The 72,089-nt window shown below is 41.9% G+C and overlaps 1 protein-coding gene and 1 pseudogene across 1 annotated transcript; one reads left to right on the top strand and one right to left on the bottom strand.

The window, feature by feature from the left end:
* Positions 1–45,496: 45,496 nt before the first annotated feature.
* On the bottom strand, positions 45,497–57,816 carry LOC126992410 (neogenin-like). The gene is made up of 6 exons (XM_050851148.1): positions 57,612–57,816; positions 56,688–56,831; positions 54,087–54,210; positions 48,659–48,903; positions 46,338–46,486; positions 45,497–45,640 (listed from the first exon to the last, which is right to left on the bottom strand). Exons 3-6 carry the CDS (start codon positions 54,164–54,166, stop codon positions 45,497–45,499), a joined length of 618 nt encoding a protein of 205 aa, XP_050707105.1. The 5' UTR covers positions 54,167–54,210; positions 56,688–56,831; positions 57,612–57,816.
* Positions 54,661–55,888, top strand: LOC126992413 (signal transducer and activator of transcription 5B-like; annotated as a pseudogene).
* Positions 57,817–72,089: the final 14,273 nt, after the last annotated feature.

Here is a 72,089-nt window from a genome sequence, read left to right as displayed (position 1 = left end):
ACCTCACATTAATTAACAGGTGAAGGGTCCGTCATGCACGCTATATTAAACAGGTAACTACTCTTTATATAATGTTAGCTGTATTGCATGGTGTTACTCCTCGCTACGCCCCTTAATCCTCACCCTCTCTGATGAGTATTACAACATTAACCCAAATCCTCCCCTTCCTTATAACAACATATTGCTAGAGGGATAAATTCAGCTACGCTGTAGTGCGTGGTGTTACTCATCGCCATAACCCTTAATCCTTACCCTTCCTGATGAGTACTACGTACAGCGTTTGCCTCTATTTTCGCCTTCCTTGTAGAGTATTAGTATTAACATCTACGTAAATACGCTTTATATGTTAGCTATAGGGCATGATGTTATTCCTCGCCACAGCCTTTAATCCTTATACCTTTCCTGATCATATTACAACATTAACCTATATTCTCCCCTTCCTCATAATTTCAGAACATCGGAATTAATATATCTCGTTGCTAGTCACGTACTATTACGTTTGCTGGTAGTGGCGCCTCGAGGGATAAACTCAAGCTCTCCGTTTCCAAGATACAGAAAGTTGAAAGGATCCATCTGTGAGGTTTGCCATCAGCGCGAGGAACCAGGGACCATATTCTCAAACATTTCGGGGATCACACACCCACATTTCATAGGGCTTTCGTTACGGGTTTGGGGCATTTCCAGAGGTAGTTTAATGAACCTGGCAGTAGTTTGACCCTTCTTCTGTATTTTGAACATAAGGAAACACTCATGAGAATCCGATTATCTCCTTTTTGGCCTTTGGAAATAGCTGACGTGAGAGGTGGAATACTGACCCTGGAGCACCGTGTTATTAAGCTGGCGTCGTTGCGGGCGCAGAGCGGTGCTGCGGCGCGACACACGGCGGTTCTCAGTTTTACTTCCAGCACCATTTTAAGGCGATCGTTGATCGGAATACGCCATCATGAAACTCAGCGTATGCGGGTATAAAAGGAAGGAACGCGAGGGTCTCCGGTAGCGCTGCGAACAGTGTGGTGTGGAGAAACGGGCGGACTCAGGGCGTGTATGTGTGTGAGTGAGAGAGAGAGAGAGAAAGAGGAGGAAGGGAAAGGTGTAAGAATTTGTTAAACGTGTAGACTCGTAGAGGAATGAAGAAATGGTGTCTTAGAGGGACCACATCGCCTGTAGTGTGTCTAAAAACCACGAACTACAGGGTACCTATGTATGAGTGTTTGAGAGAGAGGAGGAAGGAAAACCGAAAGATCTGTTTTAGTAGAGGAAGGAAGGAGTGGAGTCATGCATTGGCTACATAACCTATAGCATGGTGTCTAAGAACCAAGGTGTTTATGTGTGTTTGAGAGAGAGAGGAAGGAAGAGGCGTTAGATATGGTATGCATGTAGAGGAAGAAGTGAAGGGCATTGCATTGGTCACATTACTTACAGTGTGGCGTCTAGAAACCAGGGACTCAAAGATATGTGAGAGAAAGGGAGGAAGACAGACAGACAGACAGACAGACAGACAGACAGATAGGGAATTAGTTTATAAAGAGGAAAAAAACGGAAAAAAGGAGATGGGAGAAATTAGAGTAAAGAAAAAAGGGTAAAATGAGAGAGAGAGAGAGAGAGAGAGAGAGAGAGAGAGAGAGAGAGAGAGGGGTTATCGTAATCATGTATATGTGTCGTGTGTGTGTGTGTGTGTGTGTGTCCACGTACGTTTGAGCACCTGCACCGCACTGATTTTAATTGACAACACTATCTACTATCTTACGCACACACACACACACACACACACACACACACACACACACACACACACACACACACACACACACACACACACGTACTCGTTCAGGGTTGAGGAAGGGTTTGCTGTCAAGAGTAAATTGTGTCTTGATTTGAGTCGCCGATGTTTTATGGATGGCGAGGAGCTTCATGAATCGTGCGAGGAAAAAATCTTGTTGGTAATGACACGGCGCTGTGGAACGGACGCATCGACCACTCACTGTCCTTATTATTACAGCAAGAGAGAGAGAGAGAGAGAGAGAGAGAGAGAGAGAGAGAGAGAGAGAGAGAGAATGTCTCGGTCTGGGTCTGGGTGTGGGTGTGTCAGCCCCGAAATGGTAGATAAATGGACCCTACCGTTTCGTCTTTCACCTTTCCTTTTTTTCTTTTGATTTCGTTCCTTCCTTCCTCCTTCCTTCCTCCTCCTCCTTCCCTTCCTCCTTCCCTTCCTCCTTCCCTTCTGCTTGTTCCTTTTCTTCCTCCTCCCTTCCCATCTTCCTTCTTCCTCCTCTTTCTCCTTTCTTCTCTTCATCTTTCCTTTCTCCTTCCTCCTCCTTCCCTTCCCTCTATTAAATTTATGTGTTGGTGTCTTTCTCGTTTTCTTGTAACTCCTCTTTCACGCCCTCTCCCTCCTTCCATGTTCCTCTCCTCTTTTATCGCCTTTTTCTTGCTCCTCCTCTTCGTTTCACTGTTTCTGGTCATCACCTCTCTCTGTTTTCCATCTTACGTCTCTCTCTTCTCCTCCTCCTCCTCCGACTCCTCCTTCTCTTCTTTATTTATTTGTTTCTTTATCTCCTTCCTCTTTCTTACCTTACTCTGATTCTTCCTTCCCTTCCTTTCCTTTCCTTCTCTCTTTTCTTACTACTTCTTCTTCTCTTTCCTTTTCTTCCTCCTTCCCTTCTGCTTGTTCTTTCTCTTCCTCCTTCCCTTTCTCCTTTCTTCGCTTACTCTTCCTCCTCCTTCCCTTCCTCCTTCCTATCTTCTCTGGTTGCCCTTTTTTCTCTTCCTTATCCTTCATCGCAGTCTGGCGAACCACTACATGTTGTGCAAGAGGAAAGAGACCTCGGGGTCACCATCAGCAGTGACTTGAAACAAACAAAACACTGCAAGTCCGCCTGTAAGAAAGCCAATACAATGCTTGGGTTCATATCGAGGAACTTCGAATACAAGACGCCGGGAGTTATGTTATCCTTGTATAATTCGCTGGTAATGCCCCACCTGGAATACGCCGTGCAATTCTGGTCTCCTAATTACAGGAAAGACATTGAATTACTTGAGAGAGTACAGCGCCGCGCCACGAAGATGATACCATCACTGAGGACGAAGCCCTATGAAGAGCGACTCGAGCGACTCAACCTCTTCACGTTGGAAAAGAGACGACTGCGGGGAGACATGATACAAGTCTTTAAGTACCTGAACAAGCTCAGCAACGTTGATCACTCCAAACTCTTCACGCTACAAACTAACCTGAGAACAAGAAACAACGGAAAAACAATTCAAGCAAAGCGATGCAATACCGACATCGGCAGGAGTTATTTCTCGAATAGAGTTGTTCGCCACTGGAACAGCCTTCCTGCAGAAGTGGTCAGCGCAGAGACCATCAACTCCTTCAAGAAACGCATTGATCGCCACTTTGCTGCAACGGGAGTGAACTGAACGTTCCCAAGAGTAGGTACACAAGTGCTTTAATCCTTCCCTGCAAGCCACTCCTATGGCAAACGGATTGATTAAATCACTGAACGCAGGCAGCCTAGTAATGAGCCAACAGGCTTTCTGCTGCCTGCTAGTCCATGTTTCCATGTTTATCTCCCTCTTCCTTTCCCTCTCCTTCTCTCACATTTCTTCCTCTTACCCTCCTCCTTCTCTTCTTCTTTTCCTCTCTTCCTCCTACCACAAGCCCACCATGGATGACTACCCAGGTTCAACGGGCGATTAATTTAAAGAAGAGAAAATACAACTTGCTCAAGGAAAACGGCACTGACGAGGCACGCGAACAGTATCATCAAAGCCTCAGAGCTTGCAGAACACTCATTCGCCAGCGTAAACGCGACTATGAAAAGCAAATTGCACGCGAAGCCAAGTCCAACTCGAAAAAGTTCTTCACGTATATAAGAACCAAAAAGAAGACAAAATGCAATATCGGTCCCTTAAAAGATGAAAGCGACGTGCTAACACAGGACAGCAGACAAATGGTCGAAATCCTAAACAGAAACTTCGCGTCTGTGTTCACGGTCGAGAATACCCAGTCCGTACCCGAGAGCCCTACCCCACCGATGGGAATCACTCCCCTAGAAATTGGCACAATCGACGAACGGGATGTGAAGAAGTACCTAGACAAACTCGAGACAAACAAGTCCACCGGACCCGACGACTTGTCACCCAGGCTGCTCAAGGAACTCAAGCAGCAAATCCTCAAGCCACTCACCACCATCTACAATCTGTCACTACAACAAAACAAAGTCCCAAAAGACTGGAAACAAGCGAATGTAACTCCGATCTACAAAAAGGGAGACAAAAGTGTAGCCCTAAACTACAGACCAATCAGCCTGACCTCTGTGGCGGGAAAAATCCTCGAGAAGATCATCAGAGACAAACTCGTTAGGTTCCTTGAAGACAACAACATCATTTCCGATGCTCAGCACGGTTTCAGGAACAAGCGCTCTTGCTTAACCAATTTATTGGACTTCTTCCAAGGTATCTATGAAAACTGAGATAATCATATCCCCAGCGATGTTATATATCTAGACTTTCAGAAAGCCTTTGACAAAGTGCCACACGAAAGACTCCTCAAGAAACTTAAGTCGGCGGGATTAGGCGGCAATCTGACAACGTGGATCAAGGACTGGCTCACTGGAAGAAAACAACGAGTTGTACTCAACGGACAGGCCTCCGAGTGGCTCCCGGTCACAAGTGGAGTGCCACAGGGGTCAGTGCTAGGACCCATACTTTTCATCATATATATCAACGACCTAGAACTAGGATTGAAATCCAATCTTTCAAAATTTGCCGACGACACTAAGGTGGGTGGGAAGGCCCTCACAACGGCAGACTGCGAAATTATCCAGAGAGACCTGGACCAGATCACTCGTTGGTCAGAAAAATGGCAGATGTCCTTCAACACTACCAAATGTAAAGTAATGCATATCGGATCCAGAAACAGCAACCACACATACCACATGGGTGGCGAACCACTACATGTTGTGCAAGAGGAAAGAGACCTCGGGGTCACCATCAGCAGTGACTTGAAACAAACAAAACACTGCAAGTCCGCCTGTAAGAAAGCCAATACAATGCTTGGGTTCATAGCGAGGAACTTCTAATACAAGACGCCGGGAGTTATGTTATCCTTGTATAATTCGCTGGTAAGGCCCCACTTGGAATACGCCGTGCAATTCTGGTCTCCTAATTACAGGAAAGACATTGAATTACTTGAGAGAGTACAGCGCCGCGCCACGAAGACGATACCATCACTGAGGACGAAGCCCTATGAAGAGAGACTCGAGCGACTCAACCTCTTCACGTTGGAAAAGAGATGCCTGCGGGGAGACATGATACAAGTCTTTAAGTACCTGAACAAGCTCAGCAGCGTTGATCACTCCAAACTCTTCACGCTACAAACCAACCTGAGAACAAGAAACAACGGAAAAACAATTCAAGCAAAGCGATGCAATACCGACATCGGCAGGAGTTATTTCTCGAATAGAGTTGTTCGCCACTGGAACAGCCTTCCTGCTGAAGTGGTTAGCGCAGAGACCATCAACTCCTTCAAGAAACGCATTGATCGCCACTTTGCTGCATCGGGAGTGACCTGAACGTTCCCAAGAGTAGATACACAAGTGCTTTAATCCTTCCCTGCAAGCCACTCCTATGGCAAACGGATTGATTAAATCACTGAGCGCAGGCAGCCTAGTGATGAGCCAACAGGCTTTCTGCTGCCTGCTAGTCCATGTTTCCATGTTTCCATGTTTTACTCCTCTTCCATCTTCTTCCATCTGTCCACTTCACTCGTTCGGAAAAGTCTACAGTGTCTTTTCTCGTCTCGTTATGGATAAGTTTGCTTTTCTCTCTCTCTCTCTCTCTCTCTCTCTCTCTCTCTCTCTCTCTCTCTCTCTCTCTCTCTCTCTCTCTCTCTCTCTCTGTCTATCTATCTCTTATCTATCTCTATTTATCTATTTATCCTGCATTATTTCTTAGGTATTTGCACGTACTATTTTACCATCATATTAATCATCTGTATTCAATTTTATGTATTTGGTTTTATGTTGTATTGAGATTGTTATGTATTATGTATTTACTGCTGTGTGTGTTATCTTCATCTATTGGAAATTTATGTACGGTAAGGAAGGTCAGCCACGCACTAAGACCTTAACAAATATACAACACGGTAAGTATCCTATGCAGTGTAGACGAATGAGAAATAGATTCGTCCTACAAGAAGCTCCACAGCTACATCCATTGTTATAGAAGGCGGCTGCTTGGGGGAAAGGAGGTTGGATTTAGATGTCAATGTGTAGGGAAACGTTAGAAGAGCGGCGATATTTTTTTTAGTTAATTTGGGATACGAAGACAAGTTTATTTTCTTTTTTTAGGTTAGGATAATTTGTTATACAGAGTTATCGGATTATTTAGCAGACTTCAGTGGTGTATTTTAGAGAGACCGACTACAGTGGTGGTCATTGTCTCTTTTAATTTTATTTGCTTTGATAATTGATACATTATGCTTCCTCATTTTGCAACTAACTCGAATCTGAAGATGGTTTTTACTCTGAATTCAAGCCTGTATGAATTATATGGCTGTATGAGTAGCAATGGAAGAAGATGATGATGATGATAATGATGATGATGATGATGATGCAAATGATGATGTGAGAGAGAACGAGAGCAAACGAAAGAGTGAGAGAGAACGAATGAGCGAGAGACCAAGAAAACGAGAGAAACCGAACCTGAAAGAAACCGAGACCTAGACAACGAGAGACCAAGGAACCAAAAGACCTAGACACCGAAACCTGGAGACCAAGAAACCGTAACCGACACCAAGAGAACGAGACCAAGAGCCTGAAAGAGACCGAGAGAGAGAGAGAGAGAGAGAGAGAGAGAGAGAGAGAGAGAGAGAGAGAGAGAGAGAGAGAGAGTCCTCGAGGAGTAGTTTGTCTCTTTTCTCCTCTTCATTTTTCTTCATCTCTCCTCCTCCTCCTCCTCCTCCTCATTTGAAGATAAGTGGTAAAAGATTCTCGTCGCACGAAGCCAAACACTTCTTCTTCAATCGAGTTGTTAATGTTTGGAACTCTCTACCTTGTGATGTCGTTGATAGTACAACAGTTACGGCCTTCAAGAATAGATTAGACAAGTGTTTTGAATCCAACCAGCAACTAAGATATTACTCATTGTCGTAATAACGTTAAGTTCTTTCGAATACTGGTGTCCTTGTCCGCTTTTATCGCCCGGTTAGTGGTAGCAGTAATGGTAGTTCTTTCCTCTTTCGTACATAATTTCCATGCAGTTTTTCCATGCTGCATGGTTCTTTTTCCTTTCCTGTCAGCTTTGGCTGGAGGGATGGGGGGGGGGGGGGGGAGGAGCCTTCGCCTCTACTGTCCTTCATCTTCCACCCTTGATTAGATAGTTAGTGTAACTTGTCACAAACAGCCTCGTAAGGACCAGCAGGTCTGCTGTTGTTTGTTCTTTCTTTGTGTTACTTTGTGCTCCTCCGCCTCCTCCTCTTCCTCCTCCTCCTCCTCCACAAACTAACCTGAGATACAAACTAACTTGAGAACAAGAAACAACTACAAACTAACCTGAGAACAAGAAACAACGGAAAAACAATTCAAGCAAGGCGATGCAATACCGACATCGGCAGGAGTTATTTCTCGAATAGAGTTGTTCGCCACTGCAACAGTCTTCCTGCAGCAGTGGTTAGCGCAGAGACCATCAACTCTTTCAAGAAACGCATTGATCGTCACTTTGCTGCATCGGGAGTGAACTGAATGTACCCAAGAGTAGATACACAAGTGCTTTAATCCTTCCCTGCAAGCCACTCCTATGGCAAACGGATTGATTAAATCACTGAACGCAGGCAGCCTAGTAATGAGCCAACAGGCTTTCTGCTGCCTGCTAGTCCATGTTTCCTCCTCCTCCTCCTCCTCCTCCTCCTCCTCCTCTCCCGGGCAATCCAAAACTTAATCGTCTGTGAGTGTGAAGCGGGCAGCGGGGAGAGGGTGTGAGAGGGAGGAGGAAGAGGGGGAGGAGGAGGAGGAGGAGGAGAAACTGACCCTGTGTTACAATGGAAGGGAAAGGGTAAAGAAGAAAGGAAGGAGAGAAGAGGAAAAAAAGAAGAGAAATAGAACAGAAATGGAGATAAAGAGAAAGAAACGGGGAAAACGCAAAAGAAGAAGAGAAAGAAAAAAGGAAAAAGAAAGTGAGAAAACGAAGAAAAGGAGAGAAGGAAAAAAAAAAAGTGAAATACTATGTGCTTGTGTGTGTGTACGTGTGTGTGCGTGAGGGCCCACCTCCACGTGTGTCAAGAGGAAGCACCTCCACTCTTATTTAGGGGGCGTAAAGGCGTTTCACAATAGCACAGGTACGGCCATTAACCTTGACCTGACAAAATTTACACCTCGGGGAAATATAGAAGCGCCGTAAAATGCTACTAGTGATAGTAGTAGTGGTAGTAGTAGTAGTATTGGTAGGAGAGGAGGAGGAGGAGGAGGGGTAGTAGTGGTGGTAGGAGTAGTAGTAGTAGTGGTAATAGTAGAAGTAGTAGTAGTAGGAGGAGTTATTTAGGATGTAAGTTTTTTGTGTTTGTGTGTTTGTATTTCCGTTTGCTCGTCTGTTTGTCTTCTTACCTTTTCCTTCCTTCTTTCTTTCATTCCCTCCTTCCTTCCTTCCTTTCTCTCTTCCTTCTTTTCTTTCTTTCTTCCCTCCTTTCATCCTTTCAATCAGTCAGTCAGTCAGTCAGTCAGCCAGTCAGTCATTCCTACGTTATTTCCTTCAGATCTGCCTTCCTTCCTTCCTTCCTCCTTCCTCCTTCCTTCCTTCCTTCCTCCCTTCCCTCCCTCACAGTTAAATTACAATCCGCGGATGTAGGCAGTTCGTTTTTAAGCATTTTAACAGACTTTTTGACTGGTCGTAGTCAATGAGTTGCAATTGATGATGCTTTTGGATCTTTTCGCCCTGTTAGGTCAGGCGTTCCCCAAGGCAGTGTATTGGGTCAACTGCTTTTTATCTTTTTTTACTAGTGATATGTGGAATGGTATTTTATCAAAAATGATTGCTTATGCCGATGATACCAGCCTCTATGTACATACCTATATCTTCGCCCCAACATAGAAAAATTGTTCCCGAGACTCTCCAAGTTGACATTAATAAAAGCATGTCCTGGTGCAATCACTGGGGGGTGAAATTAAACCCGTCTAAAACCCAGAGTCTATTATTAGTAGATCTAGGACCTACCAGCCTGATCATCCTCCTGTTATTATTAATGGTACACGTATTAGAGATTGCACATCCTTAACATTGCTTGGTGTTACTTTTGACTCTAAATTAACTTTTGAAAAACACATACGGCAGTTGGTGGCATCAATTTCCCCCAAAACAGGGTTGTTTCGTAAATGCAAGAAGATATATCAGGATGGTTCATTTATTTTACGGAGTTTTTACTCATTCATCCTCCCTTCCTTTGAATATTGCTCCCCTGTATGGCTTTCAGCTGCAAACCCCATTTTCATCTTTTGGAGAGGACCTTCAATAATATTAGATTCCTACTACCCAATCTTAACATTACATTAGAGCATCGCCGGTTGGTAGGAAGTTTGACATTTCTATATAAAACTGTTAGTACTAATGACCATCCCCTTCATAGTAAACTTCCCCCACCTTTTAACCATGTTCGTGCTACTAGGTTCACATAATCCCTTAATAGTAGAGCTTTACCATATATATATACGATGCAATACTAATCAGTTTTCAAGATCATTAATCCCTGCCCTAAAGAAACTATGGAACTCTCTTCCAGAAGAGGTTGTTAATTCCTGTTCATCTAATTTATTGAAAAATAGGGTTAACGCCTTTCTTCTAAAACATCACATCTCATTTCCATAGCTATGCTGGGCCCTCCTTAGAGACACAATCACGTTTGGGGTTATGGTCATTTTGACTATTCTTTGGGGCTCCCTCCTAGTTCTGATAATAATAATAATATTATTATTAATAATAATAATAATAATAATAATAATAATAATAATAATAATAATAATAATAATAATAATAACACTGGGATGTCTCATGACACCACACCGGTATTGATCTAGACAGGGGTGGCAGGGCTGCAGGGGAAGAAGTGGGTGGCTGGGGAAGACAATGAGTGCTCAGGACTGACTGTAAGCAGCTGTTTGGGGTGTGTGGATGTCGTGCCTTTCATGGGCACTCCTTAATTATGTAGGCTCATTATACTTCAAAGCAGCTAAATTAGTGATCATCTAAACCAGAAAGTAAAATTAGTAGTTTATTTACCAAGTCTTATAAGGCACCGTTATCGAACACAGGATTATCATCTGTCAAATAATATAGGTAGCGTGACTTTGAGAATAACTATGACTCCTTGGGGTAACCGAGCACGCTCAGCCCCTTGACCACCCGTAAGGCGCGCCCAGCTTGCACGCAGCGTGGTTTATGGCCTCTTGGTGCAAAGGTTCGCAGGAAAGCTGTGTGTCCCGCACTACTGAGACAAAATAACGTTCCTGCCGAGCGCTGCAGACCATATCGAAGTGACAAGAGTCAAGGCAGCGCAGGTTCAAATGGCGGGAGTGTCAAAAAACTGTTAACGGAGCGCACAGTGCGTGCCCGAGCTTAAGCCTCGTAGCCTGCCTGAACCACAGACTGGATTAGGTGAGTAGGGCTCCGTCCCCGTGGAGAAGGCGTGCGGGTAGCCCAACATTCCTGCGGGAGTGGGGGGGAATAAGAAATGCGGATATGTACCGCCCTCGGTCCCACTTGTGAAAGAAGGTTTGACTTATGCTTGCGGTAAGGCGAGTAAAGGGGCCCGCAGGGGTCGAGAGTCCCGTGGGCCAGCTCGTCTGGGTGGTGCGGGCTGGCTAGAACACATGGTTACTTCTGGTGACTGGGCTCCCCGTGGTTCCGCTGGACGCACTGCGCAGGGGGCTACCCGCCCCCCCTGGCTCGGAAGGGCAACGCAGTGTGACTAAACAGTCACTGGTTTACCGCGAAAGCGGATGCGCCAGGAGATCTTTGCCTCCCTGGTTTTCCTTCCCACCCACATCCAGGGTGGGAGGGCCCTGGCGTAGTTGCCCGGCACTGTGGCCTTGCGGGCTCACGCCGGGCGTATAGGGTAGCGCCCTGGGGTGCCTACTTTTGGACCCTCCTTTTCTTGTATTAAATCAACTCTTTTATCACTCATTAATTACTCCATAAATGATTTCACCGTCTCGTATCCCTGGTAGCGTGATCCGGCTTAAGTTGTTATTGGAGACTGGAGTTCGGGGATAAACAAGGGAAAAAGGAAATATACATTTATTTAAAATTAAATGAAAGTAATTGCCTTACGCAATATTCTGTGCTCAGACGATCATAACATTCTGGCATATTCAGCAATGGATACAACATATGACAAACGACATGTCTTAAACATAATACTATAATATGTGCTCAATGGTTGCCAATAATAATAATAATAATAACACTCTTCATACCACAAGCAGTGGTTTGTATCTCTCTGCTTACATCACAACAATTATGTATTCTCCTCACACGTCCTAATAACACATCCTATAGTATAATCTACTGCAATTCACGGAAACACCAAATCATCCCACACGCAGTGGTTTCCATCTCTGCTTAACATCGCAACAAATAATCACTATTCTGTACCACTCAAAATCCTACTACACATCTCCTAACAATATAATCTCCAGGACAAAACAGTCGGCTTCCCTTAGATACTCGAATTTCTACTCACGATTAAGATCACCACAGCCATTCTCAGCTGAGTGAGTAGCAAGTCTGCTTGAAGCGAGTGCAAGGCTCGGTCTGCCCATATCACTGTTGTCTAGGTCACATTTTTCCTTGCTTGAGGCGGAACTACATCTTTGACACGCCTTCATTTTCTATATAACCAGTAGCCAATACTTCCTGTCAACAACCATTGGCTCGCTCATTATGTTATATTGTTTACTTCTCCTACTATTTGTGAATTCACTCTTAAGACACTCCCACAGTGACTTCTCTTTTCAGTTATTCGCTTATAGCATTCCGTCACACCGCACGTGACATGTTAGAGTCCTCTTGAATGGTTATCCACACTTCCTGACCACGCCTACTGGGTATCTGCTTTCTTGTATGTGGGTCTGGGTATTTTCCATAACCTCTCAGTAGTGTTAGTGCTTATCAGATGTTTACAACTTTGTATATCTGACTAGTTGCTTTCCTTCCCTCTCCTATCATATTTACAATTCTTGTCTCCATATCTCCACTCGGTATTTGCCTCTGATTGGGGTTACTACTAATTAACTGTGCTGCTATGGTCGTCTTCTGTTTGTCCATATTCTGGGTCCCAACATACTTCCCCTTCCGGAAGATCTCGCCCCTGAGATCTCACAGGTGTTGGTGGAGAAGATACGCCTTTCAATGTCTGCAGTGGGCTCGAGTCTGGAAGCAGGCGTCGTCGAACGTAGCGCAGGACATAGGAATACCCCACAGCAGACGTCACCAGCAGAAGAACCAGGATCACGACAATGGCGATAACAATCCACCAATGGATTTCGGGTTGAAAGGGCTGATTTGGCTCGACCACAGAATTTATGGGCTGCAAGCCAGATGTTAGCTCCTGTAGGGGGATGGACTCAGCACTGCGAAGAGAAGGAAGGTCAGGCAAAACGGACCAATTAAAATGGCCTGTAAGAACCTTTGGGAGAGGAGGTGGAGAGGAGAGGGCGAGAGATACCGTGATCAGGGCCCCTCCACAACTGCTTCTTGTCCAGGAAGTGTTAGGGATGGGCTGTGGGCGCTGCAACCTTGCCGAAGCGTCAATATTCCACTACCTGCCAGGCTGACAGTATGCTTGTGTACAGGATTTGTGGGGCATGTGAGTGTTAGAGTGATGGGGGAGGCAAGTGAATAGGTCCAGTAGCCAGGACCTTTTATAAACATAGGGGGAAATGTTTTCAAGACTATTGTTTGGCAGAGGTTGATCACTGACTCATGATTCAAAAAAGAAGCCGATTCACAAGAGGCTGCGTGACTAGCCTCATAGACGGGGCCTGTGGGAGGACAAACTAACATATGGTTATTTTTGTTACAGTGTTCTATACTAGAAAGCAGAAAGTATGTTTTCCTATTCTCACTGAAGGCAATATATTGGGAATCAACACTATACATCAGAAAGTAAGTGCTATTCTGCACAGAAAATGGAAGGGAGTCGATTCGAAAGACATCAAAGGTGTCAGGCGGATCTCCTCGCAAAGGTATGGTGAAATAGAAATTTCGAGAATCGTGCAAAGCCGTTGTCCTGGAGGACACAGTTATCATATCCCTATATAAAGCTAAAAAATCAGGAACTGCAGGGAACAAAAGACCTGGAGGCCGAACTGAGGCTTCCTTTAATATACTTAACAGTTGTTCGTCTGACATAATTGTTGGAGTTATATATGTTTGCAGGAGAGCCTGCAGACCCAACTTTAAATCTAGAACACCCGTACTTATATGTCCTAATGCTAACTCTAAATCCAACAATGTTTGGAGGAGCTCTTGCTCTCCCTCTAATACCAAAGTCTGTATGGACATGTGACGTACAACCTGGTTCGATATATTTACAGCAGAAGATAGTCTATTCAGAGCAGACTGCATAGTATGCATATTTCGTAACGTGACATTTAATGCAGTTGAATGAACGTTTAACATGATACGTTCTTGTTCAGTTAGTGACTCTAGTTCTCCAATTTTTCCATGAATAGCATCAACTTGAGCCTGGGTCGCTGTACCAAATAAGATATTAGACAAGGATCCTAGAAAGTTAATCATTCCACGCTTTGGTCTATAATTCATTGAAATATGCAGTTTGTTTGGGTCAGTAGTCATCACATAGCGTAGGAATGTTTTAAGATTATATAACAATGAACTGAATTCATTTTCAAAATTTAAAAGTGTGTGCTTTATTGATTTTATAATTGGATACTCAGGTGACATTTGAACAACATTCCAAGCTAGAGTAGCAGTCAAATTCCGTGCCTTATACAATGGAGCTAAAACATCTTTTTCTGTGAGGATAAAAGGTACTACATAGTCTCTGCCTGTGAGGACTAGACGGTATGTCGGTGTGAAACTCAAGCCAGCACGTATCGGTGATTCTTGTGTTGGGATTGAGCAGTGCACCGATGAAGCCAAACAAATCTGCGGATAATTACGTTACATTAGCGCTTGAAAAGCGTATTTTTTAACGTGAGCTATTATCCTTTCCCATATTCTATTGGCTTTGTCATAACATTTGGCAATTCCTGTACCGTCGTGGAAGAGCGAAGGCTATATTTATGTTTTGGTGGCCCTGAAAAGTTGGGAGTAACCAGGGAGGGGGTCGTATCAGCTACTGTAGCCTGTGCATCAGCTGTTTGGGCTGCTGGAGAACGAACATTTGTTTTAGCTTCATAAATAGTAGTCAACTCTCCGTTACGAGTTATCAATTCTTTGGTTGAATTTTCTTCAGCGATTTCAGGGTTAAGCAATGCAAAAAATAGATCAGTGTCTGTCTGTGGATTTAAAGGGTATGCTCGCCTAACCGTTGGACATTGCTGCACATCGATGCAGTCTTCATGAAGGACTTTTATCCTATCTGTGTGGACTGTTGAAACCTTACTTGTCCTGAGGTTCCTAAGTTTTACCACTACATCACTGATCTTCTCTATTACTCTATAGGGTCCATCAAAAATAGGTTGCAACTTTTTATTTTCTTTTCTTTTTGGTGTATGTTTGAGGAACACCCTTTCGCCAACGCTGATAGTTTTGAGTTTCGTAGGTTTGTAGTACTTTTCCATTTCTTCTCTTCCTTCTTCAATATAAACCTGGCATCTATCATAAACTTTCTTTGCAACTGCAGCCATTTCTTCTTTATAGGAGTCAATATCATACCAGGGCTGCTGAGTTTTTTCTAACATAGTGTAGGGCATACGAGGATCCCGTAAGTACATGAGATAAAAAGGGGACTCCTTTATGGTGCGATGATACGCAGTATTATAGGCCAGGGTGGCTGCGGGTAACATTATATCCCAAATGGACACATTTCCTAGAACCATTGTCCTCAAAATGTTAACAATGGTATAATTTGCGCGCTCTATTATTCCATTTGCACTTGGATGGTAAGCCGTTATTTTCGCGTGCCGCATGAGGAGTTCAGAAGTTATCTCTTGCATCACCGAATTAACAAACTCTGAACCTTGATCTGTAACAACTGTCTGAGGAACACCGTGTACACAAACCACATTTACGTACAACGCCTTTGCTACTTCGCGGGCTTCCTTACTCCGTAAGGGTACTGTAATCAAATATCTGGTAAAGACATCAATTATTGTCATTACGTATCGAAACCCATTGTCCGATACACCCATGGGACCTACAAGGTCCATGTGTATTCTCTCAAAAGGAGCGGTGACGTCCGGATAATGCCGCAAAGGAGCAGGGTGGAAGTTCCCAACTCTCTTAAAACGACTACACGTGACGCACTTCCTTACATACTCTTCTACATCCCGTTTCATTCCAGGCCAGAAAGCGAACTTTCTACACCGAGATAACGTAACTTTGGTTCCTCCGTGCCCTGCAGTTGGCGACGAATGAGCCAGAGTTATCGCTTTTTGGAAATACTTGGGGGGTAGAATTACCACCTTAGTGGCTTCTCCGTACGGATTCTCTATAATACGATATAACACATCGTGTTCCACCTGCAATTCTGACAGGGGCATCTTTACATTATGCCTTTTATCTCTGAGTGTCTGCTCAATCTCTTTCATGGGGCACCCTTCTTTTATCATATTTTTTATTATTCTATATGCTGGCTGCTCATTTTGCAGCTCACTAATCTCCTGAATACTCCAGTCAAGTGTATGGCCAATACACTCACAATTCATGTCCATACATTTCATACATTTTGATTCTATATCATTTGGCGCCTTTTTCTTTTTCTGCACTAGTGCAATACCTTGCCCCTCGTTATTTATGTGTTCCACGGTTTTTGTTGTTCCCCATCCACAAACATTATCGCGCGGATCTTCTAATTCAATCTCAGTGTCCTGTTGAGCCTTCATCCTTGATAAAAAGTCTGCAACTATATTTTCCTTGCCAGGCAAATGATTGATTGTGAAATCATACTCACTCATGAGAGTCTGCCATCTAGCTATCCTGCCGTTGGGACTAGCTACCTGTAACAACCAGACTAAAGGTCTGTGATCCGTGTGGATCTCAATAGGGTAGCCCAGTATTAATGGGCGGTTCACTTGCAACCCATATATTACGGCTAAAGCCTCTCGTTCAACTGTACTGTACCGCTGTTCTGCCGTGTTTAATTTCCTACTAAAAAAGGAAATAGGTCTTAGTTTATTATCATTATCCTGTTGTTGCAATACTCCACCAATACTGTAGTTGGACGCGTCAGTAGTGAGCACGAAAGGTTTGTTAAAGTCAGGGAATTTTAAAGTGACTGTGTCAAGCATTCTATCCTTAAGGGTTGAGAATGCAATTTTTGCTTCATCTGTCCATATGAGTGGAGTTTTATCTTTTTTCTTGAGCGTACCTTTCTTCCCTTTGTTAATTTTTAGAAGAGGAGCAATAATTTGTGAATAATTTGCAATAAATTTGCGATAATAATTAGTCAGTCCAAGAAATGACTGCAAATCATGAACAGTTTGGGGGGCCGGGATGTTTTGTATGGCCTCCAGCTTGCTAGATTGAGGTCTTATTCCCTCTGAGCTGATGACATGGCCCAGGTAATCTACTTTGTCCTTAAAAAAGTTACACTTCTCCATCTTAAGAGTCAGTTTGGCTTCCTTTAAGCGTTCCAAAATTTGTTCTAAGTTATCTACATGATTAGAAAATGTATCGCCCAGGATAATTATGTCATCAAGGTACACCTGAACCTTGTTACCTAATAGTCCTGTAAGGACAGTGTTTATTATTTTCTGGAAGCAGGACGGGGCTGTTTTAAGGCCAAAGGGGAGGGAAGTAAATTCCCAATGTCCTGCTGGAGAAGAAAATGCCGTCTTCTCTCTGCTGATTTCATCTAGGGGGATTTGATGGTAACCCTGTTTCAAGTCTAGGCATGAAAAAAGCTTACTATCTCCCAATTGATTGAGTATGGTGGTTATATTAGGGAGTGGGTACCGGTCGTCCCGTAGTGTCTTGTTAAGTGCTCGGAAGTCCAGACAAAGTCGTAGTCCTCCATCTTTTTTTGGCACTGGGATAAGTGGGGCATTATAGGGTGATCGCGAAGGGCGAATCACACCCTGTTGCTGAAGCGATATAAGTTGTTCATTTACTCTGTCATGATAACTGATAGGAATGTTATAGGGACGCCTGTACACTACTTCATCAGTGTTTTGTTTGATGGTGCTTAGAAAATAGGGCGTTACTGTTAATGGTTCTTGTTCTGTGGAAAACACTGTTATATATTTATCTATTAAGGACTTTAAGACCTGATTCTCTCTCTCTTCATTTGGGAATTTAGCGTCAACAATTTGATAGAGGCTTTTCTTCTTTGCTTCAAGCTCTGCGGGCTTCAAGTCTGTCTTTACTGTGTCAGCGGTCTGTACACTAGATACTTGTGGCAGATCAGCGTATTGCTCATGAGTGACAGGTTTCACAAATCCTAACGTTGTACTATCATCTATCTCTATGCTTTCACTTTCAACATTCAAATATGGCACAGTGACATAAGATCTTTGATTGTCAGGTGAAGGGGTCAACTTAACTATCCCTGAGCACAAGACTCTAGCCTGAGGAGTACTAACACAAGGCTCAAATAAAGCTTCACTTGCCTGTAGTTGCGTCACTAGCGTTATGTAACCTGCAACAGATGCATGCAGTTGCAAAGGTTCAGCTGCTTGGCAACGAACGGCCTTGCTTTCAGTGAAGTTTTCTTCATTTTCATCTTCATTCAACTGAGGTCCCTCACCTCTAGATATCAGAGATATTTCTCCGGGCTCAATGGAATGTATAGGTATAGTTTCCCCTTCTATCATCAGTTTCCAACCTCGTTTCCCTTGTTTTTCATCCGGTTGCAACGTTTTTAGAGTAATTTCGTGTTGCAACATGAAATCAGTACCCAACAAAATAGGAGTCGGTAAATCCACATTGCGTGTTATTATTAGATCTTGTAAGCTATTTCTCCTTCCAAATTTAAGGTTAACCTGTCTCTTGCCTTCATTCTCTATATGGTGTCCTTGCACCGAGACAATATTTACAGGTTTCGCTTCACTTTCATTTACTGCGAGCCCTAACTCTTGAATAAATTCATCAGTTATAAGACTCACACATGCTCCTGTATCTAGGAGAGCGGCCACCTTTGCATATGTTTTATCATGTTTTTGTACCTGTAAGTTTAGTGCGATCTGGCTACCAAGATTACCCTGAGTTATGTTGATTATAGACTTCTTTTCATTGCTTGTAAGTGATGTGGTTACTCCCTTGTTCGTTCTCCGTTCATTTTCTGTTATTTCTACCGAAAGTTGGCGTTTTTTTTTTGTTTGTAGGAGTTACCCTGAGGTGGGTACCTGCCCTGTCCTCCTCTTCCTCTCGGAAAATGCCAGCAATGGGCAGTAGAATGCCCAGTCATGCCACAGTTTCTGCAAATTTCTACCCAGCAAGACTTAGCTACGTGTCCTACCTTTTCACAACGAAAGCATACTATAGAATTATTTGGGGGGCGTCTTTGCTCCTCCTTCCTAGCTTGCCTAGAGTGCTGAGATTTGTGGCCAGTCACCATTGCTACGGGCTGACGAGTCTCTTTCATGAGATCACTGCATGTTAGTTTCAACTGTGGATGGTTTTTCACGAAGTTTAGGGCCTTTTTGTACACTGCTGAAGGATCTTTCATGTCATCATCAGTTAAATATGATCTAAAGGGTTTTGGAAGGGCCGTCAAAAAAGCAGTTATTTTGTCTTCCTGTAATGACATTTTATTTTCTGGCCTCATTTTTTGAAGTGAACAGGTTGCCTCATGTAGCCTTACCCAAAATTCAGGTATTGTTTCCCCAGATTTACGCCTTGCTGTGGCCAGGTCTTCTTTCCTCTCATAATAGCTTTTATCATCAGGAAATACTTCTAACAGTTGCTGCTTAACCTTGTTCCAGTCATAACCGTCCGTCTCAACTGTAGTGGATATCAATTGAAAGACAGGGCCTAATGAGTGTTGCTTTGCTAACTGTATCCTTCCTTGATCTGTCCAGTTATCAGCAGTCCGTGAATCTATATCTTTAATCCACTGCCTTACACTAGTAGTACAGGAAAATGTAGGGTTGTCTGGGTCCTTGCTCCGACCTCCCATATAATATTTTAATCCTTTGACTTTGCCATAGTTGTTCCTCGAATTAAGGGAAATGATAGAGGCTAGATCTGTTTTATCTACTGTAGTAGACTTGTCTTGGCCACTGCCTTCACTAGTGCTCTGCTCAGGATCCTGTACACCGTTTCCGACCTGACGTTCGTCCGGCATGTTGTCTGACTCTGAGTCTAACTCTCCGGAAGAACAAGTACTTATATCATCACTATCACTACCGCTGCTAAAACGAACTAATCTTGGTGAAAGTATGAGCCCTTTTCTCATTAAACGTAGTTAATTTAATGAAAAACACTATAATAAACACACGCTCCTGTCTATCCCTATACCGCTGCCGCCAGTTTTGGACCCTCCTTTTCTTGTATTAAATCAACTCTTTTATCACTCATTAATTACTCCATAAATGATTTCACCGTCTCGTATCCCTGGTAGCGTGATCCGGCTTAAGTTGTTATTGGAGACTGGAGTTCGGGGATAAACAAGGGAAAAAGGAAATATACATTTATTTAAAATTAAATGAAAGTAATTGCCTTACGCAATATTCTGTGCTCAGACGATCATAACATTCTGGCATATTCAGCAATGGATACAACATATGACAAACGACATGTCTTAAACATAATACTATAATATGTGCTCAATGGTTGCCAATAATAATAATAATAATAACACTCTTCATACCACAAGCAGTGGTTTGTATCTCTGCTTACATCACAACAATTATGTATTCTCCTCACACGTCCTAATAACACATCCTATAGTATAATCTACTGCAATTCACGGAAACACCAAATCATCCCACACGCAGTGGTTTCCATCTCTGCTTAACATCGCAACAAATAATCACTATTCTGTACCACTCAAAATCCTACTACACATCTCCTAACAATATAATCTCCAGGACAAAACAGTCGGCTTCCCTTAGATACTCGAATTTCTACTCACGATTAAGATCACCACAGCCATTCTCAGCTGAGTGAGTAGCAAGTCTGCTTGAAGCGAGTGCAAGGCTCGGTCTGCCCATATCACTGTTGTCTAGGTCACATTTTTCCTTGCTTGAGGCGGAACTACATCTTTGACACGCCTTCATTTTCTATATAACCAGTAGCCAATACTTCCTGTCAACAACCATTGGCTCGCTCATTATGTTATATTGTTTACTTCTCCTACTATTTGTGAATTCACTCTTAAGACACTCCCACAGTGACTTCTCTTTTCAGTTATTCGCTTATAGCATTCCGTCACACCGCACGTGACATGTTAGAGTCCTCTTGAATGGTTATCCACACTTCCTGACCACGCCTACTGGGTATCTGCTTTCTTGTATGTGGGTCTGGGTATTTTCCATAACCTCTCAGTAGTGTTAGTGCTTATCAGATGTTTACAACTTTGTATATCTGACTAGTTGCTTTCCTTCCCTCTCCTATCATATTTACAATTCTTGTCTCCATATCTCCACTCGGTATTTGCCTCTGATTGGGGTTACTACTAATTAACTGTGCTGCTATGGTCGTCTTCTGTTTGTCCATATTCTGGGTCCCAACACTACCCGGGCGTTCGGGTTGTGGAGGGTTCTGAATATCTCCCTGTTGGCTCGCTGCTTCGGGGAAGACTCTTGCCCATCCTCTGAATTGACTCGAGTGGTAAAGTCCGTGGTGCTCGTAGCCGTCGAGGTTACCTTATGGTAGCTACGAAGCGATAAAGCCACGGACGCGCATCCGAAAACAGCACAGAGTGTCGGCCTTCCAGTTTTGTAAAACTGGACCCGTAAAAAGTTTTTTGCGGCAGTGCTGGGTCTGCGAAAAAGCCTACGTGGTTAACACGATGGTGCAGACTTGGGCGGTTAAGCTGTCGCAAATACCTGGGCCTTTCTGGGTTGGGTCCAGGCCCCGCTGCTGTGATTGGTCAGGCAGGGGAACATTAGCTGCTGCCTATGAAAACGGGGCTAGGCACCCCAGCAATGGGTTAGCGGCTTGAGGCTGTCGCGCCTAATTGCCGAACCCCAAGTAACAGACCCCCCGAGGTGCAGCAGGACTGCGTTAAGCCGGGAGGTGATTGCCGCGAGTGCTAGCCGTGACGACGTTGTTCGTTTCCTTTTCTCAGCGCCCGGAGACCTTTCAATCGCGCGCATTTCGCCACCCGGTGCAGACTGACTGCTTTAAGCCACGGGGCGTACCATATTATGAGTATGATTAGAAGCAAACATGCAGTACTCTGCCGCTGCCTTTATGGCAGGCCATGGTCGAAAAGCTCATACTCGATTCTCTGTGGTGCGGATGCCGGTGGGTATCGTGATTCCGGCCCCGCACCCCTGCGTGGAGCTGTTGAGACCCGTGCCCTTCTGACTAAACATCGGCTATTCGGCGCGAGAAAGTCGTTCAGTTTGATACCTGATGCCCTCAGTACTCACCTGTCCGATGCGTCGTACCGCACTAAAGCCATGGCAAAATACCTTCCAAATGGAGATGTACGATTCCCTGTGTTAGGCGGGGCTCCACGCTCCCTGCCCCCTACTGGCTCAGTCTTTTTGTGTATGGGACATTGGGTGGAGGACAAGTGGCGCGTTTTAAAGGGGAGGTGGAGACCGCAGTAACTATAATTGTTGTGAGATTCTGATGGTGAACTAGGGGTCAAGGGACAGGGTCCAGCCTTATGAGACTAAATTGTGTCACTCGTAACACTTAGAGCTTACTTTAACTACTTATAAACCAGCGCAAACACACTGGATAAACTATCAGTTTAAACTAACATATAAACACGAAAATAAGTAGCACCGACACACCAAGAAAACATAGCAAGTGTTCCCACTAACATGGGGTAACATGTTACCTGCTCACTCGGTTTTAACAGCACGGAGCCTTGACTACAACTAGTGAGTATTTGCATTCCACCGTTGTTACCCCAGAGAATGACACACATACCATTTGTCCTTTTCCCTCTCTCCTCCTCCCGCACACTGCTGCACACAACATGCTGGCTTGGGTCCCGACGGCGGCCAGCCAGCCTACTATCAGACAGACTTGCTTCTACGCCTCTGTATGGGGCGATACCTCGTATAAGAGTCCTCATATATAATATTATAGTCAAAGTATATTGAACACTGAGAGCGGCTCTGCCCTCACCTGCATGGGGCGATACCTCGTACAAGAGTGAGCTCGCTCCCTCGGCCTAGGGCGAGGGAGGACTGGCGCCACCATAAACACTTGCCTGCGCCCTGACGGGCTGGGGCCGACTACCATCCAAGCCCTTCAAGCAAGCCTACCAGCGCTAAAGGCGTAGACGTAAAAAAAAAAATATCTTCCCAAAAATGCTTTGGTGTGTTGTCACGGAGTGCCAAAAGTATTCGCAGGTTAGGCCTGCTTGAGACCTGAGATTTCCTTCATAGGCTTCCAATATCAATGCGTATAAAGTTACTGCTATTATAATTCCATTATAAATATTTGCCGATATATATATATATATATATATATATATATATATATATATATATATATATATATATATATATATATATATATATATATATATATATATATATATATAATTACTGCAGAGCGGGGCTATGTGGGACACTTTTTCATGTTTTGGGGGTTACTAGGGTCTGAAATGAAAATCTTGTAACATTTGAAATGCTTTGTTTCATATGAAAAGACGTACAAAACTATGTACTTTCATATACATCTATTGAACATAATGATACTCTAAATGCTTTTTCCATCATTCAACATACTTCAAAACAGTTTCTACCACAGGCATTGGGGCAATGTGGGACATGCTAAATTAGGGCAATGTTTTTGTTTTGTTTTAATGTATGTACCTATTGCGCCAGTAGGCTTGCTTGATGGGCCTGGATGGTATTCGATCCCAGCCCGTCATGGCGCAGGCAAGTGTTTACAGTGGCGCCATCTTCTCTTGGCTCATGCTGCCCCCCGGAACTCGTTCTGGATTCTTGGACTGCTTCCTCTAGAGTCCGGGGTGGTGGGTGGTCTTCAGGACAGCATGTGGGTAGTTTTAAACCACTCGGCGGTGACTGAAAATTCCGAGGTGGTAGCGTGAGGATTCGAACTCTTGTCGTCCATCACGCGGTGAATGTGGGCCCAGCACGGTACCACTTGAGCCACCGCCTACCCAATGTTGATCAATCTTAAAGTGGTAGAGACACCTGCATTAAAAATGTCATCACCTATACTGCTAATAAATTTGACCTGTGGTGCCCTTCTTGACTTTGAGTGTTTCTTTACAACGGATTTACTTAATCCCCAGTTAGTAGCAGAGGGGTAGGGGTGTCCTGCCCGAGACAGTCGCTTGCCCCGGACGGTCCCTCCCCTACCTTCTCTGCTACTACCTGGGGATTAAGGAACTCCTTTGTAAGGAAACACTTAAAGTGAAAAAAAAATGATGCCACAGGTCACATATACTAGCAGTATAGGGGATGACATTGTGGGATGCCAGATCAGTGGTAGTCCTGAGATATGCCTTTGCAGCAGTGTGAAACGGTGAGTGCTTAAATAGGAAAGTTATTATTTTTTTTTATTAACCTTAGTTATGTGGAACACCCGCTGGGGCAATGTGGAACACCCTCTGGGGGTAATGCGGAGCGGCCATCTACACAACGCAAATGAACCTCATTCTAATATTCCAGGGAAAGGTACCAAACGAAACAGATCCCAATCTGCAGCCGAGCGTTGTGGGTTGCCAGTAGTCGCAGAGCTACACTGTTGCCAACCCAGTGAAACAACTCTCTCTCTCTCTCTCTCTCTCTCTCTCTCTCTCTCTCTCTCTCTCTCTCTCTCTAATGAGAGAGAGAGAGAGAGTTGTTTCGCTGGAATGGCAACAGTGTAGCTCTGTGACTACTGGTAACCCACAACGCTCGGCTGCAGACTGGGATCTGTTTGTTTGGTGCCTATCGCTGTAAAATTTGAAGGAGGTTCATTTGCATTGTGTAGATGGCCGTTCCACATTACCCCCAGAGGGTGTTCCACTTTGCCCCAGCGGGTGTTCCACATAGCCCCGGTTGATAAAAAAAAATAATAAATTTCATATTTAAGCACTCACCGTGTCACACTGCTGCAAGTACATAAACTGGACTCACATTGGTATGTAGTTCAAAGCTGGATATTATAGAAATAAACTAAAGGATGTCATTAACCTTAGCAGTTTACTTTAAAAATAACTCCCTTAAAACATCAGAATTGGAAAAAAGTAAATAAATTTTAATGCATGTCACATTACCTATATTCTTTTCCACAATTGACATTAATGTTTAAGGATCCAATTGAACACTTATAAGGCATTCTAACCTGTCTTACCAACATATAGGACTATTTGGTCCGCATTACCCCCTAATGCCCCACATTGCCCCTGACGTCCCACATAGCTCCGCTATACGGTATATATATATATATATATATATATATATATATATATATATATATATATATAGATATATATATATATATATATATATATATATATATATATATATATTTTACATGGGGGAAAATACCATTACAATTGTAGTACATTTCGGGCCATTACATTGAGAGTGTGAGTGATATTTCAGGTGGCTATTTTACTAAGTGACGTATAGAAGTGGGTGGGCTGGGAAGACAGTGTGTTACTGAGTGACTGTAACTGTTTGTGTGTGGGAAGTGTAAGTGATATATCAAGGTGCCTGTTGTATGCAACGTTCATAGGTACAGAGACAAAACTAGCGTGTAAATAGCGACTGTTGGTTATATATAGTGTTAGGAAGAGAATAGATAAACAAAGGCGGAGAGTTTAGTACATAGAAACAAAATTAATGTTTAAATAGCGTCTGCTTGTCATCCTTTTTTTTTATTTTTTTACAGCTACAATAATGTAAAAAAGCCCGCTATTCGCTGCTCCTATAAAAGCTCAGTGGAGTGGCCGAAAGAAAGATAAATTTCGGAAGAAGAGTTTTTTTTTTAACAGCAGAGGAAGCTGTTCTAGGGGGAAAAAAGGAAACAATGATGAAAAAAAGCCCGCTAATCACTGCTCCTACAAGAGTCAAGAGGAATGGCCGAAAGATTGGTCAATTTATGTCCTGATACCCTCCTCTTGAAATAGAGATACAGGTAAATGAAGATTGTTCCAGAGTTTACAAGCGTGAGGGATGAGAGAGTGAAGATGCTGGTTAACTCGTGCATAAGGGATTTGGACAGTACGTATAGGGGTGAGCTTGAGTAGAAAGTCATGTGCCGCGGGGCCGCGGGAAGGGGGCGACGGAATTTAAGAGGTTGAAGACTATCAGTAGGAGGAGGAGAGCTGATGAGACGAAGAGCCTTAGACTCCACTCTGTCCAGAAGAGCTGTGTGAGTGGAGCCCACCCCACACGTGAGATGCATACTCCATACGGAGACGATACAGTACGCCCAACCTCGAGAAAGATGATTTAGTGAGAGAAGAGATGTGAAGTTCTCAGTTAAAATTTTGAGTTAAGGATAGACCGAGGATGTTTAGTATTGAAGAAGGTGACAAATGAGTGTTGTCGAAGAATAGGAGATAGGTGTTTGTAAGATTGTGTCGAGTTCATAGGTGGAGAAATTGTTTTTTTAAGGCATTGAAGGACACAAGGTTCCTTTTACCCCACTCGGAAATGATATTAAGGTCTGAGGTTAAGCGTTGTGCAGCCTCCAGCCTTGAGTCATGTAATTCCTGTTGAGAGGGTCTTCTGTTGAAAGAAGTTGAATAATGCAGAGTGGAGTCATCAGCGTATGAATGGATAGGACAGTTTGCTATGGAAAGAAGATCATTGATGAGTAACAGGAAGAGAGTGGGTGATAAGACAGAGCTCTGTGGAACACCACTGTTAATAGGTTTAAGAGAAGAACAGTGACCGTCTACCACAGCTGAGATAGAACGGCCGGAAAGGAAACTGGAGATAAAGGAACAGAGAGAGGGATAGAATCCGATAGAGGGCAGTTTAGAAAGCAAAGACTTGTGCCAGACTCTATCGAAGGCTTTCGATATGTCTAGTGCAACTGAGAAAGTTTCACCGAAACGGCTAAGAGAGGATGACCAAGAATCAGTTAAGAGAGCAAGAAGATCGCCAGTAGAACGCCCCTTGCGGAACCCAAACTGGCGATTAGATAGAAGGTTAAAAGTGGAAACTGGCTTTTGAATCTTCCGGTTAAGGAATGATTCAAAACTTTAGATAGACAGGAAAGTAAAGCTATAGGGCGGTAGTTTGAGGATTAGAGCGGTTATCCTTCTTAGCCACAGGCTGAATGAAGGCGTACTCCCAGCAGGAAGGAAAGGTAGATGTTGACAGGCAGAGACGAAAGAGTTTGACCAGGCAGGGTGTCAGCACGGAAGCACAGTTTTTAAGGACAATAGGAGGCACTCCATCAGGTCCATCAGCCTTCTGAGAGCTGTGAACAGAAATGTTTTTATTGCTAATATTTTTATTGCCATTTTCATTGACACAATATTTGTCTTTATATTATGGGCATTGTCTTGTTCCCTTCATATTATTGTCATTGTTTTTATTGCCAATATTTTACTGGCACTTTATCTTGCCATTATTTTATTCTCATCATAATACTGCTAGTATTTTATTGACACTTTATTGCCATTATATTACTCCCATTACTTCCTTATTACTTTATTTGCATCATTTTATTCCTATTATTTTACTGAAACAGTGATAACACGATGCTAAAAGGTTATAATTCTTTACCGACCAGGGGCAAGGTAAAGTAGGCTACCCCTGAACGCTCCCTTATTAGACTATATGTATTCAGTAGAAGATCCAGGAGGTTGTTCCTCGGGGCAAATAATCTTTACTTGAGGAGAACGAGCAGGAGGGAATGAGGGATGGCTGGCTGCAGGGCGTGGCTGGACGAACCTTCCTTTGGCACCTCTGAAAAGTGTGAAATCGTATGAAAGTTGCAATACCAGAAAATATATGGAAACTTGTCATTTGGGGTAAAGGTACAGGCCCCCGAAGTCTTGGACGGTTATGATGAAGCTAGGAAAGTAAATGGACCCTATGTATTGACTAGTATACTTTAATTAAACCATTTATTTAATTATATTCACTTAACTTTCGCGAACATAAGTACAAAGTCGGTAACCAGTCGAGCTATGGATGTCCCCACTCACAGGATACTTGTTCTGCATCTTGTGAATTAACCTGCCTTTGTGTGTGTGTGTGTGTGTGTGTGTGTGTGTGTGTGTGTGTGTGTGTGTGTGTAATTCACCTCTTGGTCTGCTGCGGGTCTCTCCCGAGACAGACAGCCGTTCCCCTACGGAAGAGCACAGAGCTAGTAGTACCGATCTTTGGGTAGGACTGAGACCACTCACACACAGCACACCTCGATAACAAGGTCACAACTCCTTGCCTGACGTCGCGTACCTACTCACTGCTAAGTGAACAGGGGCTACACGTGAAGGAAGATAAACCCAACTTATCTTCACCCGACCTTGGAATTGAACCACGGACCTTCTGGTTGTGAGTCAGACGCTCTACCCTGTGTGTGTGTGTGTGTGTGTGTGTGTGTGTGTGTGTAGAATTGGAAATTCAGTATAATTTGAGGGGATAACAACATTCCGGCGAGTTAGGGAGAGATCTGAGGCTCCGAGACGTCCACAATAAGGAAGGAGTTAATTAGACCCTTCGTGTTTGATGATGACGATGATGATGTTGATAATGCGAAAATAGATCCCTTACTAAGGCCGGTGTCACACTGGGCGGTTTTGCCGCGCGGTATTACGCGGCAGCCGCCCAACACCGCAGCACGCTGCGGCAGAATCGCCCTGCCGCGCTGCCGTTGCCCGCCGCGATTGAGGACACAACACACAATTCAATGCACGTGGTCACACAAGGTGGTTCTGCCGCGCGGTCGACCACCATGCTTGATGTTGATTTGATAGTTCATTTAGTGTAATTGTCAATCTTTCCCCGGCAGATATTGCCCTCCAATACTGTGTGTTTTGTTTGGAGATGTGAGGCCTTAGAACTTGCAGCAATTTATCAAATGACCTTGGTCATTCGGCAATTATAAACATAAGAACGTCGGAGTCTGCAAGAGGCCGATAGGCCTGTACAAGGCAGCTCCTTTGAACCTAAGCTCCAGTGAATCTAACCCCACCTGATATCACTGTCCAAGAATTTATCTAATCTATTTTTTTTAATGCGACAGCTGTATTGCCACTCACCACATGACTGCTTAGCCGGCTCCTCTCATCTACCAATGTTAGTAAACCAATTTTTGTCTATGTCCTTGTTGAATCTGAATCTATCCAGTTAAAACCCATTACTACGTGTCCTACCTGGTTCTCTTACCAACATAACCTTATTAATATCCCCCTTATTAAAGCCCTTCATCCATTTATAAAACTCGATCACGCACCCTTCGCCTTCTTGAGAATGCATGTTTAACTGTTTCAGTCTTTCCTTGTATGGCAAGTTTCGTAGCCCTTGAATCATCATAGTCATCCTTCTCTGCATCGATTCTAACATTTTGATACCCATTCTATAGTAAGGTGACCATAACTGAACAGCATAATAAAGATGAGGTCTAACTAATGCTACATATAGTTTGAGGAAGACTTAGCGCTTCTATTGATTACGCTCCTTGAAATAAAACCCAGTACCCTGTTTGCTCGATTTCTAGCTTGAATGCATTGTGCCCTTGGACCAAGAGCAGAGCTCACTAACACCCCCTATTCTCATAAAACTTCTCAAACTTTTCTCTTGTTTTCCTCCAAGCATGAAATGGGTGAACCCAATTTCTCAGACATGTGGACTCTTAAGTAATCCCTCTGCCTCAAGGACACAAACAACCTTGAAGTTGGCGCTGCCGCGCGGCGAAACCGCCCAGTGTGACATGAAGCTGGTCAATGTCATTATAAGGAATGTCAGGACACGAGCATCGGGGGGAGGGAGTATGAAGGAGGGATGGGAGGTATAGCTGTGACGTATAATGGGGTAGCGATGACAGAAAACGGATGAAGTAATGCTTGATTAGAGACTACAGTAAAATGTCAACTTTTAACGTTTATTTAGTTCTTACATTAAATTTTTGTTACCACACGCAATGTAATGTTATAGTTTTTTTTTATTGTGAAGACTTGGTAATAGGTTAATTTTCATGACGATCAAGAATCGATCAATTTAACAATTCGTTTATAAAAAGCTAGATTGGAAAACTGGTTTAACGATAGACTTATATGGTTTCCTTGCTCTTCATATGGGTTTCATAATTCAGTAAACATGAGGATAAGGTAGGACATCTACTACTACAACATTTATAGTTATAAAACTCTTTGGGCCCACTCATTTACTACAACCATAGGCGGCGGGGGAGGGTGGCTTTTAGGGCTTCAGCCCCAAATCTTTCACCAAAAGACCCAGATCTTTCTTTAAGGTTTTAAGGTGTTAAGATATTTTTTTTTACTTAATTCATTATACAGTAACTTGATTCTAGTGTAGGACGTATCATAAATTCATTTTGTCATTATACCAAAGCCCCTTATGTCTCCAAAAGAAGAAGAATCTATGGGGATGTTTTTATTTTTTTTCCCAGGGGAGCATACACCCGGACCCCTCCCCATTGCCGGACAGGGTTTAAGTCCCCGATGTCTACAATGTCTGGCATCGATCCTGATTACAGCAGAGGATACTATCTGATGTTACACCAGACAGCCTATATTAGTGACATCACTGCCATCGTAAATCTGAAATTTATATATATATATATATATATATATATATATATATATATATATATATATATATATATATATATATATATATATATATATATATATATATATATATATATATATATATATATAAAGTTAAGCGTTCTGCAGCCTCTAGCCTGGAGTCATGTAATTCCTGTTGAGAGGGTCTTCTGTTCAAAGAAGTTGAATAATGCAGAGTGGAGTCATCAGCATATGAGTAGATAGGACAGGTTGTTATGGAAAGAAGATCACTGATGAATAACAGGAAGAGTGGGTGATAGGACGGAGCCCTGTGGAACACCACTGTTAATAGGTTTAGGGGAAGAACAGTGACCGTCTACAACAGCAGAGATAGAACGGTCGGAAAGGAAACTGGAGATAAAGGAACAAAGAGAAAGATAGAATCCGAAAGAGGGCAGTTTAGAAAGCAAAGACTTATGCCGGACTCTATCGAAGGCTTTCGATATGTCTAGTGCAATTGAGAAAGTTTCACCGAAACGGCTAAAAGAGGATGACCAAGAATTAGTTAAGAGAGCAAGAAGATCGCCAGTAGAACGCCTCTTGCGGAACCCATACTGGCGATGAGATAGAAGGTTAGAAGTGGAAAGGTGCTTTTGAATCTTCCGGTTAAGGATTGATTCAAAAGCTTTAGATAGACAGGAAAGTAAAGCTATAAGGCGGTAGTTTGAACGATTGGAACGTTCACCCTTCTTAGGCAGAAGCTGTACGAAGCCGTACTTCCAGAGGGAAGGAAAGGTAGCTGTTGATAGGCAGAGACGAAAGAGTTTGACCAGGCAGGGTGTCAGCACGGAAGCATAGTTATTAAGGACAATAGGAGGCACTCCATCATGTCAATAAGCCTTCTGAGAGTTGAGACCAGAGAGGGCATAAAAAACATCATTCCTAATAATCTAAATAACAGGCATAAAGGAGTCAGAGGGGGGTGAGTAGGAGAAACATGCCCAGAATCGTTCAGAGTGGAGTTGTTACAGAAAGTTTGAGCGAAGAGTTCAGCCTTAGAGATAGATGAGACGGCAGTGCTGCTGTCTGGGTTAAGATGAGGTGGGAAAGAGGAAGAAGTGAAATTAGAGGAGATATTTTTGGCTAAGTGCCAGAACTCTCTGGAAGAAATAGAGAAAACAAGGTGTTGACATTTTCTATGGATAAAGGAGTTTTTTTGATAAGTCGAAGAATATATTTGGCACGATTCCGGGCGGAAATGTAATGATCATGGTTAGAGGGAGTTCGAGGGCCTTGGTACATTTTGTGAGCTGCCTCTCTATCTTTGACAGCACGAGAACAAGCGTGATTAAACCAAGGTTTTTTAGCATGGGGAGCAGAGAAAGTACGTGGAATGTATGCTTCCATTCCAGAGACAATCACCTCTGTGATGCGCTGAGCACACACAGAGGGGTCTCTATCCTGGAAGCAAATCGGAAATCGGAAAAGTACATCCTCAGGTCGTCCCACCGAGTTGAAGCAAAATGCCAGAAGCATTGCCTCTTTGGAGGGTCCAGAGGGTGTACAGGAGTGACAGGACAGGATACAGAAATAAGGTTGTGATCGGAGGAGCCCAACGGAGAGAACAGGTTGACAGAGTAAGCAGAAGGATTAGAGGTAAGGAAGAGGTCTAGAATGTTGGGCCTGTCTCCAAGACAGTCGGGAATACGAGTAGGGTGCTGAACCAACTGCTCCAGGTCGTTGAGGAGAGCAAAGTTGTAGGCTTGTTCACCAGGCTGGTCAGTGAAAGAGGATGAAAGCCAAAGCTGGTGGTGAACATTGAAATCTCCCAAGATGGAGATTTCAGCGAAGGGAGAGTGGGTCAAGATGTGCTCCACTTTAGAGTTCAAATAGTCAAAGAATTTTACATAGTTAGTAGAGTTAGGTGAGAGATAAACAGCACAGATGTATTTAGTAATAGAATGACAATGAAGTCTTAGCCAGATGGTGGAAAATTCAGAAGAGTCAAGATCGTGGGCACGAGAGCAAGTGATTTCGTTGCGCACGTAGGCGCAACATCCAGCTTTGGATTGAAATTTAGGATAGAGATAGTAGGAGGGAACAGAGTAGAGATTGCTGTCAGTAGCCTCAGAAACCTGTGTCTCGGTGAGGAAGAGTAGGTGAGGTTTAGAGGAGGAGAGATGATGTTCCACAGAATGAAAATTAGAACGGAGGCCGCACATGTTGCAGAAATTGATAAGGAGGAGGTTCGAGGAGTTATCAGGACACCTCTCAAGTCGGCAGCCAGAAGGGGAGTCCTCCCTGGGGGAATTTATGGTCCCCCCCCCCAGGTGGGGACTCCGAGGTAGTGTTTTCGTTAGCCATTTTGAATTTTGAGTTTTGGGAAAAGGTGTTTGTGTTTTGTGAATGTAGTGTGGTTGTTGAAAGAGAGAGGAACTGTCTTTAGAGAGCATGCTGAACTGCTCTCTGGTGTTAATGAGACAAAAGGGAAACGGTTAGTGAGGACATGGGAAGGGTCTTTGTAGGGCTTCAGCACCCTCCTCGCTTCTCATATATCCTCACCGGAAGTAGCTCACGCCCGTTCGGTAGGTGTCTTCCTACCTACTCCTACTAAATATATGGCTCTTCGTCTCATCAGCTCTCCTCCTCATACAGAGAGTCTTCTACCTCTTAATTACCGCCGCCATGCTGCCTCTCTTTCTCTCTTCTATCGATATTTCCACGCTGACTGCTCTTCTGAACTTGCTAACTGCATGCCTCCCCTCCTCCCGCGGCCCCGCTGCAAGCGACTTTCTACTCATGCTCATCCCTATACTATCCAAACCCTTTATGCAAGAGATAACCAGCATCTTCACTCTTTCATCCCTCACTCTGGTAAACTCTGGAACAATCTTCCTGCATCTGTATTTCATCCTGCCTACGACTTGAACTCTTTCAAGAGAAGGGTATTTGGACACCTCTCCTTCCGATATTGACCTCTCTTTCGGCCACCTCTGGATTATATTTAGGAGAGGTAAGTAGAGGGCATTTTTTATTATTGTTTCCTTTTTTTGGGTGCCCTTGAACTGTTTCCTATGTTGTATATATATATATATATATATATATATATATATATATATATATATATATATATATATATATATATATATCTATATATATATATATATATATATATATATATATATATATATATATATATATATATATATATATATTGATTAATGTTAAATTAAAGGTCTTGCTCTAGTGTAAGTTGCCAGATAGCTACATGATGTTCTCTTAAACTGCCGGTAAATAATAAGCATGAAATGAATAACTCAAGTCTAAGCTATCCACACGTATATTGGCAAATACTGCTATAACTCACTGACAGCCTTTGCGTCGTCATTGAGGTAGATATGTATTATGTAAACAGTCGCAGCGCTTCAACACGAGTTTTAATACGAGTCTATCCTTAAAATACGTTTTCTTCGTTATTTACTTCAAATCGTGTTGTCGGTAAACAAATTTGTAGAAGTAGAGAAAAAATATATTAATGAAATCATGAATGTTAAGCAATAGATTGCATGTAAAATAACTAAGTGACTTGAAAAACTCTTTGTGAATTATTTAAGTCCTGAGTATATTTGGTCATTAAATGCTTAATATTTTTTTTTTTTTGCGGAAAATTTAAAACTCAAGCCAAGGCTATCCACGCTTATGTTGTCGTATAGCGCCTCTCTGACAGGAGAAGGATGCTTGGACGGGTGATTTCTGACATCAGTGCCCTAAATTACGTAAGATAAGGCCATGTCCACACTTGCATCACGTCTGGTGGAGCGAAAGACTTTGTTTGGCCCATAAGAACCGTACTACATAGCGACAATCTCTCTCTCTCTCTCTCTCTCTCTCTCTCTCTCTCTCTCTCTCTCTCTCTCTCTCTCTCTCTCTCTCTCTCTCTCTCTCTCTCTCTCTCTCTCTCTCTCTCTCTCCATAGACTCTGGCTTACAGCAATGCCTGGCAATGTTACCCGGAGACCTCATGACCTATTAATACCATTGTGCAGGACATCACATCGTATGGAGTATGCATCTCATGTGTGGGGAGGCTCCACTCACACAGCTCTTCTGGACAGAGTGGAGGCTAAGGCTCTTCGTCTCGTCAGCTCTCCTCCTCATACTGATAGTCTTCTACCTCTTAAATTCCACCGCAATGTTGCCTCTCTTTCTATCTTCTATCGATATTTCCACGCTGACTGCTCTTCTGAACTTGCTAACTGCATGCCTCTTCCCCTCCCGCGGCCCCGCTGCACTCGACTTTCTACTCATGCTCATCCTTATACTGTCCAAACCCCTTATGCAAGAGTTAACCAGCATCTTCACTCTTTCATCCCTCACGCTGGTAAACTCTGGAACAATCTTCCTTCATCTGTATTTCCTCCTGCCTACGACTTGAACTCTTTCAAGAGGAGGGTATCAGGACACCTCTCCTCCCGTATTTGATCTTCCTTTCGGCCACCTCTTTTGTTTCTTTTTTAGGAGCAGCGAGTAGCGGGCTTTTTTTTTATTATTGTTTTCTTTTTTTGTGTGCCCTTAAGCTGCCTCCTTTGTTGTAAAAAAAAAAAAAAAAACGGAGCATCCTATCAAGAGGAGCTAAAATCTGGAATGACTTACCACAACACTTAAAAACTGATGAGAATATAAGATTGTTCAAACCAAATTAATAAAACGGCTTCTTAGTACCTATGAGAACTTATGGTCACATTGATTTTTGAATTTATTTTATAGTGTTTTTGAATGGTTCATTGCGGTTTTTTTTCTCACATTATTTTTGCAAACTCCGACTGATTGCTGTAAATTTCATTATTTCAATAATAATCAAGCTATTTTGAAGTTTTTATTTCACATGTACACTTGTTTACTGCCAGAGTGATGTCAACTAAGTTTTTTTTTCACATGTTCGTATTGTATACATTTTTCACTTCGACTGACCTATACATTTATACATTGTTGAAATATATGTACCGTAAGTTATTATGCTTTATGTGGCCTAAACCTGTCCCTTGTTATGTACTTTCTTTACGAGTCTTCAGGTCCTAAGAAAGCCTCGGCTTAATGGCCCTGGCTTAAAATAAAAACTACATTTGTAATTTACCAATATGTATATAACTATTAAGCCAAAAATAAATATATCAATATATATATCAATATATCAATATATATATATATATATATATATATATATATATATATATATATATATATATATATATATATATATATATATATATATATATATATATATATATATATATATATATATATATATATATATATATATCTATATATCTATATATATATATATATATATATATATATCACACACACACACACACACACACACACACACACACACCGGGTTTAACGTTACCAATAATTTAGGCTTCTTAGAATAATTAGCGTATTTGTATAATGAATCGAGGCCGAGTGTCCATTTATGAGGGAGTAAGTCTGTCTTTACGTGTGTTGATGGTTTGAAGTTTCTGGTTTGTGTTTAGTGAATGTGTTGGTGTGTGGTATGTTGGTATGTTGTGGCGTTTGTTGATATATGTGGTGATGGCGTTGGTGATACTGCGGTGAACTAACGTGAGATAGAATGTAGATTGAGGGGTAGAAACACATATGGCAATTGATAGACTCTCACAGAAGTAGTTGGTGAGGCAGAAGGAAAAGGAGTAAACGAGTGTCAGTCTTATTGTTGTTACCATTAGAAAATCCGCCTTCAACCTTATGGTACCTTCACTAAAACTCTTCAGGTTACCTTGGCGGATATCCCCAGCCAAGGAAATACCATTAACCAGCACCATCTTTTCCCAAAAATCCGCCAATCACATGTAGCCGGAGTTGAAGGGATGGAGGGAGTGGCTTTCTTTTCGCTTGGCTAATGATATACGCGTAATGGGGAAGGGCAGGAGCTTCTATGCGCTGGTAACTGGGGGCGGATAAGATGTGGAGCGATGCAATGCGGACGTAACGATGTTGTTGGGCTCCTCATTGTTAGTCTCGTGGTCTTACCTGGCGGCAGTGCTGGAATTGTATGCGTATAGTTGTGTGCTGCTCATTATTCGCTTGCTGCCTTGCTTCCTCTGATGATGCGTGTTGTGTCAGGAAGCCAAACCCATGTCCCTGCCTCCCCGTCCTCCTTACACGTGACAATCTTGCCAATAATAATGGTAGTAAAAGTTGTGTGTAGCTCAATATTCTCTTGCTATCATGCTTCCCTTGAAACATTTGAAACATTTGAAACATTTATTAATAGCCTATTAGGTACAGTTACATAATATGTTGTATGTATTGTTAGAGGCCAGCCTTTATATAAGCATAAGCTTTTCAGGCAAAAGTGAAGACAATAGATATATAAGAAAAAAAAAAGGAATATTGCAAATATAACTTTGAACAAAAAAAACATACAAAATACAGAATACTGAACATTAGTTAGAAATATAACAGTGGTAGGATATACATACATAATGGAAGCTCGGCGAAATCAATAATATCATAATTAAAAATAATAAACCAAAGTAAAATAAAGAAAGAGAAAAAAAATAATGTACAAAGAAGCAAATGAAATTATATACAGAATTATAGGATGAAGCAAAATGAAATAGTAATAATAATAATAATAATAATAATAATAATAATAATAATAATAATAATGATAATAATAACAATAATAATAATAATAATAATAATAATAATAATAATAATAATAATAATAATAATAATAATATTACAATAATAATAATAATAATAATAATAATAATAATAATAATAATAATAATAGAGGGAAGGACAGAATAAATGGGTAATTCATTACGGAACAAGTGTGGGGGAGATGACGTTATATATGACTTGATGAGAAATTGGAATTTACTGGATAACAATCAATAGGTATCAAGCAGATGAAGCTTTAGTTTGTTTTTAAATATGTTGAGAGACGGAGCATTTTTTATATCCTGGGGAAGGGAATTCCAGATCAAAGGTCCCTGGTACATAGTGGAGTGCCGAAAGAGAGTAAGGCGATGTGATGGAAGGCAGAACTGCTCTCTGTGTCTAGTGGGATATAGATGAGTAGGGAGTGAGGCACTGATCTGATGTTTGTACATACAGGTAGCAATAGAAAGTTTAGTGATATCTTGTAGTTTGAGGATTTTTGTGTTTTTAAAGAGGGGTGGTGTGTTCAAGGTAAGAACTGTTTGTGATAATTCGAATTATCTTTTTATGTAGTAAGTTCAGACTAGTTAAGTGGGTGACATAAGTGGTACTCAGATAGGATTGCAGTACAGAAGGAGAGCGTATATAACTGCATAATACAAGATTTTTAGTACTTCGCAAGGCATAAAATCTCTTAGACGATATAGCATAGCAGTGCTTCTTGAAAGTTTATTCGAAATATTGTTTATATGGGATTTGAAATTAAGGTTTTCATCAAACATAACTCCCAAAAACTTAAAACTAGTTGATCTACTAATAAGGTTATTATTGATTTTAAGGTCTGGCAAGTAAACATTTACTTTGTTAGAAAAGAACATATAAAAGGTTTTATTAGTATTAATTGTGAGTCTGTTGCTTAAACACCAATTATATAATTTGTTGAGGTCTTGGTTAGCTTGTGGGAATAATGTTTCAATATTAGAGTCAGTAAAATACAAAGTCATGTCATCTGCAAAGAGGATGGTGTTGGCAGAGGTGAAGATATTAGTAATGTCGTTAATATATATAAGGAACAAAATAGGCCCTAAAACACTCCCTTGTGGGACACCAGTAGAAATATTTCGAGTGGAAGACTTATGGCCATCATATATTGTGCACTGAGATCTGTTTGTTAGGTAGTCTTGAAACCAGGAGTGTAGAGGTCCTCGTATACCATAGAAATATAATTTGTCGAGTAGAATCATGTGGTTAACGGTATCAAAAGCCTTTGAGAAGTCAACAAAGATGGATAAGACTGATTGTTTAGTGTTAAGGGAAGAATAGAGATGAGAAGAAAACATACTGAGGGCATCATAAGTGCTAGAACCTGACCTAAAGCCATACTGGCATCTACCCAAAATGTTCTTGCTATCAAGATATGCAACTATTTATTTTCATTAATAATTCAAGTATTTTAGAGAAGGGAGAGAGGGTGGAAATGGGGCGGTAATTGTTGGGCACACTATTGGGGCCAGATTTGTGCACTGGCGTGATATTTGCAGTTTTCAAATCAGAGGTAAATTTGCCAGTGGATATTGATTGATTAAAGAGCAATGCAATGGGGTAAGTAATTTCCTCAATATTACGTTTAATTATGTGGGCTGAGATTTCATTAACATTTGAGTTTTTACTTTTGAGAGTCTTGATAACATTCATCACGTCAGCAGAAGTGACTGGTAGGATAACCATTGAGTTTTGGTAATTTCCGTGGAGGAAATCAGTGGCATTTCTAGAAGCAGAAGGCAGTGCATCATTGAGCCTGGCTGCAATTTCACTGAAATGTTCATTAAGAGCTTCAGCAATTTCTTCTGGCTTAGTAAGTGTAGAATCTTTATGAGATAATGTTGTTATCATTGTTTTGGGTTTATGTCGACCTGCTAATTCATTGATGGTTTGCCATATTTTCTTGGTATTGTTTCTAAAGTTACTGAAAATTCTAATGTAGTAATTATATTTAGCTCCTCTAATTAATCGTGTAAGATGGTTGCGGTATAATCTGTAGGCGTTGTGATTGACAATTCCTAATTTGTACATCTTAAATAATTTACTTTTGTATTTTATCGAGTTAAGTATTCCTGATGTTAACCATGGGTTAGACAATCGTTTGGCAGTTACAAATTTAACTACTTTCGGGAAGTGCTTGTTATATAATTCATTTAAGGTTTCCATAAAATTGTTGAAGTTTACATTTATGTCATTAGAATTAAGTGTAACATTCCAATTGATTGCAGATAAACTAGTGGTAAACAGGTTATGTTGATGTCTGTTAAAGTGTCGATAGACTATTTTATGCTTTGTGCAAAGATCAGAGATTACTGCAATATGTAGGAATATGGGGAGGTGGTCAGATAATTGGTAGTGGATTATTCCAGAGGTAGAAGATGGAGTGAAGTTAGTCCAAATATGGTCGAGGAGTGAGGGTTGACCTAGGTTAGGATTATCTGGAAATCTAGTAGGACGAGAAATGTGGGAAATAATTCAAAGTCTGCATAGAATTCAAAAAGTGGTTGGTTGGTTGATGGGAAGAATGTTCTAGGAGATTAATGTTAAAATCCCCAAGTAGGACAGTGTTGTTGTTTTTAAAAAGATCATGAGATAGTATGTTGTGTAAAATATGTGTGAATTCTTCCACTCCAATATGCTTACTGTGCGGTCTGTATATAACAGAAAATATGAAGTTACTTGAAAGTTTTAACATAACAGTGCATATCTCTATGTCATCACTAATAAAGGTATATTGTTGAATAGGTATGGCTCGAAGGCCAGAGTTAATGAAAAGAGTAACTCCCCCATGTTCTCTATGAACTCTACTGGAGTGATAAGCGTCATAGCCTTCTAAGACGTAAAGATGTGAGGTTGAATCCTTTAACCAAGTTTCTGATAGTGCAATAATGTGTGGTGGGGTATTGAAGCATTTAAAGAGTGAGGAAAGACTATCAAAATTTTTGTGAAGGGATCTAACATTGAGGTGGAAGATGTTGAGGCAAGGATGTGACACATTACTGGTGTGTGAATTGTATTCCTCAATACTGTAATAATTAGAAAGGGAGTTAAGGTTAGCATGGCCATTTACTGCTCTTATGATCTCAGTGCCAATATCATCTGTACCCATTTGATTGTCACCAAAAATATCATCATAAAGTGATTCATAAAGATTCTCCATTGAAAATTAGAAGAATAAGTATAAAAAAAAAAAAAAAAAAAAAATGTAAAGAGTAAACAGTGAAAAAAGATATATAAAAATATAAGATATTCCAATTAATACTTCAGATAAATACATACACTGACCCGACAGGCATATAATAGCAACGCTTGAAAATTAGTAAAGCTGTCATACTAATAAATGACTGCATAGCATTACAAGCAAGACACTATAGCGAAAAGTAAAATGTGTAGTAATATAGTAGGCAGTGTGGTGGTAGTAGTAGTAGTAGAAGTAGTAGTAGTAGTAGTAGTAGTAGTAGTAGTAGTAGTAGTAGTAGTAGTAGTAGTAGTAGTGGAAGTAGTAGCAGCAGTAGCAATAGTAGTAGTAGTAATAGTAGTAGTAGAAGTAGTAGTAGTAGTTGAAGTAGTAGTAACAGGAGTAGTAGTAGTAGTAGTAGTAGTAGTAGTGGTGGTAAAAATAGCAATAGTGACAAGAGCTGTTGTAAGTGCTGGTAACATGGAAAAATAAAGGCCATAGCAGTGTGCCAAAAATAAGGGTGAATTTGTAATTGTTGTGAAGATATGATTGTTGTAAGTTATATGGAAAGAAAGAGTAAAGAAAATCAATAAGAAAAAAATCAATCGATTAAAAAAGAAAAAGAAGCAGTAATAGTGCCATACAAAAGAATCTGTGCATATATCCATGCAGTTGTGACACAATAAGGGGAAGTAAACAATTAATGCATTATATACACCTAGTGGAACATTCTAGAAAAATGTAAATGCATTCAGCATAGGAGTTGATTAAGCTCACCTAAGCTTCATCTCTGAGTGCAGGGAATTTATCTAAGAAGGTTTGGAGGGATTCATCATTTGTTATGACATGTTTAAGGTTTGAACACTTCAATATGACATATATTTTACCATCTCTAGTGTAGCATTGTTGGAACTGTTCTCTATGGAGTTTTCTGATGTTCCAGATAGCTTTAAAGATGGAAAGGCGTTTAGGAGTAAGTCTTTCATTGACATACAAGTTAGGTCTCACTGTGACACAGGCACTCATAATTTCATTTTTCTTTTGGCGGCTATGGAGTTTGATTATTATTGGTTTCTTTTGGTTCTGTTTTACTTTGTTGCCAAGTCTATGAGCTACATTGATGTCATTGCGGGATATATTTATTTTCAATGCTTCCTTGATAGTATTCACTACTACATCAGCTGCATTCTCACTGTTAGTTTCTTGAGGAAGGGCAGGGCCACTGATTATTACGGTGTCCCTCCTTTCATACTGACTCACGTCATCTATTTGGTTTTCTAGTCTAGCTACTCTGTTTTCAAGGGTAACTATTTTTGTTTTCAATTGATCAATGTGTTCATCTTTCTTGTCCATGATTAGTTGCACCGCTTTTATGATAGTGTTCACTATTATCTTACTCTCCTCCGAAAGTGCACTGATGTCGTCCTGAATAATGCTGCTTATGGTGAGGGGAGGTGACTGCTGTGAGGGTCCGCCAACTCCCCCAGCTGATGTGGAAGACATGATTGATGCATCGGAATCGCCAACCCCCTTCGTCACTGAACCAGGCTTATTCCTTGTGCCGACCATAGTTGACTCTGTAAACAAAGTACTGGACGGCAGAAACAATGCGAGAGATAGAAATGTGACAGTATGGAGTTGAAGGAGGCTGGTTCAGTATAGCGGGGTCGGGTTGTTTGTTTTGGTGCAGGGAGAGTGTTGGAACGTCAGGCAGCCAGAAGTTAAATGCTGCTATTTACGGCAGTCCATGGTGTTTGATTGTATTGTAGCGCTTTAAAATTTGAGAATCATACCTGCGGAGCCAGTGTATGTCACTGGCTGGGAAGTATGGTAAGTGTGTGGGTAGTGTATGCTGGAAATGTAGGAACACAGCCAGCACGTCCGTCACGTCCCGTGGCAGAGAGAGTGTATTGCATCAGGAAGCCAAACGCATGTGTCTGTCCCCTCGTCCTCCTTATGCGGGGAACAGAGTAATAAAGCTTCTGGTAATGGTAATAATGAAGAATAAAGCGAGGAAGAGAAGGTAGAGTGTGGGAGAAGACAGTTATGTCATTTCCTGCGGCAGTAATGATCAGGAGAGCGAGTCGAGTCAGACTGCAGCAGCTGCTAATCTAAACCAGAGTGAATGTATAGGAGGCGAGGCTACACACACACACACACACACACACACACACACACACACACACACACACACACACACACACATGCACACACACACACAGCTCAATCGGTAGAGCGCTGCGCTGCAAGGCTTTACGGCCAAACAGGCAGCGGTTTGAGCCCCCATCAGGCCGGATTCTTTCTGTTAACAAGGAGTGGTTACTGTCCTCCCTTGAGCAAGGGGGATGGGGGGTGTGGTGTGTGAGGTCCTGGCAGTACCCAGAGATCGATGATGATGAGCACTTGTTCACGTCGGGAGGGTACCTGCTGGCGGGACCGAGTCCAACTCGTGATCAGGCCGAGGTGAATTACACACACACACACACACACACACACACACACACACACACACACACACACACACACAAGACTTTTTAATCAGTATTTATCATGGGAAGAATACTTTCTCTTTGTAATGTTGACGGGTATTGTGTGATTGTGTGTGTGTGTGTGTGTGTGCGTGTGTAGCTTCGCCTCCTATACATTCACCGGTTTTAGGTTATCAGGGTCATTGGATCAAAATGTACATCCGCTGCATCAAAATCCACAGCCTCGCCCAAGTTTATGCTATATATGTACAGTGTGTAATTGTGGTCTCGTGGGCTCTCTTTGTGGCGCTGTGTCGCTTCAGTCTGTACATTACGTTGGTTGAGCTCCGTCAAAGCCTCTCCGACCCTAAGCTGTATACGCTCTCTGCACTAACCTGCTCAAGGAAATGCCGAGAAGCAGGACGCGGGAGAATATTTGGCAGGGCGGGAACACAGGAACAGCAAGAGGAAAAAAGAGAACATGATCAGTAGGGACAGGAAAAAGAGGGTTACAGGAGGAGGAGGAGGAGAACCAGAAGGAAATGGGAAATGAACAGCGAGAACAAAAAGTATCTGTGGCTACAATTCAATGAAGAAAAGGTAAGTCCTGCACCATGTGAGGGGATATCCAGCACACCAATACCACATGGGAAACACTCCACTATCCACCATAGAGGCAGAGAAAGACCAGGGACTGTATGTTATCAGGCTACCAGTGAAGAGATATCCAGCACACCAATACCACATGGGAAACACTCCATTATCCACCACAGAGGCAGAGAAAGACCAGGGACTGTATGTTATCAGGCTACCAGTGAATGTGAAATCTGTGCCAATCGCAGCAGACAGGTTAAACCTTTATGGAGTATGTGGTGCTTTTCTTGAGGGCAAAGAGTCGTCTGTTTCCGTCTGTGGCTTTGGTCTTGAGGAACCTGACTCGCCGCGCTCTTTGTAGTGGATCTTGCAGCTGGTGATGATCCCATTCTGGTGCTCGGCCAGCGGAGGCTCCCAGCAGATGATGAGGCTCTGAAGGAAAGGCCGTGAGGGAAAAAAGTTATACGATAAATCATCAAAATACAATCTTAAAAAGTTTGAACATTGTGTGAGGCCATGAATGCTTCAACTTAACCCCCTGACTGTGGATTTCCTACCAGAAGACCTCACCAAGCTACAGGAATGGAACACAAACCGGCTGCTACAATTCAGTGGAGAAAATGTAAAGTCCTGCAGCTTGGGAGGGATATCCTGCACCAATGCCACATTGGATACACTCCACTATCCACCACAGAGCCAGGGAAAGACATGGGAGTAAATGTTTTCAGGCTACCAGTGAAGGCCAAATCCGTGCCAATCGCAGCAGACGGGTCAAATATAATGAATGTGCAAGGGTTCAAAATACTGAAACAATGAATGTGCAACTTGTAGAGATGATGTGAAGGAAACGAACAGAGCAGAAAGCTATTTAAAAACGAGTTTCACAATGTATCTTTGCCTTGGAAGCCTTCCACAACTCACCCTTGAGCTGGCAGCCTCAACGCTCACATTCTGAGGCTCCTTTGAGGGCACGTCTGAGAAGGTTCTGGCAGTGACCTCCGGGTGGCGTCTCCCCCGCCATTACTGTTGACGGCGGTGAGCCACACGCTGTGCTCAGTGAACTGGTCCAGGCCTTGGAGGTCATGTGACGTACCAGTGACCTTTACTTCGTGTTCTTCTGCTGACCCAACCTGAGGAGAAAACTACAAGGGAGACAATGGTTAAGATACACACTGGGACTTGTACAAACACACGGCTATGGTCACCCTCTACTCAAAGGAAGGTCACTAATGACACACAAGGATATGGGGAGACTTTTGTTAGGCAACTGAGACTCCACATTTAGCACACAGTTCTATAAGGCCGTCCACACCTGCGTATAGAACATGGTGTATCCCGTGATGGGCGTTTTGGCCAGTACGGGCGGCGACCAAGTGGCCTCCAGACTGGTGGGTGAGGTGGAGACAACTTTCAGACTCTGAGGCGGAGGGCAGGTCCAGGTCCGGCTTGGTGAACACCCGCACCTCGTATGGAGGCGCCCACCAGGCCGCCGGAGGTGTGGCCGCCACCCGCACCATGTAGTTACTCCGGGACTTAGGTCGCTGATCTGGGTCTTGTATTCATAACTTACCTCGCTGGAGGAGCTGCACTCACGTTCTGGACGCGTTCTCTGCAGTGAAGGGAGGAAAGTGATGTGTGAATTACTTACTTTTGATGAAATGTTGTATATGTACTCGCTAAAATGTTATTATTTCTTTATAATCACTGGAATGGCAGTTGGATAACTCTGTATTTGCTAAATACATCTTAACAGTAGTAGTATTGTGTTGAATTTTTTATGCAATAAATATTCCCAGGTTGTGTCCTTTGGTTCTGACCTGAGTGATCCTTCCTGCTTGTAGAGGACTGAGTATCCCAGGAATAATTATTGTGAACAGCATAAAGACTAGTAGGCACAGTGACTGTCAAGGCCCACACCAAGAGAAGGCAAATGCTGTAAACAAGCTGTGTCAACAATGAGCAGACATTCTAAGTATTGAAAACAAGGAGTAGTAGTAGTAGTGGTGTGCCTGAGCTGCCCCACTTACTGTGTCTGTGACCTGCCTTGTGCGTGGGTGGGGGCATGCTGCTCCTCCCTGAAGGTGAGCCCAGACAACTTATTATCAAAATACCACAACAAAATAGTCATTCTCGGGTAAATCACATTTTAGTGAGTCAGTAACTCTCAGCACCGGCTTTGATATCTCCAAACTTCAGGACAATCAAATATGAACACATTACTGGAGACGTGTGCTTTGCCCACAGTGTAATCTATGCATTTTATTCAGTCTTCAAGGAATAATAAACACAACAAAGGGTTATGCTTACAGCCATGCTAAGAAAATCACATGCATCAACATCAATAACTTGGGTAATGTACACTTTTTAAAACTGCAGCGTCTGTACCAGCGGCTGCAGCTGCCCGCCAGAAACATTGGAATACATTCAGTAACCTTGTAAATGTTTGCGTCTGGGCTTATTAGCAACCTGGAATTATCTGGACTAGTCACTGCCTGTGTCCAATGCAGACAACACTACATCAGTACTCATGAATGCAAACAAAGGGCTACAGTGTGAACAGTGTCTGCCCCGCACGGCACCGCCACTTACTTGACTCAAGGACACACAGCTGGGCGTCCCCGGCGAGCTGTGCGCCGGAGTCCTCCTGGCGCACCAGGCCAAGGATCTGCAGGTTGTTGCCGCTCACACTCTACAGGGAGGCTTGGCATTACACACACCTAACACAACACAGCTGTGTTTTGTGTAGCTATTGACAGCCTTATATTTATCTCCCTGCATAGAGCCTTATATCCCTTATCTACTGAAATCCCTTATGTATCTACTTAGAACCTTGTATCCCTTTTCCTTTACTTATCTCTTTAGAACCTTATGCATGGAACCTTATGGATTCTGATGTATCTCTTTACATACCTTATGCATCCATTTAGAGCAGTGGTTCTTAACCTTTTTACTTCCCCGCCCCTTCCAGGAAGTAGTCCTTCCCTCCACGCCCCCTTGCATCTAGCAATAAAATTTCCTTACAGATGTTAAAGAAACTGGCAAGCCCTAAGTAGACTATAGGAAACTGAAGTAATGGCGATACTTTTGCATTTGTTCATAAACTTCTCAATATTAGCCCACGCTCTTGGTAAGAGAATAGCAAATATAATTAGAGAAATTCCTAGTTTTCCCCTAGGGCTCGCACCCCCCCTGGAAATTACTGTGCTCCCCCTCAGAGGGTGCACCCCCCAGGTTAAGAACCACTGATTTAGGGCCTTACATTCCTTTCCCCTTATGTATGTATGTATGTATCCACCAATCTATCTATCTTATGAATCTACATATCTCTGTCCTTTTAAACCTGTAACAGCGATAAATTTCCACACCGCCACAGAAGTCCGGCTCACCTGAAGGTATTCCGTCTCCACCAGCAGCTCGCCGTTCTTGAGCCAGTGGAGCGAGGGCTCTGGCTGGCCGTACACGCTGCACTCCAGCTCCACGTTCTCCTTCTCATAGGCGAGAGCGTTGGCCGGCTGCCTCAGAAACCTCGGAGCAACTGTCACACAATTTTCAAGCTTTAGTAACTGAGAGAAACATGATGACTGAAGAACACTAAGATTTTTACTATGCCAAACTTTATACACTCAAACCGCAAAAATATTGCTAGTCTTTGTTATTCCATTTTCAACATTTTTACCACTCTAGTAACTGAGAGGAACTTAATGATTGACAAACACTTAAGATTTTTACAATGGCAAAATTTATCCACACAAATCACAAAAAAATATGCAGTCTTTGTTATATCACTGAAAACACTTTAGTACTGAGACAAACATCTAACCTAACCTAACTTAACGATAACTGGCAAATGCTAACCTTTCACAATGCCAAACTTTATATACTCAAACCACAAAGATATGAATAGTCTTTCTTATACCATTTTCAATACTAGTAACGGAGACAAACATATGATCATCATTTCCTGGATGCCTGCTCCTAGGAGCTCCCAGCAGGGGATGGCCATGGCAGAAGAGCTTCCATCTTTCTCTATCCAGACACTCCCTCCTTGCCTGCTCAAAGTTTCTCAAAGATTTTGCCCCCCTCTCCCCAACGTACTCTTGCACCCTATCCCTCCATTTCACTGAAGGTCGTCCTCCAGCATTCCCTCCCTCTATCTCACTCACATACACCCTTCTGGTCATCTTACTCTCCTCCATTCGCTCCATGTGGCCAAACCACTTTAAAGTCTGTCGCTTCACTTCTTCCACCACTCCACACTTCTTCCCTTCACCCCTGTGACACATTCCAAAATGCTCCTACACACTTTCATTACTCATTCCATCCATTCTACTCACACCACAAGCACTCCTCAAATAACTCATTTCCACTGCCTGCACTCTAGACCTCTGACTTTCATTCCAGGCCCACGTTTCACTTGCATACGTGAGGGTTGGTACTATTATTGTATTTCTCAAATCCCTCTTTACCTCCATGCTCACACTTCTGCCATTCATGATTCGTCCCAAAGACCCTACCACCCTTCTTCCTTGCAATGCCCTTTCTCTTATCTCTCCCTCCATACCACCATGCTTACACATAACTGATCCAAGGTACTTAAACTCATTGACCTCCTCCATTTCTTCACCATTCAAAATTATTTTGCATTCTTTTTCACATTAAATTCTCACTCTATATGGGCATACAAAATCTACAACCTCACTTCTATTTCGCTCACAAACCATCACTTCACTTCTGTTGACATTTACTTTCAGCTTTCTCCTGTTACAGACACTATCAAAAACACTGACCAAATTTTGTAGGTCACTTTCATTTTCTGCAATGAGCACCGTGTCATCAGCAAACAGTATCGAATTCAGTACCCACTTCCTTCCCTCATTGAACAGTCTTACTCCATCTTCTCCAACTTTGCCCTTCATTTCTCTAATGACACCATCCATATAAATGTTGAATAACCCTGGTGACATGACGCACCCTTGTCTTAAGCCCACTTTTATCTCAAAATGTTCACTTGTTTCTCCAGTAATTTTGACACATGCAGATGCATCATCATATAGAGAGACTGTATTAGCTCTAGCTTTTTCCATATTCATGAAGGCAGCGTATAGTTTCTTTCCTTTTACTATTATTTTTTCTACTTCCATCCTGAAGGCAAATATCTGATCCACACATCCCCTTCCCTTCCTGAAGCCTCCTTGTTCTTCACTGATTTTCTCTTCTGTAAGTCTTTGCACCCTCTCTATTATGATTTTTCCATATACCTTTCCGGGTATACTCAGGAGACCTATACCTCTATAGCTCCCACATTCCCCTCTCCTGCCCTTCGCCTTGTAAACTGGGACAGTGATGGCTTTCGTCCAGTCTGCTGCCCCCCCCCCATGCTACTTCACATATCTTGACCATCCATTTCATGACTTCATCCCCAATGACAAACATATAATTCACAATCACTAAGATTTTTACCATGCCAAACTTTATTCACACAAAGCACAAGAGTTAACCAGCATCTTCATTCTTTCATCCCTTTCACTGGTAAACTCTGGAACAGCCATCATGTGTCTGTATTTCCTCCTGCCTATGACCTCTACACCCAATATTAACCTCTCATTTTTTTCTTTATAGGAGCAGTGCTTTATTGTTTTCATTGTTTTTTTGCCTTTGAACGCTTTCATTGCTGTAAAAAAATATATATGTCATAGTTTTGTCTCACCTTGGACCTGTATGTGGGCCACGGCGTCGAGCGAGTCCTCCCTGTTCTCCGCCCAGCACCTGTACGTCCCCTCGTCCTCCTCCTGCAGGCCATGGATGTGCAGGCTGCTGCTGCTGGTGCCGCAGAACAGTGTGTCCAGGTCCCTGTTCTCCGCCCAGCACCTGTACGTCCCCTCGTCCTCCTCCTGCAGGCCATGGATGTGCAGGCTGCTGCTGCTGGTGCCGCAGAACAGTGTGTCCAGGTCCCTGAGGAAAGGCAGAAAGGTACGGTAAGCAAGTGAGTTTTGTATCTAATTGCTGTTTGTCACAATTTTTCTTTTTTTACAGTAGAGGAAGCAGCTCAAGGGAAAAAATAAATACCAACAAAAACAGTCCATTACAATAAGCCTGCTGCAACACTTACCATATACTTATACAACACACACACACACACACACACACACACACACACACACACACACACACACACACACACACACACACACTAAAAAAAAAGTAATGGGTATATATTTATTTGATTCTGAAATCTCTCCCTCAGTCACTGTTATCCAAGCTCTCAAGACACATCAAAATACCCCTCTCAGTCATCATCATCATTTCATCGACGCCTGCTCCATGGAGCTCCCAGCAGGGGATGGCGACGGCAGAAGAGCTTCCACCTTTCTCTATCCAGACACTCCCTCCTTGCCTGCTCAAAGTTTCTCAAAGATATTCCCCCCCTCTTCCTAACGTACTCTTGCACCCTATCACTCCATTTCACTGAAGGTCGTCCTCCAGCATTCCCTCCCTCTATCTCACTCACATACACCCTTCTGGTCATCTTACTCTCCTCCATTCGCTCCATGTGGCCAAACCACTTTAAGGTCTGTCGCTTCACTTCTTCCACCACTCCACACTTCTTCCCTTCACCCCTGTGACACATTCCAAAACGCTCGTACACACTTTCATTACTCATTCCATCCAATCTACTCATACCACAAGCACTCCTCAAATAAGTCATTTCCACTGCCTGCACTCTAGATCTCTGACTTTCATTCCAGGCCCACGTTTCATATGTGAGGGTTGGTACTATTATTGTATCTCTCAAATCCCTCTTTACCTCCATGCTCACACTTCTGCCATTCATGATTCGTCCCAAAGACCCTACCACCCTTCTTCCTTGCAATGCCCTTTCTCTTATCTCTCCCTCCGTACCACCATGCTTGCACATAACTGATCCAAGGTACTTAAACTCATTGACCTTCATCATTTAATGCGGAAGATTACTTTACAGTTGATCGATCAAAATAGAACAAGAAGAAATCACAATTTGAAGATAAGTGGTAAAAGATTCTCGTCACACGAAGCTAAACACTTCTTCAATCGAGTTGTTAAGGTTGGAACTCTCTACCCTGTGATGTCGTTGATAGTACAACAGTTATGGCCTTCAATAATAGATTAGACAAGTGTTTTGAATCCAACCAGAAACTAAGATATTACTCATTGTCGTAATAACGTTAAGTTATTTCGAATACTGGTGTCCTTGTCCGCTTTTATCGCCCGGTTAGTGGTAGCAGTAATGGTAGTTCTTTCCTCTTTCCTACATAATTTCCATGCAGTTTTTCCATGCTGCATGGTTCTTTTTCATTTCCTGCCAGGTTTGGCTGGAGGGAATGGGGGGGTGGGGAAGAGCCTTCGCCTTTGCTGTCCTTCATCTTCCACCTTTGATTAGATAGTTAGTGTAGCTTGTCACAAACAGCCTCGTAAGGACCAGCAGGTCTGCTGTTGTTTGTTCTTTCTTTGTGTCTTTGTGTTCTTCAAAATTCAAAATTATTTTGCATTCTTTTTCACATTCAATTCCACTCTATATGGGCATACAAAATCTACAACCTCACTTTTCAGAAACCATCACTTTACTTTTGTTGACATTTACTTTCAGCTTTCTCTTGCTCTTGTTACAGACACTGTCAAAAACAGTGACCAAGTTTTGTAGGTCACTTTCATTTTCTGCAATGAGCACCGTGTCAACAGCAAACAGTACTGAATTCAGTACCCACTTCCTTCCTTCAATCAGTCAGCCTCTGAAATGATGAAGGCTGAGCACCAGGCAGGGAAGAGAACATTCCAGCAAACTATAATGTAAAAAATGTAAAGCCAATAAAATATTCCTGTGGATTGATGAACAACTCATGATTGTATAGAGCCTGTGGCAGCCAGCAACATAAAACATTTTCTTGTCATGAAAGTGAGCATAAATACTCACTTTAAGGCAGTTCACACAGCTACAAAGAATAAAATACAAAATGAACAACATACATCACAAGACAAAGCCCCTGCTGAGAGTGTTGGCCACACAGTGTTAGGCCTTGGCACAAGTATGAGAGAGTATTAACATGCACAAGGTGTCTTAACCATCCTCTTCCCCGCCGCCTGTGAGGAGAGAAACCAAGCATGAGTCTTGTCAGCCGGGCAGGGAATTGGTCAATGCTATTTGTCATGCCATACACTGCTTGTGGGAATATTTACAGGTTCATCACATGCAGCAAAACCATTCTTCCTTGCAAGGCAAACAGCTGATGTTTTGTTTTATTGTAATGCCTTGAAAACTGAGGACACCTTCCCTGTACAAGATACTACAGAGATACTTAGTAGCATAACCACTTTTTAATGTATATGAAACTAGTCCAGAATTCTCCATTTCCTGCCTCTTGAGCCACGAGGCTGGGGGAGTAAGGCTCAGCACTGCCCACAGACTGGCTGACCAGCTCCAGGGCTCTCTCCAGGGCCGAGTCCTGGCCAGAGTGGGCACCATGGGCAGCCTCCCCTAACCTGAGTCTCCTCTACACCCACCACTGAATGGGTATCACGTATCAACGGGGGCTGTGCCCTTCCTCCCCAGGGGGGGCTCTAAACTCTATGCAGAGATCTGTCACTTATGAGCTTCATGCCTTCTCGGGGAAGGTAGTGACGGACAATCCTGAGTCTATTGTGTGATGAGATCATGGTGAATTACGCACACACACACACACACACACACACACACACACACACATTTCTAACTAACAGGGAAATGAGGACAATAATCAAGGACAAGGTTTCCAACTGGTGCCCAGTGAGGAGTGGGGTCCCACAAGGCTCAGTGCTGGCGCCAATAATGTTTGCTGTTTATATAAATGATATGGTGGAGGGAGTGACCAGCTATGTGAGTTTGTTTGCAGATGATGCAAAGCTATTGAGACGAGTCAATGATGTGAAGGACTGTGAGGCATTGCAGAGGGACCTGGACAAAATATGGGAGTGGAGTGGTACATGGCAGATAGAACAACCTTGGGAAATGTAAAAAAAAAAGAGTTTGGTAGGAGTGGTAGAAGATGTGAATACAATTATAAGATGGGAAGTGAGATAATATGCAGAGGAGTGGAAGAAAAAGATTTGGGAGTGACTGTCTCAGAGAACATGTCACCGGACAAACACATCAACAGGATAACATAAGGACAGCATTTGTGTATTTTGGACGAGGAGATGATGAAGAAAATAATAGTTACAATGATAAGGCCAAGGTTGGAGTATGCAGCAGTGGTCTGGTCTCCTCACGAAAAGAAGAACATAAGAAAGCTGGAAAGAGTGCAGAGAGTGGCAACTAAGGTAGTTCTGGAACTTAGTGATCGGACTTACGAGGAGAGACTCAATAGCATGGGGCTCACAACCCTGGAGAGAAGAAGAGAGAGAGAGAGGAGACCTGATAGCGGTGTACAGGGTGGCGAGTGGGGTGGAGAATCTGGACAGAGAGAACCTGTGTGTGTGGAGCGAGAGAGAAACGAGAGAACATGGGGAGTTGAGGGCGACCATGTGTAGGCGAGATGTGAAAAAGTTTAGCTTCCCAAACAGAAGCATTGAGCTGTGGAATGGACTGGAGGAGGAGGTGGTTTGTGCAAGAAGCATTCATGATTTTAAGAAAAAGTTGGATAAGAGGATATGGAGACGGGACAGCGCAAGGGTAGCTCTTTTCCTGTCACAACAAGGTAAATATACACACACACACACACACACACACACACACACACACACACACACACACACACATAAACACACACACCCACACGGCCCGGTAGCTCAGAGGTAGAGCGTCTGGCTCACAACCAGAAGGACCGGGGTTCAATTCCCCAGCCGGGTGAAGATAAGTTGGGTTTATCTTCTTTCACGTGTAGCCCCTGTTCAACTAGCAGTGAGTAGGTACGCGACGTCAGGCAAGGAGTTGTGACCTCGTTGTCGCGGTGTGTTGTGTGTGAGTGGTCTCAGTCCTACCCAAAGATCAGTACCATGAGCTCTGTGTTCCTCCGTAGGGGAACGGCTGGCTGTCTCGAGAGAGACCCGCAGCAGACCAAGAGGTGAATTACACACACACACACACACACACACACACACACAGACAGACAGACACACCCACATCCACACCCACACCCACACCCACACACATGTAAGAAACAATAAAGACTGTAATTCTGCAAGAAGACCTAAACAAGATTTGGAAGTGGACTATGGAATGGGAGATGAAATTCAATGTGAAAAAAATGTCATGTTATGGAAATGGGAAAAAGAGAAGGAAGACCAAAATGGACATATAAAATGGAAGATGGTGAAACATTAAAGAAAGTACACGAAGAGAGAAATCTGGGAGTAACAATGCAAGATAACAAACAGCCAGAGAGTCATGTTAATCGGATATTCGGTGATACGTATAACATGGTGAGAAATATAGGATTAGCATTCCACTACATGGATAGGATGAGAAGGTTAATTATCACCATGACCAGACCAAAGTTGGAATTGCAGAGGCAGTGTGGTCTCCCCATAAGAAGAAACACATAAAGAAACTAGAAAGAATACAAAAATGGTTCCAGAGCTGGAGGGATTGACACATGAGGAAAGACTAAAGGAAATGGACCTACCAACACTAGAACAAAGAAGAGAAAGGGGAGACCTAATACAAACCTACAAATTATTGAACAAAATGTAAGAAGTAGACAACGAGGAGTTACTACTAAAAGAGGAAATTACCGCCAGGAACACAAGAGGACAGTAAAAAATTGAGGAAGGGAAGATGCTTGAGAGACACAAAGAAATATAGCTTCCTGCAAAGAAATATAGAGCTTTGGAACAGACTAAGTGAGGATGTAGTATTGGCGAGGAGTGTGCCAAGGAAAAGTTGGATGAGTGTAGATACGGAGACGGGACCACACCAGCGTAAAGCCCTGGCCTGTAAAACTACAACTAGGTAAATACACACACACACACACACACACACACACACACACACACACACACATGATATCCTTCTCTTTGATCTTCCTGTGTTAGTCTTCCCTAAGCTGTCCTTCCCTTCCCTTCACTCTCTCTCCCTCGCCTTCCATCCTGAACAAACCCTTGCAGCCCTTCATGCTCCCTCTTACTCTTTGTCTAGGAGTGGCCCATCATCTGTAGTCCTGGCCACCCTGCCCTTGGCCATGGCCGGCACCGTGGGCAGCAGCATCTTGGTGGTCAGCTCACGGCCACAGACCTTGCCCACGACCTGACCTATGGAAAAAAGAATGGAGGTGATTTCCAGCAAATACCACTGGTAAATAAATGGCCAGGAAGGGCCAAGTTTAATACCTGTGGACACTACGCTGCTTTAATAACAAGATCTCACACACACAAAAAAAAATAATATATCTATCTATCTATCTATCTATCTATCTATTATCTCTCTCTCTCTCTCTCTCTCTCTCTCTATATATATATATATATATATATATATATATATATATATATATATATATATATATATAAATATATAAGATTAATCTGAAAAAAATTTAACTAAAAAGTATAAACTATGATATGGAATATTCTCTCTCTCTCTCTCTCTCACACACACACAACTAGGTAAATACACACACACACACACACACACACACACACACACACACACACACACACACACACATCCTGCCTCGCCGCCCCAAGAAACATCAGATTACCTCAGGCAGTTGTGTCAAGAACAGGAGTGAGTCCTTTGCTCTCCAGTACTGAACAAACATCACGTCATGAAGCCAAACACCAGATTCTCATCAAGTGTGCGTCTAGTGGTGGGTGGCAAGTGACCACGACCCACCTCAGGTGAGGCTGCCCATCATGAGTGAGGCCCCGGCCAATGCTCTCCTCAACAATGAGCAAAGCTGAAATGTCAGGGGAAATTCTCAACAATACTGGCAGCATGGAGCATCACCAGGGCTCAAGGCAGCTCTCCCTTAGTTTCCGAGACATGAAAATAAAGAGAGCTGAGAAGAAGGGCGCGGACTCAGTTCTGGATGACAAGTTTTCCCTACTCTTCCAGGCACAGTTCAGTGTTGGTGAGGTGGTGTTCCAAGTGTGTCACTGCCTGCAGTGTTCATGGCAGCCAGGAGCCTCATGCTTGGCCCACAGTCTGCTGGGATGATGCATTTGCCAAGCAAGGGCGCACACACTGCCTCAGAAGGTTCCATGGCCACAGGTTTTGGACGTGTTTGATGCCAAATTCCAATCTGCCACAGGAAGAGGCTTGACAGAAGACAACCTAAAGTTCTTAGCTGGAAAGGCATTCAGGAGTTCTCAAGTACAAGATTTCACTAACATGTCATGGTCATGGTTCTGCAAGGAGCCTCTGTCAGGACGGAACTTAACTTTTTGGGAGTGGTTCTTTGAAGGTCACCAAGGAGCACAGCCTTAGAGCTTTGGGCTTTGTGGGACACCCGCAGGCTGAGGAAATGATACAAAACTCCAAACCTAGGGCTCCTGCGCTTCTCTGACTCAGAAGTTGGGGGAGGCAATATGGCATGGAAGACACCACTAAAGACTGTGTTCAGAGGCAGGTATTCCTGCTTCAGCCTTGTACCAGTAACTCCTTTGTCCGCTGGGTGAGGTGGTAAGGTACAGTCTGGGGCATGTGCTCTAGCAGACCTTCAATTCGTCCTGTACCTGAACCTAAAGAGCAGCAAGTACTACACCACAGCCAACAATGGGTGTGTCAAGCCTCGTCTAATTCTTAACATCCCAGCAGCAGGGCACGTCAGGGGAATCCTAGCCCAGTGCTCCACAAGCAATGTATCCAAGGCATGATGCCGTAGATCCACCTCCTGTGAGCACCAAGCCATCTCATTGTGCTCGGTATTATAAGACACTTTGGCTTCTCACATCAGCTATTTCTGAAGGTCAAAGAGGGGGTCAATCAGGTTCTAATGAGTGTTTTTTAAGGTTCATGCTACAGAAGATGGATCAAACTACCACCGGGCTCATAAAACCACCCCTGGAAATGCTCACAACTCCTAGGAAAGCCTTGCCAAATATGTGAACTTGGTTAACAAAATGTTTTAATATAGGAGTGACAATGTGTCTCAACACCCCACAACAACCCTGCTGATTGTCCTGACACCCTGGAAAGCCTGCCAGACACAGACTTCTCAGCCTCCATGTGGTCCTCAGTGTTTGGCAGCGTGACAGACAGGGACTGACTGGAAAAGTGGACACTTGTCCGTGGTGGAAAATATTATTTGCATGCTGTTCACAACTAATGGATGTTAAGAAACAGTACAGAAATCTTCTCATATTTGTCTGTCATAAACCTAGTAAATGTTTATCAGTGTTTGTAGGAGTTCCTTTTGGGTGTTGTATTAGCTAATATGAATACAAGTGTGCCGATGGAGGCTCATAAGTGCTGCAATCCCATTTTTTCATAATAATAATAATAATAATAATAATAATAATAATAATAATAATAATAATAATAATAATAATAATAATTAACAAAATTCTGTGGGCCAGGTTTAACACTTTGCTCTTGTTTAGGAAGAAATTAAGTATGATTTGCAGGTACCTGAAAGGATCACTTGACCTTTGGCCTCAACCCATGGAGCTAGTCTGCTATCAGGAACACTCAACTGAGACTTTCCATTCATCCACTTACACACACACACACACACACACACACACACACACACACACTCTCTCTCTCTCTCTGCGGCTCAGTCACCCACCTTTCCCACGACCCGGCCTCCCAGCACAGAGAAGGTCACCCCCACGGCCTTGCTCATCAGGGTCTTGATCCTCACCACACGGGACACCTTGGCGCCATTCAGGTAACACTTGACCTGCGGGATGCCACTGCCGGCAGCCACGGGCTGTGAGGCGGAGGGGAGGAGGGAAGGAGTGTCAGTGAGGGCCGCAGAATGGTCCCCAAAATAGTGGCTTCAGAGCTAGTGACGTTTTCTTACTTTTTGATATCGCTGGGCACATGAGAGCAACAGCATCACACAGCATTGACTCAAAGCCTGTGTACTGCTGCAAGGGATGAAGGAATGAAGAAGCTGCTTACTCTTGCATAAGGGACTTGGACAGCATAGGGAAGAGCTAAAGTAGAAAGAGTTTGTAGGATGGGTCAGGCCAGGCTGGGTTAGGTTAGAAAGGGGGTGAAAGAATGAAGAAGCCAGTTAACTCTTGCATAAGGGATTTGGACAGCATTGAGATGAGCTAGAGTAGAAAAAGAGTTTGTAGGATGGGTCGGGCCAGGCTAGCTTAGGTGTGGGGGGGGCTGGGTTAGGTTAGGAAGGGGGTGAGAGTGAGGAAGCTGGTCAACTCTTGCATAAGGGATTTGGACAGCATAGGGATGAGGTAGAGTAGAAAAAAAGTTTGCAGGATGGGTCAGGCTAGGCTGGGTTAGGTGTGGGGGGCTGAGTTAGGTTAGGAAGAGGAGGGGACAGTGGGATTGGTTGGTTTAATAAGGGCAGGAAAGAATGAAGAAGCTGGTTAACTCTTGCATACGGGATTTGGCAGCACAGGGATGAGTTAGTGTAAAACAGAGAAATACAGACACACAAACCCTCACATTAAACTCAAAAGATCAACACAAGACTTAACTCAACTTGTGTCTACTCCAACAAGGCATATCCGGACACACTCACCTCCACATAAGAGCCGAGGAAGGCAGCCACAAGCGCCGGGCCAATGTTCAGCGCGACAAACAGCAGGTAGGGGAGAGTTAGCGCCTCCTGCTGCACCCCGCAGTCACTGTCTGAGGCCCGGCTAAGGAAAGTTGGTAGGAAACTTAAGACAGTATTCATTTGTTAATCATTTACTAGCATCATAATTCTTTTCATCACTCTCCACTCCCCGTCCTAACCTATCCAAAGATGCCACACCTGACCCAGCCTGGCTTGACCCAGCCTTCAAACTTCCGTTCTACTCAAGCTCATCCCGATGCTGTCCAAATCCCTTATTTTTTTTTTTTTTTTACAGCTAAGGAGACAGTTCAAGGGCGTAAAGAAAAATATAAAAAAAAGCCCGCTACTCACTGCTCCTGAACAGAGGTCAAAGGAGTGTCCAAAACGAGAGGTCAATTTCGGGAGGAGAGGTGTCCTGATACCCTCCTCTTGAAAGAGTTCAAGTCGTAGGCAGGAGGAAATACAGATGAAGGAAGATTGTTCCAGAGTTTACCAGCGTGAGGGATGAAGGAGTGAAGATGCTGGTTGACTCTTGCATAAGGGGTTCGGACAGTATAGGGATGAGTATGAGTAGAAAGTCGTGTGCAGCGGGGCCGCGGAAGGGGGGGAGGCATGCAGTTAGCAAGTTCAGAAGAGCAGTCAGCATGAAAATATCGATAGAAGATAGAAAGAGAGGCAACATGGCGGAGGAATTTGAGAGGTAAAAGACTATCAGTATGAGGAGGAGAGCTGATGAGACGAAGAGCCTTTGACTCCACTCTGTCAAGGAGAGCTGTGTGAGTGGACCCCCCCACACATGAGATGCGTACTCCATACAGAGTGAACCAGCATCTTCATTCTTACATCCCATTCCTAACCTAACCCAGCCTGGCCTGACCCATCCTGCAAACTTTCTTTCTACTCTAGCTCATCCCTATGCTGTCCAAATCCCTAATGCAAGAGTAACCAGCATCTTTAATCTTTCCCATCCCCTCACTCCCCTTACCTAACCTAACATACTTGCCACAGCTAACCTAGCCAAGTGTATCCCATCCTCCCCTTTCCTTCCCAACCTAGCCTAGCCAAGCTCCCACACCTTACCCATCCCCCTTCTGTCCCCCTTCCCAACCTAGCCTAGCCAAGCTCCCACACCTAACCCAGCCAAACCCATCCCCCTTCCCAACCTAGCCTAGCCAAGCTCCCACACCTAAACCAGCCTAACCCATCTCCCTTCCCAACCTAGCCTAGCCAAACTCCCACACCTAACCCAGCCTACAGCACCCCCCTTCTGTCCCCCTTCCCAACCTAGCCTAGCCTACCCCCCCCCACCCCACACACCAGCAGCAGCAGCAAGGATACACATCTGGAGCCAGGAGTATTTGCATTTGGAGAGTGACTTGATGGCAATGGCAATCTCACACACAACAAGAATCGTGAGCAGCACCACCAGCCAACGCGCCGTGTCCTTCTTCCCACAAACGTGCAGCCATGCGTGCGCTCCTCGTCCAGCCAGGCAGAGTTGACGCACGTGTCGTAGTCCAGGCTCTGCGGACACAAGGCTTGGTTAGGGGGAGAAGAAGCTGAGCAGGAAAGGAACGGGGGAAATTGCCCTAGAAATTCACGAAGTAAAAATTGCTGTAGAAATTCACGAAGTAAAAATTGCTGTAGAAATTCAGAGATAAGTAAAAATTGACATAGAGATTCAAGGAGTTAAAATTGTCGTAGGAATTCAAAGATAAGTAAAAATTGTCGTAGAAATTCAAAGATAAGTAAAAATTGCCGTAGAAATTCAAGAAGTAAAAGTTGCCGTAGAAATTCAAAGATAAGTAAAAATTGCCGTAGAAATTCAAGAAGTAAAAATTGCCATAGAAATTCAAAGATAAGTAAAAATTGCCTTAGAAATTCAAAGATAAGTAAAAATTGCCGTAGAAATTCAAGAAGTAAAAATTGCCTTAGAAATTCAAAGATAAGTAAAAATTGCAGTAGAAATTCAAAGATAAGTAAAAATTGCCGTAGAAATTCAAAGATAAGTAAAAATTGCCGTAGAAATTCAAAGATAAGTAAAAATTGCCGTAGAAATTCAAGAAGTAAAAATTGCCGTAGAAATTCAGAGATAAGTAAAAATTGCCGTAGAAATTCAAAGATAAGTAAAAATTGCCGTAGAAATTCAAAGATAAGTAAAAATTGCCGTAGAAATTCAAAGATAAGTAAAAATTGCCGTAGAAATTCAAAGATAAGTAAAAATTGCCGTAGAAATTCAAGGAGTAAAAATTGCCGTAGAAATTCAGAGATAAGTAAAAATTGCCGTAGAAATTCAAAGATAAGTAAAAAATTGCCGTAGAAATTCAAAGAGAAGTAAAAATTGCCTTAGAAATTCAAAGAGAAGTAAAAATTGCCGTAGAAATTCAAAGATAAGTAAAAATTGCCGTAGAAATTCAAGAAGTAAAAATTGCCGTAGAAATTCAGAGATAAGTAAAAATTGCCGTAGAAATTCAAAGATAAGTAAAAATTGCCGTAGAAATTCAAGAAGTAAAAATTGCCGTAGAAATTCAAGAAGTAAAAATTGCCGTAGAAATTCAAAGATAAGTAAAAATTGCCGTAGAAATTTAAAGATAAGTAAAAATTGCCTTAGAAATTCAAAGATAAGTAAAAATTGCCGTAGAAATTCAAGAAGTAAAAATTGCCGTAGAAATTCAAAGATAAGTAAAAATTGCCGTAGAAATTCAAGAAGTAAAAATTGCTGTAGAAATTCAAAGATAAGTAAAATTTTCCATAGAAATTCAAGAAGTAAAATTGCCGTACAAATTCAAGAAGTAAAAATTGTCGTAGAAATTCAGAGATAAGTAAAAATTGTCATAGAAATTCAAAGATAAGTAAAAATTGCCGTAGAAATTCAAGAAGTAAATATTGTTGCAGAAATTCAGAGATAAGTAAAAATTGCCATAGAAATTCAAGAAGTAAAAATTGTCGCAGAAATTCAGAGATAAGTAAAAATTGGCGTAGAAATTCAGAGATAAGTAAAAATTGTCGTAGAGATTCAGAGATAAGTAAAAATTGTCGTAGAAATTCAAAGATAAGTAAAAATTGCCGTAGAAATTCAAGAAGTAAAAATTGCCGTAGAAATTCAAGAAGTAAAAATTGCCGTAGAAATTCAAGAAGTAAAAATTGCCGTAGAAATTCAAGAAGTAAAAATTGCCGTAGAAATTCAAAGATAAGTAAAAATTGTCGTAGAAATTCAAGAAGTAAAAATTGCCGTAGAAATTCAAGAAGTAAAAATTGCCGTAGAAATTCAAAGATAAGTAAAAATTGCCGTAGAAATTCAAAGATAAGTAAAAATTGCCGTAGAAATTCAAGAAGTAAAAATTGCCGTAGAAATTCAAAGATAAGTAAAAATTGCCGTAGAAATTCAAAGATAAGTAAAAATTGCCGTAGAAATTCAAGAAGTAAAAATTGCCGTAGAAATTCAAAGATAAGTAAAAATTGCCCTAGAAATTCAAAGATAAGTAAAAATTGCCGTAGAAATTCAAGAAGTAAAAATTGCCGTAGAAATTCAAGAAGTAAAAATTGCCCTAGAAATTCAAAGATAAGTAAAAATTGTCGTAGAAATTCAAAAAGTAAAAATTGCCGTAGAAATTCAAAGATAAGTAAAAATTGCCGTAGAAATTCAAGAAGTAAAAATTGCCGTAGAAATTCAAAGATAAGTAAAAATTGCCGTAGAAATTCAAGAAGTAAAAATTGCCGTAGAAATTCAAAGATAAGTAAAAATTGCCCTAGAAATTCAAGAAGTAAAAATTGTCGTAGAAATTCAAAGATAAGTAAAAATTGCCGTAGAAATTCAATGATAAGTAAAAATTGCCCTAGAAATTCAAGAAGTAAAAATTGCCCTAGAAATTCAAGAAGTAAAAATTGTCGTAGAAATTCAAAGATAAGTAAAAATTGCCGTAGAAATTCAAAGATAAGTAAAAATTGCCGTAGAAATTCAAGAAGTAAAAATTGCCGTAGAAATTCAAAGATAAGTAAAAATTGCCGTAGAAATTCAAAGATAAGTAAAAATTGCTGTAGAAATTCAAGAAGTAAAAATTGCTGTAGAAATTCAAAGTTAAGTAAAAATTGCCGTAGAAATTCAAAGATACGTAAAAATTGCTGTAGAAATTCAAGAAGTAAAAATTGCCTTAGAAATTCAAAGATAAGTAAAAATTGCTGTAGAAATTCAAAGATAAGTAAAAATTGTCTTAGAAATTCAAAGATAAGTAAAAATTGCCGTAGAAATTCAAAGATAAGTAAAAATTGCTGTAGAAATTCAAAGAGAAGTAAAAATTGTCGTAGAAATTCAAAGATAAGTAAAAATTGCTGTAGAAATTCAAAGATAAGTAAAAATTGCTGTAGAAATTCAAAGATAAGTAAAAATTGTCTTAGAAATTCAAAGATAAGTAAAAATTGTCTTAGAAATTCAAAGATAAGTAAAATTGCCGTAGAAATTCAAAGATAAGTAAAATTGCTGTAGAAATTCAAAGATAAGTAAATATTGCCGTAGAAATTCAAGAAGTAAAAATTGCCGTAGAAGTTCAAAGATAAGTAAATCTTGTAGTATAAATTCAAGAAGTAAAAATGGTCGTAGAAATTCAAGAAGTAAAAATTGCCGTAGAAATTCAAAGATAAGTAAAAATTGCTGTAGAAATTCAAGAAATAAAAATTGCCCTAGAAATTCAAGAAGTAAAAATTGCCCTAGAAATTCAAAGATAAGTAAAATTGCCATAGAAATTCAAGAAGTATAAATTGCCCTAGAAATTCAAGAAGTAAAAATTGCCCTAGGAATTCAGAGATCAGTAAAAATTGACATACAGATTCAAGAAGTTAAAATTCAAAGATAACTAAAAATGGTCGCAGAAATTCAAAGATAAGTGAAAATTGCCGTAGAAATTCAAAGATAAGTAAAAATTGTTGTAGAGATTCAAAGATAAGTAAAAATTGTCATAGAAATTCAAAGATAAGTAAAAACTGTCGTAGAAATTCATAGGTAGCTAAAACAAGCAAGCTATATAGGAAGGAAGGAGGAAAAATGCCTCAGAAAATCAAGAATAGGTAAAAATTTACCCTACAAATTCAGGAAGTAAAAATTGCCTTACAAATTCAGGAAGTAAAAATTGCCTTACAAATTCAGGAAGTAAAAATTGCCTTACAAATTCAGGAAGTAAAAATTGCCTTACAAATTCAGGAAGTAAAAATTGCTCACAAATTCAGGAAGTAAAATTGCCTTACAAATTCAGGAAGTAAAATTGCCTTACAAATTCAGGAAGTAAAAATTGCCTTACAAATTCAGGAAGTAAAAATTGCCTTACAAATTCAGGAAGTAAAAATTGCCTTACAAATTCAGGAAGTAAAAATTGCCTTACAAATTCAGGAAGTAAAAATTGCCTTACAAATTCAGGAAGTAAAAATTGCCTTACAAATTCAGGAAGTAAAAATTGCCTTACAAATTCAGGAAGTAAAAATTGCCTTACAAATTCAGGAAGTAAAAATTGCCTTACAAATTCAAGAAGTAAAAATTGCCTTACAAATTCAGGAAGTAAAAATTGCCTTAAAATTCAAGTAGTAAAAATTGCCTTACAAATTCAAGAAGTAAAAATTGCCTTACAAATTCAAGAAGTAAAAATTGCCTTACAAATTCAAGAAGTAAAAATTGCCTTACAAATTCAAGTAGTAAAAATTGCCTTACAAATTCAAGTAGTAAAAATTGCCTTACAAATTCAAGTAGTAAAAATTGCCTTACAAATTCAAGAAGTAAAAATCGCCTTACAAATTCAAGAAGTAAAAATTGCCTTACAAATTCAAGAAGTAAAAATTGCCGTAGAAATTGACCAAGATGAGTAAAAATTGTCTAAGAAGTTCACGGGTTGATAAACGTTGCCTTAGAAAATAGAAACAGATATAGAAATAGCAAGTTTAGGAGAGGTAGGCAGGGCTGCGTAAGGTGGAAGGAAGCTACTCAGGAAGAGGGAAGGGAAAAATTGTATTAGAAATTCACAGAGATAAGTAAAAATTGCCTGAGAAATTCAAGGAAAGGTCAATGCTGCCTTAGAAAATAGAAATAGAAGTAGAAAGTTTAGGAAAGGGAGGCAGGGCTGTGTTAGGGTGGAGGGAAGCTACTCAGGACGAGGGAAGGGAAAAATTGTATTAGAAATTCACAGAGATAAGTAAAAATTGCCTGAGAATATGAAGGATAGGTAAACGCTGCCTTAGAAAACAGAAACAGAAATAGCACATTTAGGAAAGGGAGGCAGAGCTGTGTTAGGGTGGAGGGAAGCTGTTCAGGAGGAGGGAAGGGAAAAAAGTGCCTTAGAAACCATTACTTGTTTTATATTTCACAGCACAGGAAGGAAGAGAAGGGGAAACAAAACCATTCATGAAGAGGAGGAAGAAGATGAAGAAAAAAAGTAGAAGCAGAAAAAGATGAAGGGACAGGAGAGGAGAGGTAAAAACTGCCTCAGAAATTCAAGGCTAATATAATAATAATAATAATAATAATAATAATAATAATAATAATAATAATAATAATAATAATAATAATAATAATAAAAAGAAGAAGAAAAAGAAGAATATAAGGAGTGAAAAATGTCTCACTTTTTTTTATGTACTATAGAGTAGTTATTTTGAGAGCGAGAGAGAGAGAGAGAGAGAGAGAGAGAGAGAGAGAGAGAGAGAGAGAGAGAGAGAGAGAGAGAGAGAGAGAATACACACACACACACACACACACACACACACACACACACACACACACACACACACAGTATAAGAGGAAGTGCTGGGTGAAATAAGGACTTGGAAGGTGGAAAATGAAAAAGCAAATGTAGTCCTTTTAAAGAAGTGATCGAACAACAATTGTAAGAAGACAAGGAAGGGTAGAGAAGGAGGCGGTTAAGGCCTTGAAGAAGGTCGAGAAGATCAACAGGCAGCTCAGCCTGGTGGAGCAGTGGGGAGAGGAGTGGCAGGTCACCCTCGCCCCGGAGAAGACGCAGGCTATGGTCATCTCACGGTCCCCAGACGCCTCTCGAGCAGTCTCAGGCCAGCTGCGTCTTGGAGGCAAGAGTCTGCCCCTCCAGTACCACATCAAGGTCCTGGGAGTGACAGTGGACCAAAGCCTGCGCTTCGACCTCCACGTCCGAGCTGTTGCCCGCCAGGCCTCCCTGCAAGTCTCTGCCCTGCGAGGAGTAGCGGGATCCCTCGACCCATGGGGCATCCTCACTCTCTTCAAGGCACAGATACGACCGTATCTGGAGTACGGTGCCCTGTGCTGGATGGTGAGTGCTGCCACCCACATGCAGAGGCTCGACGCAGTGCAGCGACGAGCACTGCGTCTGGTGGAGGCCAGCGAGCACCTGGAGGAGTCGTCTGCCACTGTGACATCGCTGGAGCACCACCGTGATGTCTCAGCACTGGCGGTGTATCACAAAGCCCAGGTGCAGGGGGTTCCCCACCTCAGCAGCTTGAGGCTCCCTCCACGCGCTGCTCAGAGGTTCACCCGGACTACACTCTCCGGTGACAAGCTCGTGCAGGTGCCTCGATCACACTCCAGGCAGCACAAACGCACATATACAGCCAGGACCACACGCCTGTGGAACATATTCACGACAGCCACTCCCCAAGTGGAGAAAATGAGTACGCAGCAGGTGAAGCTGGCTGCTCACAGGTGGCGTGAGAGACACCCAAGTGCGCTAGTGCTATAAACTATAAATATAAAGTGACAAACTAACATTATTCCATATTGTTTTTACATGTTTTTCTTTATTTTTTTCGTATTTTGTATTTGTATGCTTGTATGTTTCAACATTCGGCAATTCAATTTGTCCCATACACAGGCTCCTAGAATAATTATACCTAAAAAGTATAATTTTGAGCCTCCTTTTTATTGTAAAAATTTGTTAAAAAAAAAAGAAAAAAAGAGAAAGAGAAAGAGAAAAAAAGAGAGAGAAAAAGAAAAGAAAAAAAAGAGAAAGAGAAAAAGAAAGAAAAAGAGAAAAAGAAAGAGAAAGAAAAAAGAAAAAGAAAAAGAGAAAGAAAGAGAAAAAGAGAAAGAGAGAAAGAGAAAGAGAGAAAAAAGAAAGGAAAAGAAAAAGAGAAAGAAAAAGAAAAAGAAAAAGAAAAAGAAAAAGAGAAAGAGAAAAAGAAAGAGAAAGAGAAAGAAAAAGGAAAAGAAAGAGAAGGAAAAAGAAAAAGAGAAAGAGGAAGAGTAAAAGAAAAAGAAAAAGAGAGAGAGAAAGAGAAAGAAAAAGAAAAAAAAGAGAAAGAGAAAAAGAAAAAAAAGAGAAAGAAAAAGAAAAAGAAAAAGAGAAAGAGAAAGAGAAAAAAAGAGAAAGGGAAAGAGAAAGAAAAAGAAAAAGAAAGAGAAAGAAAAAGAAAAAGAAAAAGAAAAAGAGAAAAAGAAAGAGAAAAAGAGAAAGAAAAAAAGACCAGCTCATGGAGGTGCCTCGATCACACTCCAGGCAGCACCAGCGCTCATATACAGCCAGGACCACACGCCTGCGGAACATGTTCACGGCAGCCACTCCCCAAGTGGAGAACATGAGCACGCAGCAGGTGAAGCTGGCTGCTCACAGGTGGCGTGAGGGACACCCAAGTGCGCTAGTGCTATAAACTATATATATAAAGTGACAAACTGACGTTATTCCATATTTTTTTTACATGTTTTTCTTAACTTTTTCGTATTTTGTATTTGTATGATTGTATGTTTCAAACATTCGACAATTCAATTTGTCCCATACACAGGCTCTTAGAATAACTATACCTAAAAAAGTGTAATTTTGAGCCTCCTTTTTTTTGTAAAAATTTGTTTAAATAAAAAAAAAAGAAAAAAAGAAAGAAAGAAAAATAAAAAGATAAAGAAAAAGAGAAAGAGAAAGAAAAAGAAATAGAGAAAAAAAGAGAAAGAGGAAGAGAAAAAGAAAAAGAAAAAGAAAAAAAAGAAAAAGAAAGAGAGAAAGAGAAAAAAAGAAAGAAAAAGAGAAAGAAAAAGAAAAAGAGAAAGAGAAAGAAAGAGAAAGAGAAAGAGAAAAAGATAGAGAGAGAAAAAGAAAAAACAGAGAAAGAAAAAGAAAAAGAAAAAAAGAAAAGAAAAAAGAGAAAGAAAGAAAAAGAAAAAGAAAGAAAAAGAAAAAGAAAAAAGAGAAAAAGAGAAAGAGAGACAGAGAAAGAGAAAAAAAGGGAAAGAGAAAGAAAAAGAAAAAGAAAGAAAAAGAAAAAGAAAAAAAGAGAAAAAGAAAGAGAAAGAAAAAGAAAAGGAAAAAGAAAGAAAAAGAAAAAGAGAAAGAAAAAGAGAAAGAAAGAGAAAGAAAGAGAAAAAAGAATGAGAGAAACAGAAAAAAAGAGAAAGAGAGTGCTCTGGCACTAGACATTGAGGGCGCATTTGACCGAGTGTGGCACACCGCCCTATTAGAAAAAATGAGAGCAGCCGGATTGGAGGGAAAGCTTCTGTGCCTGATGGAAAATTACTTAGAGGAACGCCACCTTCAAGTGGTCCTGAATGGGCACAAGTCCTCCCCACAACGGATCCACGCCGGCGTGCCACAAGGCAGCGTCATCGGGCCACTTCTATGGAACATATACATAAAAAATGACCTCCTCCATCTTGTTCCTAGTGCCAAAGCGTTCGCCGATGACATCACTTTGACTCACAAAATAGAGCCAGGAGGAGAGGCCCAGGCAGCACGCCAACTAAGAGCCACACTCCGGCGAATTGCAGATTGGGGGAGTAAGTGGCAAGTTAAGTTTGCCCCGGCAAAAACTCAGCTGCTGGTAGTGGCCAGGACACCTGTGGATCTCCAGCTTGAATTTGAGGGACTCAAGCTGACGCCACGTGAGGAAGTGGAGGTGCTGGACCTCACATATGACTCCAGGCTGACCTTCCGCACGCACATCCAGCAGCTGGCAAGGGCAGCCTCACGGAAGCTGACGTCCCTACGCAGAATCTCCTGGCTGATGGACAGTCGAGGGCGCGAGGTCTTATACAAGGCACAAATCCGATCCTCCCTTGAGTATTCGTGCCTAACGTGGGGGGGAGCTGCCAGTACCCATCTCGCGCTCCTCGACAAGATCCAGGAGAGGGCGTGGAGCACCTCCCGACCCTGCAGACCCTCCAACACCGGCGAGACGTGGCCGGCCTCACCACTCTGTACAAAATACAGCAGGAGGGAGTGGAGCACCTGAGGACGCTGCGCCAGCCGGAGCGGGAGGTGACAGCCAACACCCGGTCAGCGGAGGCGGCACCCACGGCTCTGGTGGTGCAGCGATGCCGGACGACTCAGAGGCAGTTTATAAACACTTACGTGCATATATGGAACTGACTCCTTGCGTCCGGTCAGCTGCCTCAGCAGTTCACACACCGGCAACAATATAAACTGTTTGTGAACCAGTGGCTGAACAATTTGTGAACAGGTTAGGCTTTCAGATAGGGGATACCAACTATGTTCCCTTTAGCCTACAAACTAGTGCCGCCATATAATGTAATGTTATAGGTACTAGGCCCTGATGTAACCAAGTGTCTGTGTAAAAACAAAAACAAAACAAAAAAGTTAAGGAGAAAAAGAAAAAGAGAAAGAGAAATAAAAAGAGAAAGAAAAAGAGAAAGAAAAAGACAAAGCGAAAATGAGAAAGAAAAAGAGAAAGAGAAAAAGAAAGAGAAAGAAAAAGAGAAAGAAAAAGAAAGAGAAAGAGAGAAAAAAAGAAAGAGAAAGAAAAAGAAAAAGAAAAAAGAGAAACAAAAAGAAAAAGAAAAAAAGAGAAAGAAAAGAAAAATAAAAAAAAGAGAAAGAGAAAGAAAAAGAGAAAAAAAAAGAGAAAGAGAAAAAGAAAGAGAAAGAGAAAAAGAAAGAGAAAGAAAAAGAAAAGAGAAAAAGAAAAAGAAAAAGAGAAAGAAAAAAAGAAAAAGAAAAAGAGAAAGAGAAAAAGAGAAATAAAAATAAAAATAAAAAGAGGAAGAGAAAGAAAAAGAGAAAGAGAAAAAGAAAAAGAGAAAGAAAGAGAAAGAGAAAAAGAAAAAGAAAGAGCAAGAGAAAGAAAAAGAAAAAGAGAGAAAAAAAAGAGAAAGAGAAAAAGAAAAAGAAAGAAAAAGAAAGAAAAAAAGAAAATGAGAAAAAGAAAGAAAAAGAGAAAGAAAAAGAAAAAGAGAAAGAGAAAAAGAAAGAATAAGAGAAAGAAAAAGAAAGAGAAAAAGAAAAAGAAAGCTGTGCCTGATGAAAAATTACTTAGAGGAACGCCACCTTCAAGTGGTCCTGAATGGGCACAAGTCCTCCCCACAACGGATCCACGCCGGCGTGCCACAAGGCAGCGTCATCGGGCCACTACTATGCAACATGTACATAAATGACCTCCTCCATCTTGTTCCTAGAAAGAAAGAAACAGAATGAAAAAGAAAAAGAAAGCAAAAGAAATAGAGAAAGTAAAAGAAAGAGAGAGAAAAAGAGAAAGAGAAAGAGAAAGAGAAAAAGAGAAAGAATAAGATAAAGAGAAAGAGAAAAAGAGAAAGAAAAAGAAAAAGAAAGAAAAAGAGAGAGAGAAAGAGAAAGAGAAAGAGGCAGTGTAATAGTGAAATAAGATTAGATCTGCCAATTTAAGGTTATTCCAGACTAACATTGGTGAGCTCACACATCAGTATGTGATAAAAAATAATGCCGACGAAGTATTTCTGAGTGAAACTTTTCTAAATGACACAGTGCCTGAAAACTATGCTAGAATTACACGTTACTCTAAGTGGTACAGAAAAGATCGATCATCACAAGGAGGCGGTGTTGCATTGTGCCACAAGGAGTCAGTGAGTGTACAACTTATAGAGTATGACGTTCCTGAAAACTTAGAAATAATCTTGTTCAAAATAATAAACAATAATGGCGCGGTATTTTGTGTTGTGGGTGCTACAGACCTCCGGCACAAGGTCCTGCTGTGTTCCACTTTTTATTAAATAACATTGATAATATTATGTTTGTAAATAAGTGTGACACACCGGCAAGAATATAAACTGTTGTGAACCGGTGGCTGAACAATTTGTGAACAGGCTAGGCTTTCAGATAGGGGATACCAACTAGGTTCCCTTTAGCCTAAAAACTAGTGCCGCCTAATAATGTAATGTTATAGGTACTAGGCCCTGATGTAACCAAGTGTCTGTGTAAATAAAAAGAAAAAGAGAAAGAAAAAGAAAAAGAAAAAGACAGAGAGAGAGAGAGAGAGAGAGAGAGAGAGAGAGAGAGAGAGAGAGAGAGAGAGAGAGAGAGAAAGAGAGATTTACCATCCGACAAAAAAAAAGAAGACGAAGAAGAAGAAAAAAGAAAAAGATAGGAAGAAAGAAAATTACACTCCCTCCTCCCTATCTTCCCTCCTTCCGTCCCTCCCTCCCTCCTCCCTATCTTCCCTCCTTCCCTCCCTCCCTCCTCCCTATCTTCTCTCCTTCCTTCCCTCCCTCCTCCCTATTTTCCTTCCTTCCCTTCCTCCCTCCCTCCTCCCTATCTTCCTTCCTTCCCTCCCTCCCTCCTCCCTATTTTTACTCCTTCCTTCCCTCCCTCCCTCCCTCCTCCCTATTTTTACTCCTTCCTTCCCTCCCTCCTTCCCTCCTTCCTTTCTTCCTATCTTTTCTCCTTCCTTCCCTCCCTCCTTCACATCTTCCCTCCTTCCCTCCTTCCTTTCTTCCTATCTTTTCTCCTTTCTTCCGTCCTTATCTCTCCTCCTTCCTTCCCTCCTTCCTTTCTTCCTATCTTTTCTCCTTCCTTCCCTCCCTCCTTCACATCTTTCCTCCTTCCCTCCTTCCTTTTTTCCTATCTTTTCTCCTTTCTTCCGTCCTTATCTCTCCTCCTTCCTTCTCTCCCTCCTTCCTTCCCTCCCTCTTTCCTTCGCTCCCTCTTTCCTTCCCTCCCTCCTTCCTTTCCTCCCTCCTTCGTTTCCTCCCTCCTTCCTTCCTTCCTTTCTTCCTTCTTTCCCTCCGGCTTAGCCGGAGGAAACCACACCCTGATAGTGAGGTCAGGCCGCAGGTGTACAGTACTGCGTAGGATGTCAGGTCACCAGACCCACAGGTGAGGGGTATCGAGGTAGCAGTGAGATCAACAGCCACGCAGGTGGTTGGTGAAGTAGGGGTAATTGAGGATAGTCAGGTCTGACGCGCTATTCCAGTGATTACTTAAAAACCCGACTTCATTTTGATCACGGAAACATGGCTGAATATGCGCGATAAACATCACTTAGGTGAAGTAGCTATAAACGGTTACAATGCGTTTGCTATGTGTCGTCTACACAAAAACGTAGGAGGTGTAATAATATATGCGAAAAATAATTTAGAAGTCATTCAGCTAAACATTGCCGAAACAGAGGCTTATGATTCATTGTATGTACAGTCGGCTATAGAGAGTAGTGACACACAGTCCAGTAAGTTTCGATCAGAAAGCGACATCTGGCAATCCCTCCACGCGACATGAAAATTATTATATCCTATCGAAATCGTAGTGTTGTGGTGATCGGTGGTCACAGGTGCACTCTCCATAATTTTAAGATAGATATTTATCAAAAGTGCCCGTCGCTAACGCTTAATAAATATTTTTTATTTAGGCTCTGTCGCTACATTTTGACACGAGCTTTTAGTTTCGTTCAAATTTAGTCAAGAGCAATTCTAAGTTGTTTATCAAACTATGATACATTTAAAAATATACTGCACTTATTAAGAGAGATTGTTATGCCTTTTGACTTAAAAAATAAATCCCTGACAGCCAAAATCTTGTTCTTTATTAAAAAAAAATATATGCGTAATAATAGGCTATAAACGTTCACATGATGGCGTCGTCGACCGCGGGCTTTTCTACCCTCGCGCTCAACACACACACACACACACACACACACACACACACACACACGTGTTTATACTTAGATATTACGTAATCTTCACGGAGAAATGATTTTAGATTTTTGATGATCTGAATTGTCTTTGAGGCTTTATAGTGACCGGGACTAAGGCTGCGAGTTAAACAGACCCTCAAGCCTATTTGCTGTTTGATGGTAAGGAGCATTAGTCACTGCCTGCCTCTGTGAAGGACAGCATTGCACGCGGTATTTTCAAAGTTTAATAAGAAAAAGTGTTTCAGACTGTTCGTGATGTTTTACCTCGTCATCATCATCATCATCATGTAGAAGACATTCATTATCGCATTTCTAAATTGAATTCATGTAAACTGGTATATTTCTAACTACATTATATTATAATATAATATAATATTATACAACATTATAATTTTACGGTCAGACACACACTGTACGCACTGATAGCGTCACTAACATCACCAGTGAATGCGCCACCGTGGTATAGTTGCCAGATACCGCCACCAGGCTAAACATTCTGAAAACCGTGACACTACTCTCTATCGTCGACTGTACAAGCAACGATCAATAATGAAAAGTATATTCTGGGCGTAATTTACCGACCTCCTAAATCAA

This window comes from Eriocheir sinensis, unplaced genomic scaffold, assembly GCF_024679095.1.
Source record: "Eriocheir sinensis breed Jianghai 21 unplaced genomic scaffold, ASM2467909v1 Scaffold455, whole genome shotgun sequence".
Taxonomy (NCBI): Eukaryota; Metazoa; Arthropoda; class Malacostraca; order Decapoda; family Varunidae; genus Eriocheir; species Eriocheir sinensis.
The sequence above is the reverse complement of the archived record's forward strand: the minus strand, read 5'-3'. Positions and strand labels throughout refer to the sequence as shown.

What these genes read in the sequence shown, in the direction of transcription:
- LOC126992410 (XM_050851148.1), bottom strand. Translation starts at nt 54,166, where the DNA reads ATGCTGCTGCCCACGGTGCCGGCCATGGCCAAGGGCAGGGTGGCCAGG. An exon ending in GGGCCACTCCTAGACAAAGA is followed by an intron (nt 48,904 to 54,086) that starts GTAAGAGGGAGC and finishes GCCTTTCCTCAG; the next exon opens with GGACCTGGACACACTGTTCT. An exon ending in GGCCCACATACAGGTCCAAG is followed by an intron (nt 46,487 to 48,658) that starts GTGAGACAAAAC and finishes ATTGTGTGACAG; the next exon opens with TTGCTCCGAGGTTTCTGAGG.